Source organism: Enhydra lutris, unplaced genomic scaffold (assembly GCF_002288905.1).
Source record: "Enhydra lutris kenyoni isolate GAN:26980312 unplaced genomic scaffold, ASM228890v2 scaffoldscaffold79, whole genome shotgun sequence".
NCBI lineage: Eukaryota > Metazoa > Chordata > Mammalia > Carnivora > Mustelidae > Enhydra > Enhydra lutris.
Window position 1 is genome coordinate 4106911 of NW_019154163.1, and position 66528 is coordinate 4173438.

At 36.9% G+C, this 66528-nt stretch overlaps 1 protein-coding gene across 6 annotated transcripts; it reads right to left on the bottom strand.

Annotated features, from left to right (window-relative positions):
- Positions 1-34518: 34518 nt before the first annotated feature.
- Positions 34519-53868, bottom strand: LOC111160928 (putative P2Y purinoceptor 10). Of its 6 annotated transcripts, XM_022524326.1 has the most exons (4): positions 53831-53861; positions 52999-53059; positions 52062-52154; positions 34519-36713 (listed from the first exon to the last, which is right to left on the bottom strand). In XM_022524326.1, the coding sequence occupies exon 4, from the start codon at positions 36659-36661 to the stop codon at positions 35684-35686; it is 978 nt and encodes a 325-aa protein (XP_022380034.1). In that variant the 5' UTR covers positions 36662-36713; positions 52062-52154; positions 52999-53059; positions 53831-53861; the 3' UTR covers positions 34519-35683. The 6 variants fall into 6 exon arrangements, with proteins under 6 accessions (XP_022380034.1, XP_022380029.1, XP_022380032.1 ...); XM_022524321.1 differs by lacking the exon at positions 52999-53059 and having other exon boundaries at positions 53831-53868; XM_022524324.1 differs by lacking the exons at positions 52999-53059; positions 53831-53861 and adding an exon at positions 41160-41300 and having other exon boundaries at positions 52062-52124.
- Positions 53869-66528: the final 12660 nt, after the last annotated feature.

Genomic DNA, 66528 nt, shown 5'->3' on the forward strand with positions numbered 1-66528 from the left:
CAATTACTATATTTTGAGCCTAGGTAGACACTTACTGTATGTTGAGCTGAGCGATGGTATCATTAAAGGAAAAAGTGCATCATTTATCTATTCAGGTATTTATTTAAAAACTAGTACTTGCAAGACAATGTGCTCACTGGTACACTGATAAATAAGTCATGACCCCTGTTTGCAAGTATTTTTTTCTTAAACACATGTTGAGAATTTTATTTCAATTAGAAGGAACGCCATTAGAGAGACATTCTATCACTTAATTACAAGAGTAGACAAGGAAGAAAGAAGGAAAAAAGTTCAAGAATAGTTTATCTAATAATCAAAAGCTAATCTCTCCATTAGACACATAAAAATTGGATCGTTAGGATCATCATTTTTCCTCTAATTTATATAACCCTGTCCCCTAATACACCTTTATCTGAAACCAACCTGCCCCTGCTCTCACAAATGTAAAAGGCTGAAAAATACCTCATCCTTGAAAACCAGTTCAATAAATTAGAGTTGTTCACTTATGTGGGGGTGGGGTGAGAGAGGCAAACTTCTAGCCTCATTTAAATAATATTAATTACTCTTGGGTGCCATTAAATAATAAAAATTACCAGGCAAAGTCATTTGTAGTGTGGCAATATTACATTCGTTAAAAAGAAACAATTGAGCTACCTTTATTGGTATTTTAACTAGACCAGAACAAGCTAATCTGCTTCAAGCCCTCTCACATATTTCTAGTGAAATTAAACTATTGAGATCTTGTTTTTACACTCCTTACAATTTGTCATGAGCTTTCAAAACAATTACACCTGTTTTTCAAATTTTCAGCATTGGTTTACAATTTTTTTCTTTTATCTTTAAAAATTTCAAAGTCATTTTTAAAACTAATTTATAGTTTCTAATGGAATGTTGAAACATTGTCATATGTGTATGAAGCAATTAATTTGTGCTTTAGGAATTTATTTTAGATTTAAGTTTATTTAATTACTACCCAGGTGATAAGTCCTAAAATGCATTAGCTTCAGGGGCATCTGTGTAGCTCAGTTGGTTAAGCCTCCAACACTTGATTTTGGTTCTGGTTGTGATCTCAGGGTACAGAGATTCAGCCCCACTTCAGGCTCCATGTTCAACCAGGAGTCTGTTTGAGATTCTCTCCCTCTGCCCTTCTCCCAGTCTCTCTTTCTCAAATAAATAAATAAATCTTTGAAAAATGCAGATGCTTTTAATTTGCTTTGTCTATGTTTCTTGCAAAACTGACTGAGAGGAATTTGTTTCTGCACAAATAAACAGTTTGTCAATTAATTCTATAAACACTTATTGAACACCTACAATATACCCAAAAATATTCATAGGGGGATGAGAACATAACTAAAATTCACAAGGTCTTTAAGGAAACTCAAAGTCTAGCCCTCCAATGAGAATTTAAAATGCATGCATTGGTTGCTAGGAAGATGGCAGAGTAGGGGTACTCTAAGCTCACCTTGTCCCACTTACACAACTTGATAATACTCCCATTAGTGTAAATAACCAAGAAAATGGCCTGAAGACTAGCAGAACAAACACAACCAAAGGTAGAGAAAAGACCACATCAAAGAAGGTAGGAAGGTCAAACATTGTCCACAGTGGGGTGGGAGCCAGTATCTCAGAGAAGGGTGAAAAACTGTCACACCAGGGACACTACAGAAAAGATAAATCTCGATAATACTTGATTTTTTTTTGCCTCTCAACTTTCTATTTTATTTTATTTAAAGATTTTATTTATTTGAGAGAGAGAGAGAAAGGGACAGAGGTAGCACAAGCAAGGGAAGGGGCAGAAGGAGAAACAGACTCCTCACTGAGCAGGAATCCCGATGCAAAGATTGATCCCAGGCCCCTGGCATCATAACTTGAGCCAAAGGCAGACAACCCAACTGATTGAACCACCCAAGCACCCCTCATCTTTTTATCTTTTTTTTGTTTTATTTGAATTCCAGTTAGTTAACATATACCATTATATTAGTTTCTGGTGTACAATATAGTAATTAAACACTTCTGTACATCACCCTATGATCACCACAAGTGCACTTCTTAATCCCCATTACCTATTTATTCATACCCTATCCACCTTGCTCCAACAACCCTCAGTTTGTCCTCTATCCTTAAGCCTCTTACACTTTGTTTCCCCCTCTCTCTCTATTCCTCCCTCCCATATATTCATCTATTTTGTTTCTTAAATTCCACATATGAATGAAATCCTATGGTGTCACAGCTGGCATGACAAATCGATCGGGAACGTGAGGGTAAGAGAATGGTGAAAAGAAATTAAGAGACAAAGAGATGGGGGCAGGAGGAGCACCAAGGAGGATGTCCAATAGTGCCGAGTTTATTCAAGGCAGCAAGGCATTATATAGCTAACAGAAACAACTACAAAAAGGTATCTATTTTTAACTGATTACGAAAGAGTTTGCAACATGCAGAGAAAACCCTTCAAGCTTTCCCATTATCTATTTCCCAAGCACCAATAGCAGACCCTATAGCGCCAGATGTACTAACTTCAAGGCTACTCAAGACATAGTTTATGTAAGCACAGCACAATCTTACAATGGTGTAGTCTATGGCCTGTGCAAGGACAGCAAGGACCAGCCAAGAATTTATGACCCCGACCAAATTGTTTCTATCTGACTAGAAAACATGTGGGAAGTCACGTAGGCGAGCACACAACACATAGAACAGACCCTTTCTCAGTGCTACTTGACTTTATCAACCTAAACCTTTTGTTCAGCTATTCAGCCTTTAAAGGAGGCACAAGTCAGGGCCTGGTTTGGTCCTCGTCTCAAGCCTTACCGTGGCCTCCCACACTACGGTATTTGTCCTTTTTGACTAAGTTTTTGCTTAGCATAATATACTCTAGTTCCATCCACATCATTGCAAATGGCAAGATTCTATTCTTTTTTATGGCTGAGTAATACTCCAGTGTGTATTTATATATGTATGTATATGTGTGTATATATACATATATAATTACTATTATATATAATATAATTACTATATAATATCCAAAAATATCATACATATAACCTTTTCTTTATCCATTCATCAGTGGACAGACATTGGGGCTCTCTCCATAGTTTGGTTATTATTGATAATGCTGCTATAAACATTGATATGTATGTACCCCTTTAAATCTGTATTTTTGTATTCTTGGGTAAATATATAATAGTGCAATTCCTGGATCACAGGGTAGTTCTATTTTTCACTTTTTGAAGAACCTCCCAACTCTTTTACAAAGTGGCTTCCCCAGTTTGCATTCCCATCAACAGCATAAGAGGGTTCCCCTTTCTCCACATCTTTGTCAACGTCTGTTTTTTCTTGTATTGTTAATTTTAGCCATTTTGAAAGGTGTGAGATGTTATCTCATCAGGTTTTGATTTGTATTTCCTTGATGATGCAGGATGTTGAGTTTTAGGTCCGTAATCAAAGGAGCGAGACTGATACAATGTGAAGGTCAAGCAAAGCTTTATTTTGCGCCAAGCATCAAGAATCAAACCGACCGGTAGGGGCCGCCTCTTACAGAAAGGGCGACACCTCCCTGCCTTGCCAACTAACTTTTAAAGGGCAAAGGCCATGTGGTTGAGCCTGGCCACACACAGGTGGCAAATGAGATTGCAACACACAGAGAAACCTGCCCTGTCATGCTAGGTCACACACAAGTGGCCAATTGAATCATAATTTACCCTATAATAGATATTTGAACTAGCCTATCACCTTGGTCAGAATTGGTCCCAAAAGGCGCACAAAAGGCAGGGCCCACACTCCTTGGTAGCTAGGGAGACAGTATGCATGCCCCACTGACTGGATGTCTCCACCTGGCCTGACCCGCCCTTGTATTTGTGCTTTGTTACCTGGGACTGATTTCCCAGACTTGCTTTTAAGTAAGTCCCCTGGAGGGGGGGCAGGGTCAGTTTAAGTTTGACTGCATAAACAACAAAATCACTGTTTAACTAGATGGAATCGCTCTGGCTAAATAGGCCCTTACATTGAGCATCTTTTCATATGAATGTTGGCCATTTATATGTTTTCTATGGAAAAATCTCTATTCATGTCTTGTGCCCATTTTTAATGGAATTATTCCCTTTTTGAGTGATGCGTTGTATAAATTCTTTATATATTTTGGATATTAACCCTTTATCAGATGTTTCATTTGCAAATATCTTCTCCCATTCTGTCGGCTGATTTTGAGATTTGTTGATTGTTTCCTTCATCCTGCAAAAGTTTTTATCTTGATGAAGTCCCAATAGTTGATTTTTTTTTCCCTTTGCCTCAGGAGACATATCTAGAAAAAAATTGCTATGGCTAATGTCAAAGAGATTAGTGTCTGTGTTCTTCTCTAGGATTTTGATGGTTTCATTTAGGTCTTTCTTTCATTTTGAATTTATTTTTGTCCATGGGGTAAGAAACTGGTTGTTTCATTATTCTGCATGTTCCTGTCCAGTTTTTCTTACATTATTTGTTGAAGACAATTTTTCTGATTGGATATTATTTGCTGCTTCCTCGAAGACTAATTGACCATATACATCTGGGTCCATTTCTGGATTTTCTATTCTGTTCCATTGATCTATGTGTCTATTTTTTGTCAGTACCATATTGTTTTGATCACTACAGCTTTGTAATTTAAATTGAAGTCTGGAATCATGATACCTTCAGCTTTGCTTTTCTTTTTCAGGATTGCTTTGGCTATTCAGAATCTTCTGTGGTTTCATACAAATTTTAGGATTCTTTGTTTTAATTCTGTGAAGTGGACGTTTTTAGGAAAGTAGTTGCATTAAATGTGTAGATTGCTCTGGATAGTATAGACATTTCAACATTTGTTCTTCCAATCTATGAAGATGGAATTTCTTTCCATTTCTTTATGTCATCTTCAGTTTACTTCCTGAGCGTTTTTCAGTTTTCAGAGTTTAGGTCTTACAAATCTTTGGTTAGGTTTCTTCCTGGGTATCTTATTGGTTTTGGTGCAATTGTAAATGAGACTGTTTTCTTAATTTCTCTTTCTGCTGCTTCATTATTGGTGTATAAAAATGCAGCCAATTTCTATATGTTCATTTTCTATTCTGTGACTTTACTGAATTTATCAGTTCTGGCAGTTTGTTTGGTAGAGTGTTCATGTTTTCTAAATATAGTATAATGTCATTGCAAATATCGAAAATTTTGTTTCTTCATAGCCAATTTGGATGCCTTTATTTCTTTCTGTTGTCTGATTGCTGTGGCTAGGAATTCTAGTACTATGTTGAAATAAAATGATGAGAGTGGATATTCCTAACTTGTTCTTGACTGTAGAGGAAAAGCTCTCAGTGTTTCTCCATTTAGGCTAACATTAGCTGTGGGTTTTTCATATAAGGCCTTTATTAGGCTGAGGTGTTTCACTCTAAATCTATTTTCCTGAGAGATTTTTTCATGAATGGCTGTTGTACTTTGTTAAATGCTGTTCTGCATCTACTTTTTGTCATAGACAAAAACATATCTTTTTTAATTTTGTTATTTATTGTATTATGTTAGGGTAGCCTTCATACAGTACAACATTAGTTTCTGATGTAGAGCTCCATGATTCATTAGTTGCATATAACACCCAGTACTCATTACCACCTGTACCTCCATAATACCCATCACTTGGCTACCCATCTTCCACCCCCTTCCCCTCTGAAACCCTCAGATTGTTCCCTAGAGTCCATAGTCTCTCAAGGTTCATCTCTCCCTCTGATTCCTCCCTTCAATTTTCCCTTCCTTCCACTAATGTCCCCTGTACTATTCCTTATGTTCCACATATGAGTGAAACCATATGATAATTGTCTTTCTCAGCTTGACTTATTTCACTTAGCATAACCCTTCCAGTTCATTCCATGTCCCTGTAAATGGTGTGTATTCATCCTTTCTGATGGCTGAGTAATATCCCATTGTATATATGAACCACATCTTCTTTATCCATTCATCTGTTGAAGGGCCTCTTGTCTTCTTCCAAAGTTTGGCTATTGTGGACGTTGCTGCTATGGACATTGGGGTGCAGGTGCCCCTTCTTTTCACTAAATCTATGTCTTTGGGGTAGGAGCCCCTTCTTTTCACTAAATCTATGTCTTTGGGGTAAATTCCCAGTTGTGCAATTGCTGGTTCAAAAGGTCGCTGTATTTTTAACTTTTTGAGGAACCTCCATACTGTGTTACATTCCCACCAATAGTGTAAGAGTGTTCCCCTTTCTCCACATCATTTCCAACATTTGCTTCCTGCTTTGTTAATTTTTGCCATTCTAACTGGTGTAAGGTTGTATCTCAATGTGGTTTTGATTTGTATCTACCTGATGGCTAATGATGTTGAACATTTTTTTCATGTGTGTGTTACACATTTGTGTCTTTGGGGAAGTGTCTGTTCATGTCTTCTGCCTATGTTTTACTTGATTGTTTTTGGGGTGTTGAGTTTGAGAAATACTTTATAGATCTTGTATAGCAGCCCTTTATCTGATATGTCCTTTGCAAATATCTCCTCCCATACCATGAGTTGCCCCTTAATTTTGTTGACTATTTACTGTGCAGAAGCTTTTTATCTTGATGAATTCCCATCAAGATTTATGTTTTTTGTTTCCTTTGCCTGTGGAGGCATGTCTTGAAAGAAGTTGCTGTCACAGATGTGGAAGAGGTTACTGACTATGATCTCCTCTAGGATTTTGATGGATTCCTTTCTCACATTGAACACTTTCATCCATTTAGAGTTTATCTTTGGGTATGATGTAAGTGAATGCTTGAGTTTCATTCTTCTGTATATAGCTGTTCAATTTTCCCAACGCCATCTTCTGAAGAGACTAACGTTTTTCCATTGGATATTTTTTCCTGATTTGTGGAAAATTAGTTGACCACAGAGTTGAGGGTCCATATCTAGAAACTCTATGCTGTTCCAATGATCTATGTGTCTGTTTTTGTGCCAGTACCATGCTGTCTCAGTGATCACAGCTTTGTAATATAGCATGAAATCAGGCAACATGATATCCCCAGCTTTGTTTTTCATTTTCAACATTTCCTTGGTGATTAAGTCTTTTCTGGTTGCATAGAAGTTTTAGGATTGTTTGTTCCAACCCTAAAAATGCCAGTGGTAATTTAATAGGGATGGCACTGAAAGTGCAGATTGCTTTGGGCTGTGTAGACATTTTAATAATGTTTATTCTTACAATTCATGAGCATGGAATGTTTTACCATCTTTTTGAGTCTTCCTTAATTTCTTTCATAAGTATTCTGTAGTTTCTAGAATATAGATCCTTTATTTCTTTGGTTAGGTTTATTTCTAGCTATCTCATGGTTTTAGGTGCTACTGTAAATGGAATCTATTCCCCCATTCCTCTTTTTACAATTACATTGTTATTGTATAGAAAAGCAACTGGTTCCTGTGCATTGATTTTGTATCCTGCAACTTTACTGAATTGCCGTAATGATTTCTAGTAATTTGAGGGTGGAATCTTTTGGGTTTTCCAAGTATCGTGTGTTCTGTGAAGAGAGAGAATTTGACTTCTTCTTTGCCAATTTGAATACCTTTTATTTCTTCTTCTTGTCTGATTGCTGATGCTTGGACTTCTAGTACTGTGTTGAACAATAGTGGTGAGAGTGGGCATCCCTTCCTGTTACTGATCATAAGGGAAAATTTCTGTTCTTCCCCATTTAGAATAATATTTGCTGTGGACTTTTCATAGGTGGTCTTTATTAAATTCAGGAAAGTCCCCTCTAACTCTACAGTCTGAAATGTTTTAATCAGGAAAGGATGATGTATTTTGTCAAATACTTTTTCTGCATTGATTGAGAGGATCATATGGTTCTTGCCTTTTCTATTATTAATGTGTTCTATCACATTGATTGATTTGCAAATGTTGAACCACCCTTGCATCCCAGGAAAAATTCCCACCTGGTTGAGATGGATAATCCTCCTTATGTACTTTTGGATCCTACTGGCTAGGATGTTGTTGTGTATTTTGGTATCCATGCTCATCAGGAATATTTGTCTGTGATTCTCCTTTTTGATGGGGTCTTTGTCTGGTTTTGGGATCAGGGTAATGCTGGCTTTATAGAACGAGTTTGGAAGTTTTCCTTCTGTTTCTGTTTTTTGAAACAGTTTTAGAACAATAGGTATTATTTCTTCTTTAAATGTTTGGTAGAATTCTCCTGGGAATTGATTTGGCCCTAGACTCTTGTTTGTTTGGCAAGTTTTTGATTACTCCTTCAATTTTGTTGCTGGTTATTGGTCGATTCATATTGTCAATTTCTTCCTGTCTCAGTCTTGGAAGTTTATAAGTTTCCAGGAAGTCATACATTTCTTTCAAGTGGCTTAATTTATTGGAATATAGTTGCTGATAGTAATTTTTAATAATTGCTTCTATTTCCTTGGTATTAGTCATGATCTCTCCCCTTTCGTTCATAATTTTATTAATTTAGGTCCTTTGTTTTTGTTTTTTTTTCCTTTGGATAAATCTGGCCAGAGGTTTACCATTCTTATTAATTCTTTCAAAGAAACAGCTTCTAGTTTTGTTGATCTACTCTACTGTTTTTCTGGTTTCTATTTTATTGATCTCTGCTCTAATCTTTATTTCTCTTCTCCTGCTTGATTTGGGTTTTATATGCTGTTCTTTTTCCAGTACCTTTAGGTGTAAGCTTAGCTTGTGCATTCGGGAATTTTCTACATTTTTGAGTAAGGCTTGGATGGCTATGTATTTTCCCCTTAGGATTGCCTTTGCAGTATCCCACAGGCTTTGGACCAATGTGTTTTCTTTCTCATTGGTTTCCATGAATTGTTCTTTGATTTTCTTTCTGTTCTTTTCTGTTTTTTGTTCTTTGATTTTCTGGTTGACCCAAGCATTCTTAAGCAGGATGATCTTTAGTTTCCAAGTGTTTGAACTTCTTCCAAATTTGATCTTTTAATTGAGTTCCAGTTTCAAAGCATTGACATCTGAAAATATGCAGGGAAAAATCTCAGTCTTTCAATATGGGTTGAGACCCAATTTGTGACCCAGTGTGTGGTCTATTCTGGACAAAGTTCCATGTACATTTAAAATGAATGAGTATTCTGTTGTTTTAGGGTGGAATGTTCTATATATATATAGATAGATAGATATAGATAGAATGTTCTATATATATATATATACATACATATATATATATATATATATATATATATATATATATATATATCTACAAAGTCCATCTGGTCAATGTGTCATTCAAAGCTCTTGTTTCTTCATTGCTCTTCTGCTTAGATGATCTGTTTATTGCTGAGAGTGGAGTGTTGGGGTCTCCTACTATTAAAGTATTATTAGTAATATGATTCTTTCTATTGGTTAACAGTTGGTTTATATGGTTGGCTTCTCCCATGTTGAGGACATAGATATTTACAGTTGTTAGATATTCTTGTTGGATAGACCCTTTAATAATCATATAGCATCCCTCTATATCTCTTACTACAGTCTTTAGCTTAAAATCTAATTTGCTGATATGACAATTGCTACCCCAGCTTTCTTTTGAGGTCCATTGGCATGAAAAATTGCTCTCTATCCCCTCACTTTCATTCTGGATGTATCTTTAGGTTCAAAATGAATCTCTTATAGACAGCATATGGAGGGGCCAGGTCTTTTTATCCAATCTGGAACTCTGTGCCATTTCTTTGGAGCATTTAGGCCATTCACGTTGACAGTGACTATTGAAAGATATGATTTTAGTGCCATCATGTTTCCTGTGAAGCCCCATTTTCTATAGTGTCTCTGTTAATTTCTGGCCTATATTACTCTTGGGGTCTCTCTTCTTTGATAGAACCCCCCCCTTAATATTTCTTGCATTGTTGGCTTGGTGGTCACATATTCTTTCAGTTATGCTGGTCATGGAAACTCCTTGTCTCTCCATCCATTCTGAATGACACCCTTGCTGGATAAAGTATCCTTTGCTGCATGTTCTTCTCATTTAGTATCCTGAATATGTCTTACCAACCCTTTCTGACTTGCCAGGTCTCTGCGGACAGGTCTGATGTTATTTGATGTTCCTCCCTCCATATTTAAGAAATCTCTTTCCCTTAGCTTCTTTCAGGATTGTGTCCTTGGTTCTAAGATTTTTTAGTTTTACTATTATATATCCGGGTTTTGACTTGTTCTCATTGATCTTGGGAAGGGTCCTCTCTGCCTCTTGGACATGAATGTTTGTTCCCTTTCCCAGAATAGGGAATTTCTCAGCTAAAATTTGCTCAAATATACCTTCTAATCCTCTCTCTCTCACCTTACCCCTCAGGTATCCCAGTAATTCTGACATTGGAATGTTTCATGGCATTATTAATCTCTCTCAGTCTGATCTCTTAGGCGTTTAGGTGTTTATCAGAGGCCTCCTAAGCTTCCTTCTTTTCTACTGTCTTATCTTCTAGCTCACTAATTTGTTCTTCTGCCTCATTTACCCCGGCTGTGAGGGCATCCAGTTTAGACTGCACCTCATTCATAGCATTTTAAAGTTTGGCTTGATCAGATCTCATTTCTGCCCTTACAGATTCTATATTGTTGTTAATATTTTTCTCAAGCTTAGGTATTGACTTCATAATTGCTACTCTGAAGTCTATCTCTGACATCTTACTTATACCATATCCATATCCATTTGGTCTGTGGCAGAGGCCATGGTCTCTGATTCTTTCCTTTGTTGGGGGTTCCTCCTCTTAGTCATTCTGTTGACAGGTGGTTGAGGAAATGTACAGAGTCCAATGTATTAACCACAACCCAAGCAAGATGCACCCATTTTATAGGAACCCTAGGGTTGTCATCCTGTTGTTTTTCCAGCCTGTCTTCTGGTGGAGGAGCCTATTGTTCTATTACTCAAACAACCCTGCTTGGGCAGTTACCCTGGCCCCTGCTGAGAGGAGGCATCAGCTCAGAGGAAACAGTTTTTTGAGCTTTTGTTCTCTGACAGCTTTCCACATTTCTTCCGTCTCTTCAGAATCATAGCAGAAGTGACCACACCCAAACCTCTGACCCAGAGCAGAGAAATCATAGTCTGCTCTTCGCTGAGCTCTCTGGGATACATAGTCTCCATTTCTATCTGAAGTGCTAAAAACTATAGCCTCCCATGTGGTGTGCCCAACAACAATTCTCTCAAAGGTCAATCCCAAGGCTGAGCATGTCTCTGCCTTTTGTGCTTCTAAAACTGTGAGCCTCACCTCCTAGATCCTGTCTAGGGGCTGCATTATAGTCCTTTCCCTGCTGCTACTAGTCTGCAAGTCTATGCTTGGTCTGCAGCTTGGGACACTTTTTCACTCTAGTGTTATATCACCTTTCTACAGCCAGTTAATGGCAGCTCCCTCCCCCTTCTGTTTATCTTCTGATACCTGCCCACAGAATCACAGCTGTGCCCTTTATACTTGGTGACTGCCAGAGATTTTCTGCTTTAGAGATTCAGATATATATTCTTACATCCCAGGCTGATTTTGTGGGTGTTCAGAATGGTTTGGTAGATTGTCAGCTAAATAAATGATACCAGTTGAAATAGGGTCTCCTACTCCTCCACCATCTTGCCTCTCCTCCTCTGTTTTGTATCTATTGAAATGATCATGTTGTTCTTATTTCTTTTAGTACTGTGATGTATCACACTGATTTATTTGAAAATATTGAAATGCTCTTGCAATCCAGGTATAAATCCCACTTGATCATACTGAATAATTTTTTAATATATTTTTGGATTCAGTTTGCTAGTAATTTGTTGAGGATTTTTGTGTCTATGCTCAACAGAGTTATGGGTCTGTAGGTCTCTTCCTTCGTTATATCTTTATCTGGTTTGGGTGTCATGGTGATGCTGGGCTCATCTTTTTACTTTCTTTCTTTCTTTCTTTTTTTCCCCTTTGGTGGGGAGAATAGTTTAAGAATAATTGTTAACTCTTGTTTAATAGTTTGGTAGAATTCACCTGTGAAGCCATGTGGCCCTGGGCTCTTGTTGCTTGTGACTTTTTTTTTTTTTTTATTACTGATTCAATTTCTTTGCAGGTTATTAGTCTGTTCAAGTTTTCTATTTCTTCCTATTTCAGTTTTGGTAATTTATATATTTCTAGGAATTTTTCCATTTATTTTAAGTTGTCCAGATGGTGTTATATAGTTTTTCACAATATACTCTTATAACTGTATTTATGTGGAGTAGTTTCTTATTTCTCTTCCCACATTTGTGAGTGTTTTGGGTCTTTTTACTTTTCTTTTTGATAAGCCTGACTAGAAGATTGTTATTTTTTTTTTTCAAAGAAACAGCTCCTTGGTTTATTGATCTGTTTTATTATTTTGGGGTTTTTTTGTTTGTTTGTTTCTGTATTATTTATTTCTTCTCTAATCTTTATTATTGTCTTCCTTCTGCTGGCTTTAGGTCTCATTTGTTGTTCTTTATGTAGTTTTTAAGGTGTAAGGTAGGTTGTTTATTTTAGGTTTTTATTACTTCTTTTTTTTTAATTTTTTTTAATTTATTTGAGAGAGAGAAACCAGGGAGAGGAGCAGAAGAAGAAAGAGAGGGAAAGGAAGACAATCTCAAGCAGAGTCTACAGAGTGAGAAGCATGATGTGGAACTCAAACTCACAACTGTGAGATCATGACCTGAGCTGAAATCAAGGGTGTAACACTTAACTTGCTGAGCCACCCTGATATGCCAGATTTTTCTCGCTTCCTGAGGTAAACCTGTATTGCTATATACTTCTCTCTTTGGACCATTTTTGATGTATCCCAAAGGTTTGGTACCATTCTCCATTCATTTTCATTTGTTTCCATGACACTTTTTTGTTTCTTCTTTTATTTCTTATTTGACCCATGCATCATTATTTCGTAGCATGTTATTTCAGCTCCATGTATTTGTGGTTATTCCAGATTTTTTCTTGTCAACTTCTACTTTCATAGCATTGTGGTCAGAAAAGGTGCATGTTATGACTTCAGTCTTCTTGTATTTGTTGAGGCCTGTTTTGTGGCCTAATGTGTGATCTATTCCAGAAAATGTCCCATGTGGATATGAAAACTTGAAATGAATGTATATTCTGCTTTTTAGGATGAAGTGTTTTGAATATATCTGTTAAGTCCATCTGTTCCAGTGTGTCATTCAAAGATTTTCTGTTTAGATTATATGTCCATATGTAAATAGGTGTTAAAGTCCCTACTATTATTGTATTATTATTAATTAGTTCCTTTAAGTTTGTTATTAATTGTTTTATAAATTTGGGTCCTTCCATGTTGGGTGCATAAATATTTATACTTGTTACATCTTCTTGTTGGATTGGCCCCTTTGCTATTATAAGGTGCCCTTATTTCACACCTGTTAGCCTGTTTTAAATCTTGTTTCTCCAATGTAAGTATTTCTACTCTGGCTTTCTTTCAACATCCACTTACATGGTAAATATTTCTTTTTCCCCTCAGTTTAATTTTAATTTTAATTTTAAGTTTAGTTTTAATTTTCAATTTTTAAACACCTCAGGTGTTTTTTATGTCTAAAATGAGTCTATTGTAGGTAGCTTATCCATGGGTCTTATTCTTTTTATCCACTTTGATATCTTATGTGCCTTAAAAAATTTTTTGTTTATTTATTTTAGAGAGAGAGCATAAGTGGAAGGGTAGAGGGAGAGAAAGAGGATCTCAAGCAGATTCTGTGCTGAGTACAGAACCCAATGCAGGGATTGATGCCAGAACCCTGAGATCATGACATAAGCCAAAACCAAGAGTCAGACACTTAACTGACTGAACCACCCAGGTACCCCTCTAAAATGAGTCTATTATAGGTAACATATTGATGGGTCTTGTTCTTTTTGTCCATTTTGACACCCTATGAGTGTCTTGATTGGAGATTTTTGTCCGTTTACATTCAAAGTAATTATTGATAGATATGTATTTATTGCTATTTTATTACTTGTTTTGTGGTTGTCTCTGGAGATTTTCTCTGATCTTTTCTTGCCTTTCATGTTTTGTTGATTTTCTTTATTGACATATTTGCATTTCTTTCTCTTTATTCTTTGCATGTTTATTAGTGGGTTTTGATATATGGTTACCATTAGGGTTTTATATAACCTCTTCTACATATAGCAGTCTATACTAAATTGGTGGTGGTTTAATTCTGAACTTATTCTTTTCTCTTCTTCTCCTCATGTTTTAGGTTTATGTTATCATATTTTATATCTGTTTTGTGTTTGTGTGTGTGTGAGTTCCTTAACTGACTTTTTACAGAAATATTCATTTTACTGCTTTTGTGTTTCCTGTCTTTACATGGTAACTTTTGGTCTGTCCTTTCCACTCGAGGGTCCCCTTTAATATTTCTTGCTCAGCTGGGTTAGTGATCATGAAATCCTTTGGTTTTTGTTTTGCCTGTGAGACTCTTTATGTCTTCTTGTATTCTGAATGAGAGCTTGCTAGATAGTGTGTCTGTGGCTACAGTTTTCTCCCATTCAGCACTTTGAATATATCAAGCCACTCCCCTCTGTCTTGCCAAATTTGTATTGAAAAATTTCCTGCTAGCCTTATGGGTTTTCCCTTGTAAGTTAAGTTTTGTTTTTCTGCTATTAAGATTTTTTTCTTTATCAGTGTATGTTGAAAATTTTGTTACAATATGTCTTGGTGTGGGCCTGCTTTTGTTGATTTTGTTAGGATATCTCTGTGCCTTTCAGATTTGGATGCCTTTTTCCCACCCCAATTAGGGATGTTTTCATCTATTATTTCTTCAAATAAAATATCTGCTCCGTTTTCTCTCTCTTCTTCTTCTGGATCCCCTATATTTATTTTAAATTCTCTATCAGACATGTTTCTTATATATGATTTGCTTAGATCTCTGGCTATGATGTTATCTCGTTCTTTCATTTGGGTAAATTCTTCTGTCCCAGTTTTTTCTAATTCTCTGCTTATTTCTCTGTGTTAGAAAAGCCAGTTATGTCTCCTGATACTCAAAATAATGATCTGATGAAGAAGAGGTCATGTAGTACCCAGGGCTTGGCATCTTAGGGAGTATCTCCAGAATGTGTGTTGCATAACCTCTGCTGTTGTGTTCTTGCTTCTCTTTCTTTCAGACCAGTTATCTACAGAGGCTCTGCTTTCATGCTGTGGTTGTATTTGGTCCTTGGCCTGAATATGGTGAGTTATAACTAGGTGTGTTTTGGTCTGTTTGCTTGTGAAGTGAGACGTGACACCATCTCTGACAGAACTGAGGCCCTGAAAAACTCTTTGGTAGTGAGATATGGTGCAGGCAAGGGCTTGTGCTGGTCTTCTGTGGGAAGGGTCCTCCAAAGTGGAACAGAGGAAAGTGTGATTGAGAAAGGCAGTCCTACTGGAACACAGAGGGGTGGGGCTTAGTGTAGCAAATTAGGCACTCAGTGTGCCATAGTGATGTTTCCCAGAGATGATTCTGTGTTTACACTGAGTGGAAAGGGCGGGAAATGTTGCCAGTCAGCTACTTTATTCTTGGAACTGTCTCTCCACAAATGCTGTCTCTCAGGGACATGATCTGAGAATAACAAATAAACTCCCTATTATTTGCCCAAGATACTCTTCAGATCACTTTTTCAATGCTTTATCCCCCATGTTGTTACCTGTCTTCTTTCTAAGAGCAGCACAATGCCCTCTAAGATCTATCCCAGACAAGCCCACTGACCCTTAAAATTCTAGGCTTTAAACCCTGCTTGTTGCAAGAACTCATGAAATTCAGCCCCTCTCATTTTCTAAGCCAAAGCCTATGGGGAAATTATTCCCTTGTGCATTCCCCTGTGTGCTCCTCTCTTTCCTTTTTCCAGGACCATGGTTCCCTCCCCTCCATAGTAGCCAGTGTCCTTTTCTCCCCTAAAACAGTTTTCTGCACTTTCTACCTTCTTTGATATGGTTGCTTCTCTCTTTATTTGTGGAGTTTTATTCTGTCAGTCTTCAGATCAATTTCTGGGGAATTTAAGATGATTTGATAGTTATATAGTTGTATTCATGGGACTAGGTGAGCCTACTCCACCACCATCTTCCTGTCTTCTATTTTACATATTTTTTTGGAAAAAATCTTTATTTTATTTGAAGGCATGAATACACTCTATTCTTTCTTTTCCTTCTCCTTTCTTTTCTTTTCTTTTTTTTAAATTTTTTTAAATTTATTTTCAGCGTAACAGTATTTGTTGTTTTTGCACCACACTCAGTGCTCCATGCAATCCTTGCCCTCTCCAATACCCACCACCTGGTTCCCCCAACCTCCCACCCTCCGCCCCTTCAAAACCCTCAGATTGTTTCTCAGAGTCCATAGTCTCTCATGGTTCACCTCCCCTTCCAATTTCCCTCAACTCCCTTCTCCTCTCTAACTCCCCTTGTCCTCCATGCTATTTGTTATGCTCCACAAATAAGTGAAGCCATATGATAATTGACTCTGCTTGACTTATTTCCCTCAGCATAATCTCTTCCAGTCCCCATGTTGCTACAAAAGTTGGGTATTCATCCTTTCTGATGGAGGCATAATACTCCATAGTGTATATGGACCACATCTTCCTTATCCATTCTTCCGTTGAAGATTTTGAGGAAACTTCATACCGGTTTTCACAGTGGTTGCATCAGTTTGCATTCCAACCAACAGTGCATGAGGGTTGCTTTTACCCCACATTCTTTTTTTTTTTAAAGATTTTTATTTATTTATTTGACAGACTGAGATCACAAGTAGTCAGAGAGGCAGGCAGAGAGAGAGAGAGGAGGAAGCAGGCTCTCTGCTGAGTAGAGAGCCCCATGTGGGGCTCGATCCCAGGACCCAGGATCATGACCCGAGCCAAAGGCAGAGGCTTTAACCCACTGAGCCACCCAGGCGCCCCTACCCCACATTCTTGTCAATGATTGCCTCTTGTGCTTTTTATTTTAGCCATTCTGACAGTTGTGAGGTGATATTCTGTGGTTTTTAATTTGCATTCCCCTAATAATTAGAGATGTTGAACTTTTTTTTTTCATGTGTCTGCTGGCCATCTGTATATCTTCTTTGGAGAATGTTTTTGCTTTTATATAAATCAATAGTCTAATGTTGGGTGATTAATTATTTACAATTTTTAGATCTTGTTGGTGTGTTGACCACTTTATCATTATATAATGATTTTTCTCTTTTTAACATTTTTATGTTCAAGTTTATTTTGCCTGATATGTGTAGCTACTCATGCTTTTTGCCCAAAGTGTCTTGTTTCCATTTTTCACTCTCTGTTTATGTGTATCTCTAACACTAAAACAACTCTCTTTTAGGCAGCATATTGTTTGATCTTGCTTTTGCTTTGTTTTTATCCATTGAGCCATTCTACATCTTAAGACTAGAGAATTTGTTTATGTTTAAAGTCATTATTGATAGTAAAGACTTGCTATTGCCATTTTGTTATTTGTTTTCTCAGTGTTTCATAGATTTGCTTTTCCTCACTTCTTATTATAGTGTGTGTGTGTGTGTGTGTGTGTGTGTGTGTGTGTTCCTGTCTTTTGGGTTCAGTATACTTTATTTATTGTGTTCTTTTGGGTAACTTTTGTAGGACTTTCCCTCGATGTTACCATGAGGCTTACATAAAATATCTTAAACTTGTAATACCTTATTTTAAATGGACAACAGCTTAAATTCAATAGAATTTGTAAATTTTATACTTTTACTTCTCTTCCCCCTCTCATTTTAGGTTATTGCTGTTATAATTTACAAGTTTTTTTAATTGTGTAATGAACAACAGATTGTTGTAATTATGGTTATTATTATGTTTGTTTTATTTTTAAACTATTACATTAAAGTTGTAAATAAATTATGCACCACTCTTAACTGTATTGCAGAATCTAACTGGGAGTATATATATTCATTATTGCCAGTGATATTTACACTGACATTTTTTATTTTTATAATATTAATTAGTGTTCTTTTACTTGCACTCAAAATACTATATCACTTTTTTGTAGAACAGGTCTGGTGGTAATGAACACCCTTAGTTTTTGCTTGTTAGGGAGACTTTAGTCCTTTTTTTCCCCCAAAGACTGCTTTTCCAAGCATGAAAATCTATTTTGACAATCATTTTCTTTCAATATTTTTAATATGTCATACTATTTTCTATTTTCCTAAAATATTTCTTCTGTGAAATATGTTGATAGTCTCATGGGGCTTCCCTATTAGGTAATTTATCTCTCTTATTTTTCTGCTTTCAAAATTATTTCTCTGTCTTTGACTTTGACAATATAATTATAATGTGTCTAGGTCTAGCTCCAATTGGTTTTAACCAATATGGTATCCTTGGGCTTCGTGGATCTGAATGTCCATTTTTTCCCATGTTTGGGAATTTTTTAGACATTATTGCTTTAAATATACTTCCTTCCTTTTTCTCTCTCCCTTCTCTTTCTGAAATCCTGAAAATATGAATACTGTTTCTCTTCATTGTTTTCTTTACTCTTTTTTTTTTTTCTTCTCCTACTAGGTGAATTTCAATACCCTATCCTTTCTTCTGTGCGATTAAGTCAACTTTTGAAACTCTTGAATTCTTCAGTTCGGTTATATTTTTCAACTCTAGGACTTCAGTGTTTTGTTTTGTTTTGTTTTTCTGTTGCTATCTCCTTGTTGAATGTCTTGTTCAATGTATGCATGATTTTAATAATTCCATTTAGTTGCCTGCATTTTATTTTACCTCACTAACCTTTCTTAATGGGATTATTCTAAATTTTTTGGTACTTCACAGATCTCCATTTCTTTAGGGTCAGTTATTAGAGTTCTATTAATGTCATTTGGTGGTGTCATTATTTACCTGACTGTTTTGTGATCTTTAATTACTTACATTAATATCTAAGTATTTGAGTAATTGGCTCCATTTTTAGACTTTATATGTTTGCTTTGACAGAGACAGTTCTTCACCAGTCAGCTCAGTAAGATTTCTAGTTGTAACTACTGATAATGTCCTTGGAGAGATGAAGTCTACTATTATGATCTATTTTTGAGTGAAGCAACTGTTTGAGCTCTGAGAGTTGGGGGCCTGGAGTGTACCACTGTATGAGAATGATTGGATAAGGCTGTTGGCTTTGTTCCTTACCCAGATTAGGTTGTAGGGCAGGCTCCACAATTGTTTGCTTTCTCTGTTAAGACTTACTAGATGGTAGGGACTGGGTATTATATTCAGTACTAGATGGGGCGATGAATTAACTTATGTGCCCTTGCCAGGCAACTGCATGAGACCCAGAGCCTGTACAACTTGTTTTCAGGATCCAAATCAGTCATTATGTATTTAATTCCCTGGTCAGGTGAGGATGGATACCTGTTGTGCTCTGCAGAAAGGGGAAGGCACAGTTTGCATTCTCAGTTAAAGTGCCATTGTATGCACAGCTTTTGAATGGGCTATACAGTTTCCTGTATGGTCTGGTTATATTCCCTGGTTGGACAGCTAGAGGTTTATTCAGCAATGAACAGAACTACAAATTATATTCTTTGCCTGGGCACAGAAGGAAAAGCAGCTCTAAAGCTTGTAAACCTCTTTGTTGTCTTAAGTCAAGCTGACCCATACTCCATGTTCCCTGATCAAAGAGGGCCACTGACTTTGCTCTGAAAACTATAAGCTTTGCCTACCAACCTTTTGGCTCATGTGACACTGGGGTGCACAACTTCCAGGAGATGCACCAGTCTTTTGTAGAAGCTCAGTTGGAGCTGAAAGATACTTTCCACAGTAGGTGGATTTATGTCACAGATTTCTTACCTGGGCAGAAGGGGGAGGAACCTCTCCAGGCTACTTTAATTTTCCCAGTCTTTGTACATGGGAGGTACTAGGAGCTATTCTCAACTTTGGCTATGAATTAATGTCCCAACTTGTATATACGATGGGCATGATCCACACCTAGTACTGGCTTTGCTCTGGGTCAATCATTTCTGTCCTCCTCCCTCTCAGCTTGAATGCTTCTGAGATGTATTCCTTCCAGAAATTGTTTCCAGGCTTTCTGCCTCTTAAAGACATTCTCCACTGCAGACAGTGTTGTGATTCAGCTTCTTGCTTGGGCATAGGCAAACCAGGTTCTAAGCCAGCAAAATTCCTCATCAGAGGATCCAAATCAGGCATATCCAAACCTTGCAAAGTTCCCTAGTCAGAATATGCCCCTGAGATGACTCTGCAGACCAGCAAAACTACTGGTTAGGATTACTTTTGGGACAGTTTTCATATGAACTTGGTCTGCTAAGATCCATGTATTGGTTGTTGCAAACCCCATGCTTCTTCTCCATCACAGGCAGATTCCCAGTAGTTGAGCCCTGCAGATTCTCTTGCAATCTTCATTGTGCAAAATCAGAGTAGGGGCTACCACAAAGCAACCTACAATGTTGAAGAGGAGCTGGCTTCCCCCTAGGTTCTTTCTTATTAGAGGAGCCAGAGACTCAGAGGAAACCTCTCAGTGTGGTGCTTTGCTAAACTGGAGAAGGGACAATGTAGTCAATGTGTGGCCATTTCTCTTACTCTTATTGTAGTCTGTCTTGGTCTTTGTGGTACAGGAGAGTGCTTCAGTCTCACCCCAGTGATCTAAGATTCTCTCATTTTTCTTAAATAATCGTTAGTTGTTCTTCTTGTGAAGGGTCACAAAACAGGAACCACTTATGTCACCAGTTTTGTGACATTACTCCTACTATAAGTTTCAGCTTTGTGGTTACTATGATGACTTCATGTAACAACTTATGGTTGTAATAGTCTATTTTAAGTTGATAACAACTTACGTTTGAATGCATTTTAAAGTTCTAAATTTTTACTCTCCCTCCATGTTTTATGCTTTTGATCTCACATCTTAAATCTTGTGTATTCCATAACTAATTATTGCAGTTACAATTATTTGTACTACTTTTGTTTTTTAACCTTCATACTAGGTATATAAACAATGAATCCACTATATTTACCATATTTACCTTTACCAGTGTGATTCATATGTTCATGTGCTTTCTTGTTACTGATTTGTGTCTCATCTCTTCAGCTTAAGGAAATGTGTTTAATATTTTTTGCAAGTCTGGTATAATGGTGAAGAACACCTTTAGTTTTTGCTTGTATGAAAAACTGTTTATCTCTCTTTCAATTCTGAATTATGACTTTGCCAGATAAAGTATTCTTGGTTGGGATTTTTTTTCTCTCAGCACTTTGAATATACCATGCTATACTTTCTGATTTGAAAGATGTCTGCTGAAAAACTTGCTTACATTTTTATCATTTTTTTGTATGTAACAATTTGTTTTTCTTTTGTTGCTTTTAAGATTTTTTTCTTTATCTTTAATTTTAGACATTTTAAATTATGTGTCTTGGTATGAGTTCATGATATGTCTATTTCCTTCCTCAGGTTAAGGAAGTTTTCGGCCATACTTGAAATAAATTTTCTGTCTCTTTCTCTCTTCTCCTTCTGGGACCCCTACAATGTGAATGTTAGTTTGTTTGATGCTTTCCTATAAATTCCTTAAGCTATTCACATTTTTTTCTTTTTTACTGCTCTGATTGGTTGACCTTCTTTCCTTAACTTTGAGTTCACTGATCCTTTCCTGTTTCAACTAGTCTGCTATTGATCCTCTCTAATGTATTTCTCAGTTCAATCAATATATCCCTCCCTTAGCTCTGTGACTTCTGTTTGGTAATTTCTTATATTTACTGTCTCTTTGTTGAAATTCTCACTGTGCTTATTTATTCTTCTCCTGAGTTCAGTTAGCCACTTTATTTAAAGTTTAATTTTATTTCTTTATTGTGTTATGTTAGTCACCACAAAATACATCATTAGTTTTTGATGCAGTGTTCCAAGATTCATTGTTTACATACAACACCCAGTGCTCTGTGAAATATGTGCCCTCCTTAATACCCACCACCAGGCTCACCCATCCACCCCCACTCCCCTACCCTTTAAAAAACTGTTTGTTTCTTGGAACCCACTGTCTCTCATGGTCCGTCTTCTCCTCTGATTTCCCCCGTTCACTTTTCCTTTCCTTCTCCTAATGTCCTCCATGTTATTCCTTATGTTCCACAAGTAAGTAAAATCATATGATAATTGACTTTCCCTCCTTGACTTACTTCACTCAGCATAATCTCCTCTGGTCTCATCCATGTTGATTCAAAAGTTGGGTATTCATCCTTTCTGATGGCTGAGTAATATACCATTGTATATATGGACCAAATCTTGTTTATCCATTCATCTCTTGAAGGGCATCTTGGCTCTTTCCACAGTTTGGCAATTGTGGACATTGTTGTTTGAACAATAGGGTACCCATGGTCCTTCTTTTCCCTACATCTTTATCTTTAGGGTAAATATCCAGCAGTGCAATTGCCAGGTCATAAGGTAACTCTACTTTTTTTTTTTTTTTTTTTTTAGGACTCTCCACACTGTTTTCCGAAGTGGCTATACCAACTTGCATTCCAACCAAGAGTGTAAGAGGATTCCCCTTTCTCCACATCCTCTCCAACACGTGTTGTTTGCTGCCTTGTTAACCTCTGCCATTCTAACTACTGCAAGGTGATATCTCAATGTGGTTTTGATTTGAATTTCCCTGATGGCTAATGATGATGAACATTCTTTCGTGTGTTTGCTAGCCATTTGTATGTCTTAGAGAAAGAAGTGTCTGTTCATGTCTTCTGCCCATTTTTGACATGATTATCTGTTTTTTGGGTGTTGAGTTTGAGAAGATCTTTATAGATCTTGAATATCAGCTCTTTGTCTGTAGCATCATTTACAAATACCTTCTCCCATTCTGTGGGTTGCCTCTGTTTTGTTGACAGTTTCTTTTGCTGTACAGAAGCTTTTTATCTTGATGAAGTCACAAAAGTTCATTTTCACTTTTGTTTCCTTTACCTTTAAAGATGTGACTTGAAAGAAGTTGCTTGGACCAATGTTGAAGAGGTTACTGCATATGTTCTCCTCTAGGATTTTGATGGATTCCTATCTCACATGGAGGTTTTTCATCCATTTTGAGTTTGTCTTTGTGTATGGTGTAAGAGAATGGTCAAGGTTCATTCTTCTATACATAGGTGTCCGATTTTCCCAGCACCATTTATTGAAGAAACTGTCTTTTTTTTGACTAGATATTATTTCCTGCTTTGTCAAAGATTATTTGACCATAGAGTTGAGGGTCCGTATCTGAGCTCTCTATTCTGTTCCATCAGTCTATGTGCCTGTTTTTGTACCAAAACCATGCTGTCTTGGTGAACACAGCTTTGTAATAAAGTTAAAATCAGGCAACGTGATGCACCCAGCTTTCTTTTTCTTTTTCAACATTTCCTTAGTGGTTTGGGGTCTTTTCTAGTTCCATACAATTTTAGGATTGTTTGCTCCAGCACTTCATGCTGCTGCTATTTTGATAGGGATGGCATTGAAAGTACAGATTCTCTGGGCAGCATAGATATTTTAACAGTGTTTACTTTTCAGATCCATAAGCATGGAATGCTTTTCCATCATTTGTGTCTTCAATTTCTTTCATGAGTGTTCTATAGTTCCTTAAGTACAGATCATTTATCTCTTTGGTTAAGTTTATTCCAAAGTATCTTATGGTTTTTGGTGCTATCGTAAACGGAATCGATTCTCTAATTGACTTTTCTACAGTTTAATTGTTAGTATGTAAGAAAGCCACTTATTTCTGTGTATTGATTTTGTACACTGCCACATTTGAATTGTTGTATGAGTTCTAATAGATTTGTGGTGGAGTCTTTTGGGTTTTCCATATAAATTATCATGTCTTCTGTGGAGAGAGAGTTTGACTTTCTTTGCCTATTTGAATACATTTTATTTCTTTCTGTTGTCTGATTGCTGTTGCTAGGACTTCTGGTACTATGTTGAACAGTGGAGAGAGTGTGTGTCCTTGTCGTGTTCTGGATCTCAATGGGAAGGCTGTCAGCTTTTCCCCATTGAGAATGATATTTGCTGTGGGTTTTTCATAGTAGATTTTATGAAGTTGAAGAATGTTCCTTCTATCCTTATACTTTGAAGAGTATTAATCAGAGAAGGATGCTATATTTTGTCAAATGCTTTTTCTCTATCAATTTAGAGGACCATATGGTTCTTCTCTCTTCTTTTATTGATTTGTTCTATCACATTGATTGGTTTGCAGATGTTGATCCACCCTTGCATCCCAGAGAAAATCCCACCTTGTCACAGTGGATAATCTTTTTAATGTACTCTTGGATCCTATTAGCTAGGATCTAGTTGAGAATCCTGGCATCCACATTCATCAAGGATATTGGTCTGAAATTCTCCTTTTTGATGGAGTCTTTGCCTGGTTTTGGGATCAACATAATGCTGGTTTCATAGAAAGAGTCTGGAAGTTTTCTTTCTGTTTCTATTTTTTGAAACAGCTGCAGGAGAATAGGTATTATTTTTTCTTTGAATGTTTGGCAGAACTCTCCAGGGAATCTGTCAGGTCCTGGCCTCTTGTTTTTTGGAAAGTTTTTGATTACTGCTTCAATCTCATTACTAGATATTGGTCTATTCAGGTTGTCAATTTCTTCCTGTTTCAATCTTGGAAGGTTATAGGTTTCCAGGAATGGATCCATTTCCTCTAGGTTGTTTGACTTATTGGCATATAACTGTTGATAATTTCTGATGATTGTTTCTATTTCCTTGGTGTTAGCAGTGATCTCTTCCCTTTCATTCATAATTTTATTAATTTGGGTCCTTTCTTTTTTTCTTAGGATTAGTATGGCCAGTGATTTACTGATTTTATTAATTCTTTCAAAGAACCACCTTCTAATTCCTTTGATGGGTTCTACTGTATCTCTAGTTTCTAACTCATTGATCTCTGCTCTAATCTTAATTATTTCCCTTCTTGTGCATGGGGTTGGCTTAATTTGTTGTTGATTCTCCAAGTTCTTTAAGTTGTAAAGAGAGTTTGTATATTTGGGATTTTTCATTTTTTTTTTTGAGTGAGGCTTGGATGACTATGTATTTCACCCTTAGGACCAACATTGCATTATCCCATAGGTTTTGGACTGTTATGTGTTCATTCTCACTGGTTTTCATGAATTGTTTAAGTTGTTTTTTGACTTCCTGGTTGTTCCAAACTTTCTTGGGCTGGATGGTTTTTAGCTTCCAAGTGTTTTAATTCCTTCTAAACTTTTTCTTGTGTTTGAGTTCCAGTTTCAAAGCCTTGTGGTCTGAGATTGTGCAGGGAATAATCTCAGTCTATTGTTATGGGTTGAGTCCTGATTTGTGACCCAGCATGTGGTCTATTCTGTAGAAAAAGTTCCATATGCACTCAAGAAGAATGAGTATTCTGTTGTTTTATGGTGGAATGTTCTGTATATATCTATAAGATCCATCTGTTCCAATGTATCATTCAAAACTCTTGTTTCTTGGTTGGCTTTCTGCTTAGATGATCTGTCTATTGCTGACAGTGGCATGTTAAGATCCCCTGCAATGAATGTATTCTTATCAATATGATGCTTTATTTTTGATTAACAGTAGGCTTGTGTAGTTGGCTGCTCCCATGTTGGAAGCATAAATAGTTACACTTGTTAGAAACTCGGTAGGGGGCGCCTGGGTGGCTCAGAGGGTTAAGCCTTTGCCTTCAGCTCGGGTCATGATCTCAGGGTCCTGGGATCGAGCCCCATGTTGGGTTCTCTGCTCAGCAGGGAGCCTGCTTCCTCATTTCTATCTGCCTACCTCTCTGCCTACTTGTGATCTCTCTGTCAAATAAATAAAAAATCTTTAAAAAAAAAAAAGAAACTCTTGGTGGATAGACCCTTTAAGAATGATGTAGTGTCCTTCTGTATCTCTGGCTACAGTCTTTAGCTTAAAATCTAATTTATCTCACATGAGAATCACTACCCCAGTTTTCTTTTGAGGCTCATTGGTATGAAAGATGGTTCTCCATCCTTTCACTTTCAATCTGAATGTAGCTTTAGGTTCAAAATTAGTCTCTTGAAGACAGCATATGGATGGGTCCTGTTGTTTTATCCAGCCTGCAACCCTCTGCCATTTTATGGGAGCATTTAGGCCATTCACATTGAACATGATTATTGAAAGATAAGTTTTTATTGTCATCATGTTGCCTGTGAAGTCCTTGTTTCTGTAGATTGTCTCTGTAAATTTCTGTTCTCTAGACTCTTGAGGTCTTTCTTCTTTTATAGAACCCCCTCCCTTTAATAGTTCTTGTAGTGCAGACTTGGTGGTCATATAATGTTTTAGACTTTGTCTGTCTTGGAAGCTTTTATCTCTCTATCCATTCTGAATGTCAGCCTTGCCAGATAAAGTATTCTTGGCTGCATGTTCTTCTCATTTAGTGCCTGAATATGTCTTACAGCCCTTTCTGGCTCTCCAGGTTTCTGTGGACAGGTCTGATGTTATTCTGATGGTCTTCCCTCTGTACATAAGGAAACTCTTCCCCCTAGCTGCCCTTAAGACATCTTCTGTAAGTTTATGATTCACTAATTTAACAATTACATGTCTGATTGTCTTTCTACCCTTGTTGATATTGGGGGGTGTCCTCTGCCTCTAGGACACAAACACTTGTTCTATTCCCCAGATTAGGGAAATTCTCACTTAGTATGTGTTAAACTATATCTTCTAGCCCTCTCTCTCTCCACCCCTCTGTGATCCCCATAATTCTGACATTGGAACCTTTCAGGGTGTCATTTATTTCTCTAAGTATGTTTTCATGGATTCTAATTCTGTTTTCATGGATTCATGTTTTCATTTTGTTCCAGGCCTCCTCCTGATCCTTCTTTTCTATCAGTTTGTCTTCTAGGTCGATCTGCTGCCTCATTTACACTGGCTGTTAGAGTATTTTGATTAGATTGGATCTCATTGATAGCACTTTTAAGTTCTGCCAGATCAGCTCTCACTTCTGTCCTTAGAGATTCTATGTTGCCACTAATGGTCTTCTCTAATCTAGTCATTGTCTGGACAACTGTTACCCTGGATTATATTTCCAACACATTGTTTACATCCATATCCAATAGTTCTGTGGCAGAGGTCAGTCTCTGAATTTTTCCTCTGTTGGGTGTTCCTCCTCCTAGTCATTTTGGTGAGAGGTGGTTGAGGGGATGTATAGCTGAAAATATCAACCACGATCCAGGCAAGGTGCACCTTGGAGAGTTTCAGAGCAATTGGAGGTCACCACCAAAAAGAAAAGAAAAAAGGAAAAAGAAAAAGGAAAAAGGAAAGGGGAAAAAAAAGGAAAAAGAGAAAAAAGGAAAAGAAAAAACCTACCAAATAGTACAAATACAAAAATGAACAAACAAAAAGACCAACAAAAGAAAAAGAAAAAGAGAGAGAGAGAGAGAGAGATCCAGCCAAAATGAACCCTAGGAATAAGATTCATGAAGTATAAGAGAAAAAATAAATACACAGGAACACCAACAAAAGAATAAGATGGGAAGGTGTTTATAAACGTACAATGTAGGCAACGAAGTTTATTTCAGTTCTTCCTGAGTGTATCTTGTTATCTTTGTTAAAGGTCTCAACTTTGCAGAGATACAGGGAAATTAAAACTGGTATAAATATATATATAATATTATATATTAAAAATTAAATTAAATTAAAATATATATTTTATATTATATTTATAAAATATATATTATTATTTATATATAAAATATATTATATTATATATTTATATATATTTATATTTATATATTTATATATTTCTTTATATTTATAATATTTATATATTATATATAAATATATATTGTTTTATATATTATATTTATATATTTATGTATTAATTTAATTTAATTAAAAATTAAATTAAATATATTATAAATTATTTATATTATACATATGATTTATAATATATATATATTACTGAATAAGAGAAAAGGATTATCTTGAAGCTTATATCTATCTATCTCTAAATATCTATATCTATATATAGATATATATAAAGAAAAAGAAAGGTATATGTATGACAAAATTTCAAGTTAAAAAAGTTACTATGGAATACGTTGTATTAAACATCTAGTTGAAATGGTAAGTAGGTAAAAAAATGTAAAAGAACAAGAATCACGAGAATGAATTAAAAAGAGAGAAAGAGAGAGAGAGAAGTTTTATCTATGAAAATATACAGGTTTGGGGGAAATACCACGAGCGGAGTATACTGTTTTCCCCTGATGCTGGAGTTTTACAGTTTTGTGGGGAACCTGTGATTGTTGGCTTCTTGTTCTTTTGACTTGTCTTCTTGGGGCAGGGCCTGAAAAGTTGTTTTTCAGTCAGTCTTCTTGGGCCCAGTTGCCCTGCCTCCTATCAAGGGACTGGTCTCTGTGGAAACCGGTTTTTCAGGCCTTTGTTCTCTGGAGGTTTTTGTTCTTTGGTGGCCTTTTGCACATTTTTTGGAGGGTCAGAGCAAAGTAAACTGTCTGCACCCAGACCTCCACCTCTGAGAAAAGTCACAGTCCCTCTTAATAGTCCAGAACACACATACTCCTCCTCTGCAATCTCTGCCAAATGCTGCAACCTCCCACAGGTGGTGTGCACTCTGAGCCACTGTCTCAGTGGTCACCCAAGGCCCCCACTTTTCTCTGCATCCCCGTGCCAACAAAACCACAAGCCAATAGTGGTCCAGGCCAGCCCAGTACTGGCAGCTGCCATTTTCTGGACCACTGTCTGGAGCTCACGCCCATGCTGGGTGCACTCAGCCCCTGTGGTGGTGGAGGCAGCAGATGGCCACAGATCCAGTGACCAACTGCAGCCTGCATCAGGCTCTCTCAGATGCAGGTGGGTAGCTGGCTCTGGGCATCCTGGGACTATGGCTTAGGTTCATGCCTGTGGACACCCAATCCCAGCAATTAATTGCCCCTTAAGTCCCTTTTATTTTTGTTTTGTTTTCGTTTTTTTGTTTTTTGTTTTTTGTTATTTTTTTTTTTTTGAGTGCTGTTAACCAGTCTCCAAGCTAATGCCGGTCCCCAAGCATAGGGTACAGTGTTGGAGTATTACTTTCCAATGGGTCACTTCTGGTGGCTCCCTCTCCCTTCTGGGCAGTGTCTATGCACAGTCTATGCACTGTCAACTCCTTTGTACCACTACACTGATGAACCTCTGCCCCCATAGAGATCCAGAATGTATAATCTTATATTTTAGGCTGATTTCATGGGTGTTCAGAGTGCTCTGGTAGATATTTAGCTCAATTCAGGAGACCAGTTGAAATAGGGTCTCCTACTCTTCCACCATCTTGTCCCTTCTCAGTAAGCATCTTTAAAAAAAAAAAAAGATTTTATTTATTTATTTATTTATTTGAGAGAGAGAGAGAGAGAGATAGCAGGGGGAGGAAGAGAGGGAGAAAGTGAGTCTCAAGTGGTCTCTGAGCTGAGCATAAAGCCCAATGTAGAGCTTGATTTCACAACTCTGAGATTATGACCTGAGCCAAAATCAAGAGTTGGATGCTTAAGCAACTGAGCCACCCAGGCACCCTAGTGAGCTTCTTTACAAACATTTCTTTGAACTTTTTTTTTTTCAGATTTTATTTATTTATCTGACAGAGAGAGCACAAGTAGGCAGAGCAGCAGGCAGAGGGAGAGGGAGAAGCAGGTTTTCTGCTGAGCTCGGAGCCTGATGCAGGCTCGATCCCAGGATCCTGGATCATGACCAAAGCTGAAGGCAGCTGTTTAACTGACTGAGCTACCCAGGAGCCGTACTTTGAGCACTTTATCAAGTAAATTACTTACCTCTGTTGCATTAAGTTTTTTTTTTTTTTCCTGAGGTTTTATCTTTTTCTTTCATTTGGAATATGCTCCACTTTTTTTTTTTTTCATTTTCCTTGACTCTCTATTTTGGTTTATGCATTGGATGAAACAGCTGGCACTCCCTGTCAATGAAGGGTTAGCCTCATATATGAAATGAACCTTATTGTTCAACCCTGCCCTAGCTCTTGGTTGTCTCTCAAAACTTTGTGATTGTCCAGGCAGCCTATTTTATTTTTAATAGCTCCTAGTAGTTGAAGGTGTGCCAAGATGTCAGTGTCTCAAAGGGGAGGATCTCAATCAGCATCTAGCTTCAGTCTGATTAGAAACCAGACCCTCAGGCAACAGCTTTTAAAGAATGCAAATATATACAGTCCTGTAAGATTGCAAGTGTGAGCCCCACAGGACACCAGAGCCAGGCTGGAGTTGTTCCCTGAGCAGCAGTCACAAAAACTGGGCCTCCCCATAATTGTATAGGTTCTAATCTGGGAGATGCTAATGAGCTGTAGCGAGGTAGAGGGATAGCACAATGGTAATATTCCCCAGCCTATGTTTTCTAAGAGCAACTTTATAGATCCTAGTTGTGTGCCAAACCTTAAACCTGCCCCTAAGACTGAAGTTTCAGGGCAAGAAAGTAGGCTTCTTTCACAGAATAGCTGGGTGTGTATTCCAGTCTGCTGCCTGCCTGTGCAGTGTCTTGGAGGTTGTAGCCTGCCAAGAATTATCATTCTGATTGTTATAGACCTGTGGGGCCCAGAAACATAAGGTTCCCTGGCCACCAGAGCCAAGTATTCAAGGGTTATTCTCTGGTGGCAGCTGCAAAACCCAGGGCACCATACATAAAACCTGGGGCACCAGAAACATATAAACGCTCACCTTGAAGATGCTAGCACTCTGAAGTATGACAAAGGAAGAGTATGAAAATGTTGCCACCCTCTAAGGTCTCAAGAAAAGTTTATAGTCAGGCCTTAGATATATGCTTAATTAGAAACCTGATGTTAGCTTATGATAATAAGCTAATTAAACCTCTTTCACCGAAAGAGTAAGGTCTCGGATCTGTTGTCCTTGCTGTACCCTCAGGGTAGTAGCTGTTAAAGAACATTTCCTCCATTGGATACAGTTCTGTGAGACTAGAGAGTGTAAGCCCTGCTAGCTACTAGAGCCAGGTAATGTAGAGGTGTCCCTTGGCAGCAGCCACAAAAATCATGGCACCAGAAAAGGTATAAACTCCTTTATGTAAGATACCAATGATCTGGAACAAGGCAGGGGAGTGTAATGATCACACCCAAAGAGTCCTCTTTCTCAGAAAGACTAAGCGTGTATTTCAACCTGACAACCTCTACAGTACCCTGGTGGTGGTAGTATACCACAAACTACCTCTCCAATTGTTACAGTCCCATGGGACTTAAAATTGCAAGCCCCATGGGTCTCCAGAGTCAGGTGATCAAGAGACATCCCTTAGGCAACAGCCACAAAAGTCAGCTCACCAAATGTAAAAACTTGGGCACAAGATATGTGTGGAAGTTTTCTTCCAGAAGATATTAGTGCTCTGGAGTGTGACAGAGGGAGAATGAAAAAGTTGTTTCCACTGGCTGCAGTGAGGTAAAGGAATACAAAGGTAGAAACTTCTGTAAAAAGGGGAAAAAAAGGAAAAATGGAAACACAAAAATAAAAAGGAAAGGAAAATAAGGAAAGTAAGAATAAAAAAAAAAAAAAGATGGTGCCTACTAACTTTAGCAGTGAGGAAGAGCAGGAAGATGTTGTCTGCTTGCCTCTGTCCCTAAAGAGTATTAAGAGTATTTCAACAGATACTTGACCCTCACACCAATGTCCTAAAATTTACAAAGCAATCTCTTTCACATAAAGTCTAGGCACTTTTCAAGGAGCTGCTTTGGACTGAGCCCTAAAATGAGTGACTGCAAAGGAAGGCTTTAAGAGCTGTTTCTCAGTTTGCCACAGCCCCATGGGTTTCATGGTGTTGAGGCTTGCTGGTCTTCAAAGCCAGATGTTTTTGAGGTTTGTCTCTCACATATCAGTCTTAAAAACTGGGCTGCCCAATATGAGGTATAAACATTTTGCTCCTCAAGTTGAAGTTCCAGATTTTGAATCTCTCTCCACCCCCCACCCACCAATTGTGGATCACTGAATCAGGGCAAGAGTTTATGGTGATATTGCCTCTCAGCTTTCCTTACCCACTTTCATGTGGTTTCCCTTTCATTTTCAAATGTAAAGGGGTCACTCTGCTAGTGTTTAGTTTTTAATTTTTGTCTTTGTTTTCCCCATAGAAAAGTATTCTATATATAGCTCTAGATTTGATATGTCCTTGATCAGGAAACCTGCTAGTCTATAATAATAGCTACTGGAATTTTGCTATTACCTTTCCCCATAATAGCCAATTTGAAGTTGAGTTTCTGTGAACCAGTTGTTCTCTTTCCACTTTATCAATTTCATACATTGAAAATTCTCAAAATATCTTATATATTCATGTGTGGTAAATTTTGAACCCTGGGAGATCAATTAACTCTTTCAGAGCCTTAGAGGATAATAGCATACTTTTACTTGTAATTACATATTGAATTTGTAATGCAACTAAAGCCTTAGTATTTGGTCTAAAGAGTTACTATAAGTACTTACTACTTAAAAGCAGAATGTAGTTTTAATTTTGTATTATAAGCACTAGCTTTACTTTTATGGTGGGTTATAGTCCTGTAAAATGTGCAAAATAATATAAGGAAAAACAGATTTACTTACAGTAGCAATTTTATAGTAGGGAAGTTAAATTTTCAAATAAGAGTATTATGCTTTAAACATATGGCCACGGTTGCCAAACTGTGGAAAGAACCAAGATGCCCTTCAACGGACGAATGGATAAGGAAGATGTGGTCCATATACACTAGGGAGTATTATGCCTCCATCAGAAAGGATGAATACCCAACTTTTGTAGCAACATGGATGGGACTGGAAGAGATTATGCTGAGTGAAATAAGTCAAGCAGAGAGAGTCAATTATCATATGGTTTCACTTATTTGTGGAACATAACAAATAGCATGGAGGACATGGGGAGTTAGGAGAAGGGAGTTGGGGGAAATTGGAAGGGGAGGTGAACAATGAGAGACTATGGACTCTGAAAAACAATCTGAAGGGTTTAAAGGGGGGGGGGGGGGGGAGGTGGGGGGAACCAGGTGGTGGGTATTAGAGAGGGCACGGACTGCATGGAGCACTGGGTGTGGTACAAAAACAATGAATACTGTTATGTTGAAAATAAATTTTAAAAAATGATTAAAAAATAATAATAAAAACTATAAATCCAAAAAAAGAGTATTATGCTTAACATTTTTATAGAAATGACCACATGCTACATAAGAATAATTCATATAATATGATAAGTGTTATATCTGTACTCTGCACTAGTATATAAAGCCTTGTAAAAGTGAACAGTATAACCAAACATGCATAAACTGCACTTAAGATCATATAGATTGTTGTACAAAGTTATTTTATCTCTCAAAACTTCTTCCTTCTTTTTATTAAAGCTATCAGGTTAAGGAGTCTTTTATCAGTATTATAAGATTCTGAATGATATCAAGGGTATCTAAGTGGATTTTGACAAGGATCTTGCAAAGATATGGAGGTAAATATATAAGAAAATTTTTGGTGACTTTTCGAAAAGCTGATTCAAGGAGATAAATTTTACTGTCTTATTTGTCTTGCATCATGTCTCTGTAGGAAACATACAGATAAGTGTTAAAATTGCTGTCCATTGTAATAACTTAAAGCAATCTCACCAATTTACAAAGGTGTTATCTCATAAGATCAAATATTGTCATCTTTCTGCCAGCATTGTATAAGACATCCCAGTCTTTAATACAATTCAAGAACCAACCATTACTTGCTTCAATGTTATATTTTTCTCTCTCATTACAATAGGAATTCATATGTCAAAAAACCCAAAGATTCCACTTTAATCGTGGCCAGATGGAAGGTACATATATTAATTGGCCCACTAATATACAAATCCTGTGTTCAAACCACTATCTCTAGGCAGCAATTTCAAAGTAGGAATGAGTATTTAGAACTGAAATACCTTTCTCTGCAAACAGCAGGATGTGTAATTCTAAATAGTTTTCTTTCAAAATTAAATTCTTTGAGTGAGGCATCTTGACAGTCATCCTGATAATGCTTCCATTAACTCCAAACATATCTGGAAAACTTCTTTAAGCAGTGCTTTCAGATGCAGGTTAATAAAGCACAAGAAAACCAGTTTCATTAATTAATAATTACAGAATTCTTTTCCTCCCTAGAAGCCTTGTTCTTCTTTCTTTTAATTTCTCTGTTTTAGTTTTCCCTCCTTCCTTCTCCTCAGCCAGACTGTTCAAATGGATATTCTGAAGAAAACCACTTCCCTTCTCCTTCCTGCATGCAAAGTATCTACGCTATTTACATTTCAAGCGTAAGTGTTGAAAGTGGTGTATTGAGTTTCATAAATACCAAACTGAAAAGCTGAGGATTGCCTATACTCAAATCCTCTACAATGGCTCTGAAATAATAGATATAACCCCTAGAAAAATGAAGATAAAGAGATTGCCAGAAGGACACACGTTTTTCTCCCATTCATTTATGATGTGATAATGCTTTCTCTTTCTAATGAAATTCTGTGAGCTCTATTGACAGAACTTTCTTAATAAACACAAATTTGTCAATGTTCAAAAAGAAAGAATTTGGGCAAGCTCCAAAAAAATCTAAATTTCACAGAATGTTCATTTCTCCAATTTTTTTTGCGGCCCTCTCCATAGCAACATTAGATATGTCAACTAAGTCAAGAGAAACAACAACAACAACAACAACAAAAATAAACTCTTTGGACTACATCAGAATAAAAGATTTTGCACAGTGAAGGAGACAAACAATAAAACAAAAAAAAGCAGCCTACTGAGTGGGAGAAAATATTTGCAATGATATATCCAATAAAGGGTTAATATCCAAAATATATAAGGAACTTCTACATCTGTCAGCTCTATAGCCTTCTTTCTTTCATCTATTTATGGGTTCTGTATGACCTACATTAAGCCCTAAAATATATTTGGTAAGACATCATGAACAATGTGGGTCTCCTATACCCCTAATCATTAAACTGTAGATTGGGACAGTATTACAAAAAAAACAAAACGAAACAAAACAAAACAAAAAAACTATTTATCATTTGATACTTTGTAACCAGAAGTTTGATCTGCCATTCCCATAACCCAGACTTTTCACATAATCTCCAGCAAATTGTGTAGAAATGGCCTAATCTGATGCAGCTTAGCTTTGGTCTGTGTCTTCACCATTTAACTCAAGTTTAACATTGACTTAGTAAAAGTAACAACACAAATAGAGGGAACAATTTAAGCATATGCAGTGTATACAGAACTAATTTTACCTCACCACTGTTCGTCCTCAGGCAAGTTACTTCCCTTTCTGAGGTTGTACGTACTCATTTGTATTGGAAATTTCCACAAGTTTATTAGAATGGTCATATGAGATGCTTGCTATATTGTGATAGTACCTAAGAAATTGATAACCCAGAATATAATAGGCATCCAATATATTTTCAGTGAATGGAAAAATTTCCATGCCCTTTATTCAGTATTAGGTTTATGGCCCTGAAATTTATGCATACACTACTTCAATTGTCACTCCCCCTTACCTGTGCATTTATTTCTTAGAAAAACTGAAGAATTTTATTCTCATTCACAATTAAAAGTCTTCATATAAGAGATTCACAGTTTGGGAAAAGAATCGTGTATTTATTGCATCTTATTAACAATATATTTACTAAAGAAATGTTTAAGATAAAATATCTAATTTTCATTTGATTGAAAACATCTGTAAAATTTGAGCTAGGTCTCTTAAGAAAGTATCTTGAATTTCAAAGAGGAAACTGGCAAATTCTATCTTCCTTACCTCTCCCACATTTCTTACACACTGTCATCCCCATTACATCCCTGTGACCACAACTATTACACAACAAGACTTCCATTGTTCCTAAATTTCCGTTAAACAAATTGTCTGGTCATTCTGGCCTTTGGGAAAAGCTAGGAAACATAGTTAAATTCATAATTGAAGAGTTATTTTATGTTTAGCTAACCATTGATGAACCACTCTCTCTGCTCATAAGGCGGGAACGGATCACAGAGCTTCCATGGCGAGATAGCTGGTCACGGAACTCTGAGGCCATGAAATAATAGAGAATTGGATCCAAAAGACAGCAGAGACTGGCAAGGCACAGACAAAAAGGGTGGAAATAAAGTGTGCTTTGGACAATGGGACAACTACTAATGATGGTTTCCTTCACCATAGTGTAAAAAATAAAGTTAATATGGTAAGGAGTGAAGCAGATGAAAAAGACTGCAGCACACATAAAAACCATCCGCAGTGCTTTCTGACGCTCACTGATTCCTTGGAAAGCCACTGGTGGCTGTCTCAGGGATATAATAGTTTTCCAAGTACACCATGCGATGATAACCACTGGGACAACAAATCCTGCCAGCTCAGCAACAGTAATCATTCCAACCAAAGCCACTGCATTCATTTTCTTATAACCAAGATCAGCAAAACAGGACTCAGTTTTGTTGCCTAAGTAGGTGCTTCTCAGAAGGGGAAATGGCAAGCAGGCAGTTCCCACGATGATCCAGATGGCAGCACTGATGCCCACATCGTACCTACGTTTCCAGTTTCTGGCCCTAAAGGGCTTGAGGAGAAAGAAACATCTCTGAAGGCTGATGCACGTCAGGAAACAAATGCTTGCATACATGTTGAGATACTTCAGATAGAAGCACAGCAGGCAAAGGGCCTTCTGGAAGGGCCAGTGGTGACTGATGTAATAGTAAATCCGGAGGGGTAAGGACAGTACATGAGCAAGATCAGCCACGGAGAGGTTGATCATGAAAATGATGGCTTTATTTTTTTTGCTGATGAAGCGGCACAGAACCCACAAGGCTGCACTGTTGGCCAGAAGACCAGGGATGAATATGAGGATGTAGGTGCCTGCATAGAGGGAGTTTTGAAATGTCACATTAGTAGTACTGCAGTCATTGCTGGTACTGTTGCTATCCATCTTGAATATCTCAGTATACTCATCAAGGTAAGCAGTGGAGTTATAATTCCTGCTTGATCAAAGAAAAAAAGAGTATAATGACTAAACAGTTCTATAGCCAAATCCAGATTCCTTTTTATACTTGAAGAGGCAGATTATTAGATTTAGAAAAAACCTGTGTTCAGATGAATTGGCAGATGCTTAAAGAATATCTACTACTGATCCAAGGTCACCTAATGAATCAGGAAACCATGGGGCTGTCTTCAAACTGCCCTCCCAAATTGTCTAAGTTGTGTCATATAGGCAAGGATGTCCTGAAATACTTAGTTTCTTTTTCTTACCACAACAAAAAGGGTATGGCACTTCAGTCTTTTCCTTTTGCGCCCAAATTTTTCCTGCCCCAAAGCCTGTTCATTAACACTTGCAATGATAGAAATCCAACCTTGCCTTTTACATCCCCTTTCTTCTCTTTTGGGTTCTGACTTCCTACCTTGGTACTACAGCACTTGAAAAATGGCCCTGCATCTTTAGCCTACATTGCTAGTATGCTAGCTGAGTTTCAAGACTTGGGAACCCTATCTTCTTAACATTTTTTCACAATAGCATAAGTGGTTCTCATGCACATTGTCATTCTCTCTCGGCTTAGGTCTTATACCAATTTACATGAAAAGGATCATTAATACACAAATTCAGAATCTGAGCTAGGAATTCCCTTTAGTGATCTGAAAAGGAAGAGACTAATTTTCTTGCTAAGAATTCTGTACTGGTATGACATCATGGACATGGTAGATTATCCAATGGACACAGTACGCATTGATTAGGGAAACAGTAAAGTAGGCCATAAAATCATTTTTGGAAACAATTTAAAGCTTAATACTTTTTTTTTCATTAAAATAGTCATCATAAGAAGAAAAAAAATGCGAATGTCCTTAATCTTATTTTATGCTTTAGTGTGTTTTTTATTATGTAATAAATATAGGACATGGGGAATATAAAGTAATCTTTAGGGCTTCTCAAGTTCTGGTCATAGATTTATGCAGGTTGCCTGCAAGTAAAAGAGAGCAACAACTTTATTATTTTAGTTTAACACTCTTGTAGAATTTTAGACTGGAAAGAACCTTTAAAAGATCATTTAATTCAGCCTTCATATAATACATAGAAGTAAGGCCAAAAGGGAGGCTTATTAAGGCCACAAAGCTACAAAACAGAAGATCTGGGACTTAAAATGGGAGTACAAGATACCTAATCCTTATAAACACCCTTCTCTTCATTTGTTTTCCTCCCCAAAACAAATTTTTACAAACATAGCTTCTGTTTATATTGCAAGCATGTTTACTGAATTTAGGGATAGAAGTGGTATACAGTAGTGAAGTTGTTTCTTAGGTTAAATAACATTTTTATTGTCTTAATTGTTTCTTTTTTGTTTTATTTTGTTTTAAGTACATTTACAAAACAAAGGAATGTTTTGCTTTTAGATTCTCCTCATAAGTAACAGAATGACTTCCTGTATCACGTTTTAAGTCCTATTCCGGGGAATAGAAATGTGGATTAAAAGCAGAACCCCAAATGATTAGTTCACATATAAAAATGTCAACATTGTGAACTACCATTATTCTAAAGGGTACTTTCACTTTCTCTCCCCTAATATTTCATCCTTGCTACTTGACTTGTGATACATCCTAAAAAGTCATGCAGTTATCTTGCTTATGTATGTATAACTTTGAATAGAAGGTGAAGGGTTGTTCACAAGTGAAAAGAATAAATAATTATCACGGTGTGACTATCAGCAATGTATCCCAGAATCTGCAATGACATTTTTCACATGCATTATCTAATTTCATTTTTATAGCCATCATCAGAAGCAGATACTATTATTATTACTCTTGTATTGCATATGAGGTAACTGAGGTTCAGAGAGATGCAGTTAATTTTCTGGGGTAACAAACCTAGAAAATAGTAAAAATGAGATATATTATTATCACTTATTTTCTCCAAAGTCTATGAGATTTCCACTACACCACTTTCTTCTCTCCGCTTAGGGGGGACTACTTAATAGAATGAGGCTCATGACATCTGGGGGCACATTATAAAAGAACATTTTTAATCCCATAGTAGGAGCTTATAATCTTATAACACTAGAATTACTCTAGTTAGGTTATTATAATATAACTAAATACCTGTCCCCACGAATATCACCCATCGCTCCTCAACACCCACTTCATTATTGACATTTTTCTACTATTATCTATTATCCATGCAAAAACTGTGAGAAACCAAGGAAAGATTCATCAAGTGCACTACAATTCCAAGACCTGAGAACATCTCACACCCACCCAAATCACACTTCCACTTTTGTACTGTACAGACATGGGTATTTGTTCCTGCTTCAGTGGTGTAGAAAGTTTCACTTACTAAAGAGAGATGTTCCATCCACACCCATGTGTTAAATAACAGAAACTAATTAAGCCAGAACAGCAAGCTAGAGATCAAGTTCAGACCTTTTGTGTGGGTGGGGAAGTGGGGAGTTTATGCCTCTGCAATTCACAGTTTATTGTGAGCTTAGAGATTGGCATGGTCTACTTTCCAAAATCTCTTCTCCAGACTGAAGGGAAGATAGGATGGTTTTGCCAAATCTGGTGCCAAATTTTGTGACAATTAAATGTAAAATTCCCATGGTAGGGTGAAGCTCAGGGAATTTGGTTTGGATTGGGCAGAAATATAAACTCTTATGGAGCCCTGGGTGTTATACACAAACAATCATGGGACACTACATCAAAAACTAATGATGTACTGTATGGTGATTAACATAACATAATAAAAAAGGAAATATAAGCTCTCTCATGAAATATTTAGCTTGCTGTGGAAAATCTGTGACATTTCTGAAATTTAAGAAAGGAGAACAACCTAAGAAGCCACTAATAGAAAAATACTGAATTAGAAGGGCAAAGGTCGGAGTACATTCCTTCTCTGTCTTTGCTTCTGCCACTGTTTCTCTCTCTGTTGTTGATTATTTCTAGTTGGCTTGTGCCACCTATGTTGCCAATTTTTTTCCCCTTCAACCTAGATATATCTTTGGTTCCTGTCTCAAAAAATGTGTAAGTTTGGTGACTCACTCCTGAGTCTGATCTCCCTTCTCAGTAAGTGTCATGACTCTCCTCCCAGACACTCAAGCTGAAAAGTGGGGATTTAGCTAACCCCTATCACTACATTTCCTCCATATCCAGTCAGAAACCAGGCGGTTCTCCCTTTGAAATATCTCTCCAATCCAAATATATTTCTACTGCTGCCATCCTAACATAGGCCACTGTCACCTTTCTTCTTGACAACTGAAACAGATTGATTTACCATACTCCCCACACTCCAGTCATAACCCCTGCAGTCCATTCCCCATACTGTGTCTAGCACTAACATTAATTTGCACTACCATTTATTGAGGGCTACCATTTATTCACAGGCTAAGCATGCTTCATGTATTATCTCATTAATCCTCATAGCAGTGCTAAGATTATCTCCATATCACTGGTGAGGAAACTGAGACCAAAAATAATTAAATAAGTTGCAGCAAAGTCACAAAACTTGCTTTGTGTAGAGGTAGTATGTTAGAATTGGAATCTATGCTTGTTTCCATATTTTCTTACTTTTGTTGTGGCACTTATTAACTCTTTCTAACACTTTCTATACTGTAGCCCAGATAAACTTTCTTTGAAATATGTCATTCTCCTCCCTAAAATCCTTTGCTTGCCCTCTATTATACGAAGGCCAAACTTTTCACCATGTCTCCTGTGTCCTTCAACATCACTTCATTCCATTCCATTTTCTTCCTCATTCTCTATGTTTCAACTACACTGAGATGTTTTCAGTTTCTAGACCAAGCTACTATTTTTTCCTGGCGAAGGTCTCTGCACATTTTTTCTCTGTCTGGAGTTATCTCCCTCCAGGTCTTCACATGTCTGGTTCCTTTTAATCTCAGTTTGCAGGTCAGAAAGACCTTCACTACCAGTACTATCTAGGTAAACCTGCACATCATTATATACTCTCATGCTCTGTCCCTTCTTTCATAGCATCAACATTTGTAATTGAAATGTTTTGTTTACTTGTCTGTTGGCTTTTTCACCCATTGTGCCATTAGATTCATTAGTGTCAAAACAAGATATGTTAATCACTCTATAGCTAGGACAGCCTGCTACTTAAGAAGCACTCATGGAGAATTTGCATGATGGATTGAACTGTAGACAGTAGTTTAAAGTCCCTGTTTGGAAGCATTAAACAAAAATGCAAACTTGGATGTGTTAACTAATACATTGCTTCTGCCTTCTATTTCCCTATGATGTTGTCTCCTTATTTGCGTTATTATCATCAGTATTCCTTACACCTACCCTTTTCAACTTAGAAAATTCATACCTGTAGAAGCTTGAGAAAAATGCAAAATAATTAATTTAGAAATAACAAGTCGTCAGATATATCCTATGGGTAGAAACCAGCACCATTCAAAGTCTCAGAGTATCATTAAGACTATTACCTGGACTTCATGAAGAAGCTAGTCCTTGTTGTCTACTTCTAAGAGCACTTAACCCTTTATTTTTCTTGGCTGCCATTCTGCAGAGGGTAAAACTGCTTCATCTCATCAGCAAATAACTTCTTACTTGCCCATGCATAGGAACTGAAAGGAGAGTGAAAATGTTCCGTCTCTAGTCACCAAAGCTCTCCACACATTAAAAGTAAGCATAAAGGAAAAGATAACTCTATATAGGTTTTTATTTCCCATGGCTTTTTGAGGACTCTGGCTGCCTTAATCAACATATATTTAATACATGCAATCTTATAAACTCTGTGCTAGGCCCTGTAGCAAATACAGAACTATCTGCCATAATCTCTGTCCCTGAGAAGCTTCCGGTCTGGTGGGGGAAATATTTTTAAAATCTCCAACATCATAATCAGTGCATGACAAGAACCATGGTAAATGGCATAAGTGTTAAGAAATCCTCATATTATCATAGCATCATCCCTCTAAGGTAAGTGAGACAATAACCAGTAACTACCCCACTGTAGTGTTTAACTGACAAAGAGATGCATTCATGAACAATTAAATACCTTGTTCAAGGTCACCTAGGAAGAACATGATTGAAATAAGACCAGGAGTCAGAATTGTGGGCCTCTTAATGCTCTTTTTGCAATGTCAGTCTGCTTCTATTGAATTCTGAAATATAGAGCACATCAATCCAGAAGAGATGGCACTTGTTCCAAGCCATCTGCATTTTCTTATTGGTCCCTGTAGGGACAGGGTTGGAAAGAAAAATAGAAATGATGTCTGAGGAAAAGATAAAGTTAACTTACTTTGCCTGAAGTATACACTATTGAATTTAAATCCTAATAACCCTTTAAAGTTTTGGTCAAGTTTCATCTTTTCAAGAAAACCTGCACTGAGTATTACCAATGCTATTCATCTGGGATTCAGTGGATTATGATTTCATACAGCAAATTAAAATTATGCTACATGTATCTAGCATGTTGATTGCTAAGAATGTTGGAGTGAGGTGGGAAATTTCATAGAAGGATAATGTATGATTGTTGTCCTCAAAATGTTTATAGATTTTTAAGAGGGATAGACATAAGAAAAATTACCCATAACAGATTTTTAAAACCTGCTATGAAAGAGATAATGAAGTTTCTATGGGAGTAGAAATGAATACTGCACAAAAGAGGAGGATTGGAAGTTCAACTTAAAGGTAAATCCATTTTCAACAAGCAGTTTGGGTGGGCAGGATACAAGAGAAGAAATAGTAGAAGAATGACAGCAATGAATAGACAGCATTCAAATATCCTGAGGTTAACAAATGATCTATAGAAAGCAATAGTAAGTGTTCTAGTATAGCTGGAAAACAGAGTGAGATGCTGGGGAAGATGAAATGAGAAGTAAGAATGGGAGAAGGTAGCAAAAGGAAAAAGAAATTTAAAAAGTAGATGCAGCCCAGTCATGGAGGATTTTAGGGGGAATCATTGAAGGATTCCAGGAAGATATGTCATATTACCATGCTGATGTTTTAAAACAATCACTCTGGCAGAAATGTAGAAGATGGATTAGAAAGATGGGACATAAGAGACAGGAAGTCCATATCAGCTGGGAGTTTATAGAGTGACTAACAGTTTTGTTTGCCTAAGACTGGGGGTTTCCTGAGACATAGAATTTTCAGTGCTAAAACTATGAAAATCCAGGGAAATAGCACAGTTGGTTACCCTACTGGTGCAACAGTTGAAGTAACAACAAAAACAACAACAAACTTGGCAAGGCAGGAATAATAGAATTTCAAGTAAAAATCATGTTTGCAAATAGCCAGTTTGGAACACCATTTGACTGAGGAGTCAAAGATACATTCAGTTATAGAATGTGTGAAAATTTATAAAAAGATATCACAGTTTTGCACTTTTTCAAAGCCTGTTCAGATTACCCTTAATACAGGATTTTTCAAATTTGTACTCTTTGCCAAACTTCATCAATTCTTTTTTTTTAATTTCTTTTCAGTGTAACAGTATTCATTGTTTTTGCACCACACCCAGTGCTCCATGCAATCCGTGTCCTCTCTAATACCTACCACCTGGTTCCCCCAACCTCCCACCCTCCACCCCTTCAAAACCCTCAGATTGTTTTTCAGAGTCCATAGTCTCTCATTGTTCACCTCCCCTTCCAGTTTCCCTCAACTCCATTCTCCTCTCCATCTCCACGTGTCCTCCATGCTATTTGTTATGCTCCACAAATAAGTGAAACCATATGATAATTGACTCTCTCTGCTTGACTTATTTCACTCAGCATAATCTCTTCCAGTCCCGCCCATGTTGCTACAAAAGTTGGGTATTCATCCTTTCTGATGGAGGCATAATACTCCATAGTGTATATGGACCACATCATCCTTATCCATTTGTCTGTTGAAAGGCATCTTGGTTCTTTCCACAGTTTGGCGACCGTGGCCATTGCTGCTATAAACATTGGGGTACAGATGGCCCTTCTTTTCACTACATCTGTATCTTTGGGGTAAATACCCAGTAGTGCAATTGCAGGGTCATAGGTAGGGCTTCCCTAAACTTCATCAATTCTTGACTCTCTAACATTATAATTAAGTTTCACCATAGTAGCTTGCATCATACACTCCCAGAGACGTGGAGTATGTAAATCCCCCCAATTCTGATGGTCCAACCCAGCACCCACCCTTATCCTACTTCCTCCCTTACTCAGCCTATAGTAAATGGTTAAACCAACTACTCTCACACATGAAACCTCAACTTCCTTGTTCATCATTCTTCTGCTGTACCAGACTAGCAATGCCTAAATCCCAGATCAAGTCCACAATTCATTTTCTTTCTTACTATCCAAACTGCTGAATGATCCTATTAAAAATACTAGGCCTTATTTGGAATGACAACACTAGAAATTTATGATCTCCAGCCTTTGATTTTTTTTTTTTTGCTCCATTATGTTTTTCCATTTTCATGGTGGCCATTCAGCACCTTTATAACTCACTGAAGCTTTTTCTCTCCTACTCTGTCATTCCCCCACCTTTCTTGGCAGAGAGTGTTTTTAAAGTTTTTTTTTAATTTTTTCTTTTAAGATTTTATTTGACAGGCAGAGATCACAAGAAGGCAGAGAGGCAGGCGGAGAGAGAGGAGGAAGCAGGCTCCCTGCCGAGCAGAGAGCCCGATGCGGGGCTCGATCCCAGGACCCTGGGATCATGACCTGAGCCGAAGGCAGAGGCTTCAACCCACTGAGCCACCCAGGTGTCCCATAAGTTTTTATTTAAATTCTAGTTAGTTAACATAAAATATAATATTAGTTTCAGGTGTACAATATAGTAATTCAGCACTTCCATATAACACACAGTGCTCATCACACAAAGTACACTCCTTAATCCCCGTTGTCTACTTTGTTCATCTCCCCACCCACCTCCATTCTAGTAACCATCACTTCGTTTTCTATAGTTAAGAGTCTGTTTCTTGATTTGTCTCTCTTTTGTTGCCTTTGTTCATTTGTTTTCTTTCTTAAATTCAACATATGAGTGAAATCATATTGTATTGTCTTTCTCTGACTAATTTATTTTGCTTAGCATTATACTCTCTAGCTCCATTATACTCTCTAGCTCCATCCATGTAAATGGCAAGATTTCATTCCTTTTTATAGCTGACTAATATCCCATAGTGTGTGTGTGTGTGTGTGTGTGTGTGCGTGTGTGTGTGTGTGTGTGTGTGTGTATCACATCTTTATCCATCCATGAGTTGATGGATGTTTGCACTGTTTCCATAAATTGGCTATGGTAGATGCTGCTGTAAATATCTGGATGCATGTATCCCTTTGAATTAGTATTTTTGTATTCTTTGGGTAAATTCCCAGTAATCCAATTGCTGGGTCATATGGTAGTTCAATTTATAATTTTTTGAGAAACCTCCATACTGTTATCCAGAGTGGCTGCCCCAGTTTGCATTCCCACCAACTAACTCTTCAGCAGAAAGTCTTAACTTCTCAAATCACAGAGAAAATTTAGGTTATTGGGTGAGAAGCAACTCAATTTCATCTACTGTCTCCCCCCAACACAAATAATCTTAAGTATAGCTACAACTTTCTTACTTCCCAACACAACTGCCTTTCCTGTTGCTCAAGATGAATTCCCATGCTCTTAATTCATTTTATATCTCTCAGGATCCTCTTTTATTAATTGTTCCCTTTTCTCTAGGTCATCATGCTCTTCTCCTTTCTCAGTTGGATCTTTTTCATCAAGTCTCACCAAACTCCAAAATAATTCTTCTCTTGTGCATTCATCTTATTCTATGTCTTTGCACTTTCTTCTGTTGTTTCTTTTTATTTTTTATTATCTTTTAATTTTAATTCCAATATAGTTAACATACAGTGTTATATTAGTTTCTGGTGTACAATATAGTAAATCAACAATTCTATACATTACTCAAAATACTTGTTTACATTGAATATTTCCTTTTCTTCACTCTCTATTCTTTATGCACTTCAAGGTGGTTTATATACCTTACAACCTCACTGAAACTGTTAGCAAAGTGACAAGTGGCCATCATGTTGCTAAATCATGCAGGGCTTCTTAGCTGCCCTGGACACAGTCTGACCACTTCCATCTTTTTGCAAAGTTCTCTTCCTTTGGCTTTCAAACAAGAATTTCTTAATTCACCTCTTAGCTATTTGTCCATTTATACTGAGTTTCTCTCATGGTTTCTTTTATTTTTTCACATCCTTTAAATATTTGTTTTCCCTGGGTCTGCATCTTCTCTTCTTATTCATCATCTTCATGCTGAGCAACATCACCTACATTAATGGCTTATTCCCTGACATTTTACTTATCTGCCACTATCTATCAGGCTTCATAGAATAATCTTAGACTCTTACTCTCTCATTCAATTAACCATGTTTTCTCTCCCTCCCTCACTGTCACACTCTCTCTTCCCTCTCTGAGTTATTGAAACACTAACTGATCCATTTCCCTTGAAGACTGCCCTGTTAAAATCTATTATCTACTCTGCTGTCAAAATAATGTATTAAAAATGCAAGTTGGGGCTACCATGTCACTATAGGAATTCCTTTAATAATATACTCACTGCATTATATCAAATGTTTCCATTTATATCCATGTTTTTAACTAAACTATGAGCACTTTGAAGGCAAAAAACACATCTCACTCATTTTTAAATCACTAGAATCTAACAGAATGACTGGCACATAATCATTCAGTAAATATCTTTAACTGAAAAAATACTCTGCTTTATGACAACTCATATTGTTTAACTATATATGGATCTCTCTACATTGGATTGTGAGGTCAGAGGTCATACTCTAAATTTCTTTATTTCTTTCTCTCTAACTCTAGAACAAGGCTAAACATACAACACTCTTAAAAGAATTATTTTAACTGGCCCATGTAGGGATTAATTATAAGGACTTAATTTCCTTGTTGTACACTCAACTCAGCTAACCAAAACCATACTGACAATATGTTCAGGCAAAATTATAACCTGTGAAAATACCACATCCTCAGCATATATTTTAGCCCTTAGCTCTGCAGATGTGAGCCACCTAGGTAGAGATAAGAGCAGAATGTCATGTGCCTCTAACACCACCCTTATAGAAGTAAATGCCTCTTGGTCATTCCAGTTCAGGTTACCTATTGCTTACACCAAAGGCCAGAACCATGGTAGGAGATGCCTCTTTTACAAGAGGGACCTGATGACAGGAGCCAACCCCAAAAGGGAAGATTCTTCCTAGATCCTGTCTCAGAAGCCAATATTTTACTCTTTCTCAGGGTTCTCTCTCAACTTTCATCTTTTCCTTGCCCTGGGAAACCCTATTAGGACTATCTCCTTCTTTGTACACGTATAGAACTTTTATATGGACTTATAGCCTCCATATAAAATGTAGTCTCTCTGACAGAGGACTTAGACTTTTATATTCCTCACTTTGCTTAGCAGAAGGTTAGGCATGCGATGTGGTAAGTGTTCAGTTCATTTACATTAATTTGCAAAGACAAGAATATGGAGAATAAGCACATATTAGTTGAGCTTTAGGCAGCTTTACTTCTAATATCTTTACCATGAGCTACTCTCACAATCAACAGTCATAGTTTACTCTGCTACTGAATATATGGTCAAGGCAAGGATAATAAGGCCGGAGTCTAATAAATCTGGATGCCTAAGAATTCCAAAGCATGCCACCCTAGATTTTTATTTAAAATCCAACAGGAACCCCAAAATCTTAAGTAGGAATATGATCATTAATCTTTAACTTTATGGAAATAACTAAATTTTTTCACAGAAAATAAAAGTATGCCATGTATTTAAATCTAACTCAGTGGAGCTGAGTCCAAAAACTTGGGAGGTACCAATAACATCTAACCCAAGGTATCTTTGCTTCCTAATGCCTAAATGCTGTGATTTTACAAAGGTACAGCCAATGTGAAATTATATTATCATGTCATTGGAATTTGTACCAGACTTCTAAGTTTCAGTGAAGTGTTAAATCCAAGAAGTTTCCACATGCATCCTGTCAGTCACTGTCCAAATGTTATTCATATATTACCTTTAATCCTTGTAAGAGCTCTGAGGAAATTACTGTTATACTCTCTTTACAGATCAGAAAATGGAAGCTCAGCAGGATTAACTTTCTTTCTCAAAGTCAGCTATTATGATTTCCATTGTGATAAGGTTGTTTATGAGCAGAGAACTTTAAAACTCTTCTGATACAAACAGCTTTTTGCACAAATAAAAATTTATTTTAAAGTGGTATTTTTATGGATAAGAGTGTTCATCAAAGATGAAGCTATTCTCAGTTCTAATTCTAGCAATTTTATATCTTTGCATATATGCCAAATGACTGCCCACCAAGTGTCAGGGTAGGATTGCATCAAAACCAAGGATCTTCAGGGAGTTTTGCCTATGAACCCAAACCATAACAGATCTGTGAATAGAGTACTGGTACAATTTCTTTATAACAGTAGCGAGCTCAATATTTGCTGTAGGTTGGAGAAGACTTAAGAGCAGTAGAATATATTGAAAAGAGTACTGGATTTGGAGCTAAGACATTTAGATTCTAGTAACTATTAGATTGTTCTTTGTGTTGTTCTGCTAAGCCTCTTCCCTTGTGTGGTTTTCATTTGCCTCATTATTAAAATAAGACAGTTTGAACTAGATGATTTTTAACTCCTTTCCAGCCCTAACTTGCTATGATTTTATGGGCATGGCCCCTTTCAAACACTGCCTCTAAATAATACTACCAGCACTGACACTGTCACCATTAATGCAGCAACCACCATTTCAACCCATCTACTGATTTATACTTTACAAACAATTATTACACATATAATTACTGTTAATCTTTAGTAAAGGTATGTATTATGAATAATCAGGCCATAGAATATCATTCCTGTCTCACAGATCAGAAAACTGAGGCTCAAAATGTGACTTTATTTACCCAAAGGCATAAGGTTAGCAAGTGGCAGACTGAGGAGAGTGAAACCTAAGCTACTGGCATCAAGGTGATTGCTCTTTTCCTATACAACTCTACAAATCTTCACTCTCTCAGTCCTTCCCTTCTTTTCACCCCTCAGCATTAAGTCATTAATAACATGAAGTGAACATGTTTACCAAATTTGCCTCTCTTATTTTCTTTGATAATAGGGTAGTATGTGGGGTTGTCATCTTTGGAGGAGAGGGGAAAATCAATATGGAAAGTTTTCTGAAGGGTGCCCTCCCACTCTCCATGGGACAACTTTTACAAGCCATTTGGAAACCTAACTTGATTTGTTTTACTTGAACTTTTTTTTTTCTTTAAGCCATGAAATTCTCACATGTATTACCTAAGCCAGTCTGACCACGAACATGGTGTCCTTCATTCAATCACTCACAATCACAGCCAAAAAAGAACAACTGGAATTTGGAACTCTGTTATTTCCTGAATTGATTAGAATCAACTCTAAATCACTTACTTGATGTCAGAAACACTAAGATTTGGATATATTCTGTAAGTCTAGACATTTTTTCTATAAATTAGAAGAAGTAAAAATTATTTTTCTCCCAAAAATGAGTTAAAGCAATTAGACTATTCACAAACAAAATCTTAAATGCTTGAATTTAATTTCCCTGCATGCATCTTTATTAGATTTTTAATCATTTAGGAAAGAGGCCTAATTAGATACCATTTTTGCAGTTGGGGCAGTATTTTGGAGGTGGAAAGAATCAGGTTCTTTAGGCAGGACTGGAGTCATATCTTAACTCATTTATCAGCTGACTAGTCTGAAGCAACTTTTTCATATCTCTGGGCTTCAGTTTCCTCATTTATAAAAGTAAGATCATAGTCTTTGCAACATAGATTGCTGTAAAGATTAAATGGAAAATGTACAAGAAATGACCTATTTTCATGTCTGGTACACAGTGACATTAAATAAATGTTAGTTCATTTCCCCTTTACTTGTACAGAAAGTAATCCCCATAGGTTTTTGGTTGGATCCTGTACTTTTCTGGGTTTAGAAAATTCCCCAAAATGTATAGTTGTGAGAGATGGCTAAAATAATAATTCTTAAAGTGGAAGCCTGGAAAGCATGTGTTATTTGAAAAAAGAATATACTTTATTACAGTAAATATATTTGGGAATCAAAATCATTGTTCCTATAATACAAACTATTGAAAGTACAGATCTATAAAACCTTTGTAGTTGTTTCACACATAGTGCTCAGAAAATGTCAATGTAATGGGTAAGTTTTTCAAGGAGTTCAGGGTCTGGTTCCTAGGGAAGCAAGTCCACAATAACCTTGTAGTGACATTTTTAGGTTTCTCAAAGGGAACTCTGGTTTTAAAAGATTGAGAAATAGTGATTGGGTGACAGTGTCATTGTGGAAATCAGATTTCAGAGCTATTTCCCTTGTTTGTTGTTTGTGTTTTTCATTTTAAAAAAAGGAAATTACTTACAAAAAAACTTTTCTGTGATATAAAAGTTAAGTTATTATGATAACATTATTCTGAAAGAAATATAATGGCCTCGACAAAGTTTACTGGGTTCCACTTATGATCTAGATTATATTTCCAGAAAGTCCCCTCTGGTTATATTTTCATGTTATAGCCCTATTACTTACTGCTTAATGATACATAACTCTTCTCAGGGCCTAGGAGCCTAGAGTCGAGTCATTGCATTGTTATGAAGAAAAGTAAAGACTATATTAACTCTCCCACTTATTACAGTTGAGAATATGGAGATCTACAAAAATAAAACAACTTACCAAAGGCTATACAGTGAGCCACTAGCAAAACTTGGACTAGGACAAAAACTTTTTGATTCTGTGTTTATTGATCCATGTACTTCATTACTCTGCCTGTGATACATACAAACCAATACTAGGTGAAAAACTTCCTTGCAAAAGGAATCTGGATGTAAGCAGACTTCTTGACCAAAAGTTTTATAATAAATCACACTCTCTACCAGTCATTGCCCTGACTACTGGAACTCTTAGAATGGTTTCACAACAGACAGCTCTGTTCTCTTTGCTTGAACTGTGACTGAAGGGTAGAAACTGCCCTATTAGGATATCAGTTGACTTACCTTAAACACAACTGGCCATGAAAAGCCACCCCAAATCTCCCAGAAGTAGGCTTACTCAATTTTTAGCCTTATGCTCCACCACTGCCAGGGTTTGAGCAATCTGTACAACATGAACTCAATAACTTTCCTGGTTAAGTTTCAATAGGAACTGATTTTAACTAAAAAGGACCTATGTTCAAACTTTGTATGCAAAGACAATTACCTGAATGCATTACCTGATTCTTGGTATAGTTCAGTCATTTCCTACCTCAGTATATCAACATACCACCTACTTCAGCAGTGAATAATTTTATTGTGTCACAACCAATAAGTGATAAACTCCTTAATTAATAAAAATCACAGTGACGTCCTGCATCCATTTAAGCAATCAAAACAAAAATTTCCCCACTGGCAGGATCTTTGGGAGTGTGACTACTCCCTACCAAAATTACAACAAAACTTATTGTTTTATTCAGAATTATCTTGGTACCAATGGGCACAGCACAGCCCACCTTTAAGAATTCCCTAACAGTAGTTTCCTTTTGACTCAGTCATCTTGACTCATAACCAGAGAGGTTGCTAGTACTCAGAGTAATAAGAAAAATAATCACTTGAAAGATAGGTGCCTCTCTAGGGCTTTGCTAACCAGTAGGGCTAAACTTGGGTCAACAAAGCAACTTATAAAAGGTCAAGAAACACTTCTGAACACACTCTTAAATCACTCGTCTTTACTTTCACATTTGTCTGAAATCAAGTGTGTTTACTTCATTGACTCTCAATTTCCCCATCTGTATTGTGCTGGATTTGAATCTCTAAGAGCTCTTTCAACTCCAAAATCTGTGATCGGATTCCTTTTACCCTGAAAAAACTTACTATTTTTGTATATGTAAAAACTAAACTTATCAAACCAAGCAGCTTATACACAAACTTTTCCTTCATTATGAAACTAGATAAATTATAGAAAGCAAAAATTCAAATACTCTTTTTCTGGCTGAATATGTCAAGTTGTCCCAATAAATCTCACAAAACTGTATTTGTTTATTATTAACATTTTTTGCTATCTTCCCTGGTTGATGGAGAAACAAAGAGCCCTCATCAAAAAGTGAGCTGCATGACATACTCTATGCTCCTTGAGTAATGGCAGTGACTAATGGCATTAACTGACTTTGTTGTACTCTAGTTATCCTCAAGGGCAATCAGCATTGATCCTGCTGTAAGAAGTCTGAAAAGAGAAACCAGGGACCATTTTAAATTTGGTTAATGGTCTCACATCTTCCTCCATCCTGGATCTTCATGCCCCACCAGTCTTCCCACATGGAACAATCAATTCCCAGATACTGGGCTATAACTTACCCTGGAGCCTTGTCAGGATTAGCACTCTTGTTTCTTTGCAGGGAGCTGAGGGTGAAAGAGCTTAACTCCGGGTGGCACAGATCCTGCTGATAACTGACACATTTGTTGTTGAAAGAGGAAGTTGAGTTCATTTGGTGTCTCACCACAGAAACCTTATTTGCACAAACCAAAGGTAAGTCCCTTGAGCAGATGACAGTACTCAAGTTTTATTTCATTTTTATTTCATTTGTACAGAGAAATTCAAAGTATGGGTATGGAGCCCAAGTTTGTGCAAAATCATATAATAACTGCATACTAGCCTTCTTCACTGTTCTTCACCTTATCTCCTTCCACCAAAACATCCCTGTCTATCTGGCACACTAGAATCTCTATGGAAAGATAGGATTTTGAGGCAAAATATGAAGAGAGTTTACTTTAGAACAAGAAAGTTGCAACTTCTTCAAGCCTGAGGTCACAGAGTGAGGAAACCTCAAAAATCTAAGACAGAATTAACAGCAGTAAAACCACCTTTGCTACATTCTTCCCTCCACATGGAGGCTCTTCCCTCAACCTCTAATCCCAAAGGTCATAATTTAATGTGTAGGTTAGTTATTTTTGTTGATGGTTTATCCCCTGTGTATACTGCAAACTGATTGAGGGCAAAGATCATTTTTGACTCATATCTGTATTCCCAATTAGTCTAGCACAAAGACTTTTTGTGTTTATTGAATGAATAAGTGAAGTAATGAATGAAAAAAACTAAATGCATGAATAAATAAATAAATAAATATTGCTGATTACAGAGTCTTTCTCAGTGTACTAAGATTGTGGTCTTCATGTATGATGTTTATGGGGCTTTATCAGTATGCAAATAAAGAAAAAATATACACCTGTGGATTATAATGTTCCAAGTCTGAAAGTAGTTATGAAAAAAACAAGGCTTGCAAAGCATACAAACCTCTGTGGGCATGTAAGGGAACCACATTCAGAACCCAGGGCCAAGAGTTGCAAAGAGCCTTCTGGGTAATAACCATAGCAAAGAGAAAACAAGAAAGTACAGTGGGTTAAGTTGAAAAGTAGCACTTTAATTTATAGATTAAAATAAATTTTAAAAATTGGATGACAACATTTATGTAGACTGGACATTTTGTCAAACTAGATCTGCAGCAAACTCTCCTTATAAAACCAGAACCATTCAAGAACTAGATGAAACCATGACTAACACTCAGAGATTTCTAATACAAATTTTAAGGTTATTAAAAGTTAGAAAAGATACACTTTCAGCACTAGAAACTAAGAATTTGAACTGCTTTATGAAAATACCATGACTCGTGAGGACTGTCAAAAGGAAAGGATACCCATTCTGGCTGAGGTATATCAAATGAAATATGCTTGACCTTGCAATTCCCTTCTTAAGTCTGACTTCATATATTTACCCAGCTTGAATCTGTCGTTAATTTAGTTTTCTGACTTCTTCTACTAAAAGAATACACTGACAGTCCAACACACATTTCAGTCCACTTGGCAGTTCTGTTCCTCAGCATAAATTATTAAGTTGGCTTTCTCATAAAAAATCCATTCTTTGTGAATTTGAGCCCACAGTGTGAGCCAGTTTTTTTGAGGTCTGATTATTTTCTGGACAAAGAAAGTTCCAGACTTGTTGAGCTTTAAAGCCAAAACCTGAGACAGTAAGAGAAAAAGATCCCTTTCCTGATAATTAGCTATTGTCACCTCCCACCTTCATTTCACAGAAAAAAACTTAACATTGCTAAGAAAACCGGCCAGCTTACCTCATTTCTCTTTTGCATGCAAGTATCTCTCTTTTCATTGGTCCTAAAAAAGGAACAGAAAGTTTCTCAGAAGTCAGTGACCCAGTTTAGGCAAAGACAAATTCAACTCAGATGAAGTTTTGAGTATTAATTAAAAGGAGTAAATCTGAGGATAAACCAAAAAAGCTGATAATTGAATTATCTCCAATTAACTTTTAGAAGAAAGATTTTGGTTATTTAATATCAATATCAACTCAAAGTAATAAATATTCAATCATAAGAGTCTAAAAAATAGTACATATTTCATATTTTGCCACGGTTCTGAGCTCCCCTCTTCTTTGTATATATATCCCCTCAAAATTTATGTTTAACTGATACATAATATCTTCCCTAGGCTGGGGTAAATTTATGAGTTAGTGCTTTAAAGGCTTTGGGTATTCTTTAATAATATGAGTAGATTAGGAGTGATAGCTATCCTTAAGAACATTATTCATGAAAATATGCTGTGTTTTTTAGGAGGACACAAGACTACTACCTGATTTTAATATTATGAAGAACTAAATATTTCCCAACCAATTGGTTTGATTTAATTTGATTCTTATGGATACTAATAATTGGGTCATATATGTCTTTTTTTTTTTTATATAGTCTGCTGAAAAAACTGGAACTAATTTACAGTCTACTGGGAGCAAATTTGGAGATCTTTTTATGGTAATTTTTATTATCATCTTTCATGGCTTTGTTTTAATGCCCTTGTTCATTTTTTCTTTATTATTTTACACCTACCATTTATTTGTATTATCTTGCTATAATATGCATCATTTTAAATGATTTTCAATCATTCCTGGAACAATAGTGAAACAAATAATTTTTTAAAAAGAGTGGATGTGATTTCAATCCCTTTTGTGTTACAACTAGTGAATATTAATTGATATAGATAAGCAGTATTCAACAGTTTCCCATATCTGGAGAGGAAATAATGGGGGAGATAGCAGAGTAGGTGGATCATAATCTCACTTCATCCCATGGATACAACTAGATATCACTCACATTTGTGTATATAACCCAGAAAATGATGCAAAGATTAGCAGGGGGGAGAAAAAATCTCTACAAAAGGTAGAGAAGGGGCCACATCAAAAAAGTTAAGAAGAGTGAAGATGTGGTTTGGGAGTGAAATCAATCATGGCAGTCCATGCTCAGTAGGAACCCGGTGACACAGAGAAGGGTGAGAAACACACTATCCCACTGGGGAGTGTGCATGGGGAAGACAAATACCCAAAATATTCAATCTTGAAGACAATAGGGTGAGAGGGGCCAAATTTCATGAATTCTGAAGCAGGAATTAAAGTCTAGAACATTAAAAGTTATCAGGATTAGCTCTGGATGAACCTGGAGGGTATTAGGAAGCTGAGTCCCAACTCTAAATAGAGAGCACAAAAAACAGTCAGAGGAGCTAGAGCCTTGAAGCAGAGTTTGAAAAACGCCAGAGGCAGACAGACAGGAGAGTTATTTACTCATCTCAGTATGGCCGAGAAAGGCAGGGATCATGGGAAGACCCTTTCAGGAACAAAGTAGCTGGCAAATGACATTTCCCTCCTCTGTACTTCAGCATAAACCCACAGTCACCTGAGAGAACAAGCTCAATGTCAACAAACTCTACCTAATTTGCTTACAGCAAGTTCCATGCCCCCATGCTTCTCAGATCTGTCCTTGCCAGTCACTTTTGCCTCAGTCCCAGTGCTGCAGGTTAGTTCCCTGGAAAAACTGTATAAACCCCACCAACAATTTGTCTCCCATCCTATGAGTTTTGTGAAAATTCATTTCTGGTGACAGTGGCAGCAGCAGGTCTTATTCTGCAAACAGACTGGGGCACACCTTCTTAAAATTTGCTCCACCCAGATGGGGACAAAACACAGCCCACAACAAGCAAAAAAAGGCTCTTCAGACAACTGAATTGAGGGAAAAAGTGACCAGGGTTCAGCAGGAAGGCACATGCAACATACATAGGAGATAATCTTTGAAGCACTACATCCCAGGGAACAGGTGACACTGCACTGCAGAGAACTGCAGGACACCTTCTTCATAAAGCCATTACCTTCAAGAACAGGAGATGGGGTTAACTTTCTTTTTTTTTAATCTTTTTTTTTTATTTATTTTCAGCATAACAGTATTCATTGTTTTTGTACCACACCCAGTGCTCCATGCAATCCATGCCCTCTCTAATACCCACCACCTGGTTCCCCCAACCTCCCACCCCCCACCTCTTCAAACCCTTCAGATTGATTTTCAGAGTCCATAGTCTCTCATTGTTCACCTCCCCTTCCAATTTCCCCCAACTCCCTTCTCCTAACTCCCCATGTCCTCCATGCTATTTGTTATACTCCACAAATAAGTGAAACCATATGATAATTGACTCTCTCTGCTTGACTTATTTCACTCAGCATAATCTCTTCCAGTCCCGTCCATGTTGCTACAAAAGTTGGGTATTCATCCTTTCTGATGGAGGCATAATACTCCATAGTGTATATGGACCACATCTTCCTTATCCATTCATCTGGGGTTGACTTTCTTAACACACAGAAACAGACACAGAGATTTAGACAATATGAGGATACAGAGGGATATCTCCCAAATGAGACAACAGGACAAAAACCACAGCAAGAGACTTAAGTGAAACAGATGCAAGTAATTAGTGTGATAGAAAATTTGAAGTAATGATCATTAAGATACCAAGTGTGGAGGACATCAGAGAGACTCTTTTTTTTTTTAAAGATTTTATTTATTTATTTGACAGAGAGAGAGAGAGAGAGATCACAAGTAGGCAGAGAGGCAGACAGAGAGAGGGGGAAGCAGGCTCCCCGCCGAGCAGAGAGCCCGATGTGGGGCTCGATCCCAGGACCCTGGGATCATGACCCGAGCTGAAGGCAGAGGCTTAACCCACTGAGCCACCCAGGCGCCCCCATCAGAGAGACTCTTAATAAAGAGATCAAATGAATCAAACACAGATGAAGAACACAATGAAGGAAATTAAAAATACACTTGATGGGAAAAATAGCAGGCAAGATGAAGCAAATGAATGAATTAATGACCTGGAAGGCAGAGTAATGGAAAGTAATTGAGCTGAAAAAAAAATGAAAGGAAAAGATTGTGCAAAATGAGAGTAAACTAAGGGAATTCAGTGACTCCATCAACCATAACATTCACATTATAGCCATCCCAGAAGAAGAGCTGGAAAAGGGGGCAGAAAATTAATTTGAAGAAATAATAACTAAAAACTTCCCTAATCTGGGAAATCCAGGAGGCATAGAGATTCCCCCCGAAACACAATCAAACCAGGGAGGTCCACATCAAGAGACATAGTAAAGAAAAAAATTTTAAAACAAGAGAGAAGATAGTTACATACATGCAGAACCTCATTAGTGTATGAGCATATTTTTCATCAGAAAGTTTGCAGCCCAGAAGAGAGTGGCATACTATATTCAAAGTGCTGAAAGCAAAAAATCTGTAGACAAGAATACTGTACCAGCAATGCTATAATTTAGAATAAGAAGGATAAAGAGTTTCCCCAAAAAACAAACAAACAAACAAACAAAGAAAAAATAAATGAGTTCATGACCACTAAACCAGCCCTACAAGAAATAATAAAAGGGGGTGGTGCTTGGGTGGCTCAGTTGGTTGTGCATCTGACTCCAGACCTCCACTCAAGTCTTGATATCACCACTGTGAGTTCAAGCTCTATATTGGGCCCCATGCTGGGCATGAAACCTACTTAAAAAATAAATAATAAAAGGGATTCTTTGAGTGGAAAAGAGACAATAAGTGAAAGGATGACATGTTAAAAAAACACAAAAACTGGGGCACCTGGGTGGCTCAGTGGGTTAAAGCCTCTGCTTTCGGCTCGGGTCATGATCCCGGGGTCCTGGGATCGAGCCCCACATTGGGCTCTCTGCTCAGCAGGGACCCTGCTTCCTCCTCTCTTGGTCTACCTCTCTGCCTACTTGTGATCTCTGTCTGTCAAATAAATAAATAAAATCTTAAAAAAAACACAAAAACTGTAAAAACAAATATTTCTGTAAAAATCAAGGTATGAAAAAAATAAAAAGAAGTAAAATATGACACCATATACCTAAAACATGGAGAGAAGTAGAGAAGTAAAGAGTGGATTCAAACTTAAGTGTCCATCAACTTCATATAGATTGCTATATGCAGAAAATATTATCTACAAACCTAATGGAAACCATAAACCAATACTAGATATGCGAAGAATAAAGAGAAAGAGATCCAAATATACCACTAAAGAAAGAAAAACAACAACAATAAGAAAGACCCAAGAGAAGAAAAGATCAGAGGAAAGCTACAAAAACAACCACAAAACAAGTAAAAAAAAATGACAATAAATACATATCCATCAATACTTACTTTGAATGTGGAGTGGGAAGATGGTGGCAGAAAGGCAGAACCTAGGCTCATCTCATCTCACAAATACAACTATATAAATATCAAATCATCCTAAATACTCCAGAAATTGTCCTGAAGACTGGCAGAACAAGCACCATGACTGAAAGTAGAGAAGCCACATCAAAGAAAGTAGGAACTCTGGAGACACAGTTTCAGAGAGTAATAAATCCTGCAGGTTGAAGGGGGCCACAGTAGTGAAGAAGGGGGACAGACTAGCACACAGGGGATGACATAGGATAAATGCCCCACAGCAATCAGTTTGGAAAGCTAAAGGGGTGAAACTCATGAATTCTGGAAACTAGCAGAGCTTCAATCCTGGAGGTTAAAGGTCAGCAAACTTGGCTGGTATAAAACCCAGGGGGCATTGTGCTGATATTTGTGAGAAGGCAGTTAAACAACCTGGGGACGTACAGAATGGTATCAGCAATCTGAAATGCACCTGGGGAGCAAGATGGGGAAGTATTCGTTCATCTTGGAGTACATCCCAGAGAGAAAGCATTCATGGACACAGCCCTCTCAGAGCAAAAGAACTGGCTGGTGCCATTTCCTTCCTTCCATCATTTAACATAAACACAGGGCAACTTACAAGAACCACCACAGTGCCAACACTGGCTACTAGCTTGCTTACACCAAGCACCCCCTCCCCACTCCAGCAGAACCACCATTCCTAGTCATGTTTGCCTCAGTCCTAGCACAATGGGCCACTCTCTGAGAAGACCAGCCCAAATCCCTGCACACATTGCATCTCCAGTGGCAGCGGGGACAGCTCTCATTTCATAGAGAAGAGCACACTTACTTAAAACACCACATTCGGACCATGGACAAAACACTACCATAATAGGCAAAAACAGTCTCTACAGATAACTGGCATGAAAGATAAAGCAGCCAGGACAAAACAGCAGAGCACAAGAAGCACATATTGGAGACACTCCCAGAAGACCTTGGGGGTAGTAAACACTACACACCAGGGAACTACAGGACGTCCTCTTCATAAGGTGATAACCCTCAAGAACAGAAAATGTAGCTGACTTTCCTAATACACAGAAACAGGCACAGAGATTTAAAGAAAATGAAAGTACAGAGAAATTTATCCCAAATGACGAGCAGGACAAGTCAGAGATCTAAGCTAAACAGATATAAGTAACATGTCCCATAGAAAATTTAAAGTAATGATCACAAGGATATTCACTGGACTTGAAAGAAGAGTGGAAGACATCAGTGAGACACTTAACACAGAGATAGTGAATAATAGCAGAGAAAAGGGGCCTAATAAACAAAGTAAGAAACACACTTGATGGAATGAACAATGGTCTAGAAGAAGCAGAGGAATTAATTAATGACCTAGAAGTCAGTGTAGTGGAAAGTAATCAAGCTGAACAAAAGAGAGAAAGAAAAATTGTGCAACACAAGAATAGACAAGGAATTCAGTGAGTCCATAAATGTAATAACATTTGCAGTAAAGGGATCCCAGATAAAGGAGAGAAAAGGGGGCATAAAATACATTTGAAGAAATAATAGCTGAAAACTTCCCTCATGAGGGGAAGGACACAAATAACCAGATCCAGGAGACAGAGACTAACCCCATCAAAATCAACAAAACCACATCAATACCAAAACATATTGTAATTAAATTGGCAAAATATAGTGATAAAGAAAAAATTAAAAGCAACAAGACAAAAGAAGACAAAACTCAGAAAGGAAAACCCAAAAGGCTTACAGGGGATTTTACAGAAGAAATTTGCCAAGCAAGAAAAGAGTGGCACAATATATTCAAAGAGCTGAATGGGAAAAATCTGCAGGCAGAAATGCGATATCCAGGAAGACTATCATTCAGAACAGAATGAAAAATAGAGTTTCCCAGATAAATGAAAAACTAAAGGAGTTTGCAACCCCAAACAAGCCCTGCAAGAAATATTAAAGGGGATTCTTTCAATAGAACGGAAAGACCAAAGTGGTAGTATAAAGGAAAGAAACACAATAACAGTAAAGATGATTTTTCTGTAAATAAAAAAGTTAAGAAACTCACAAAATAAAAGGATGTAAAATATGACAATATTTACCTAAGATGTGGGAAGGAAAATAGTAAAGAATGGGTTCAAACTTAAGTGACCATCAACTTCATATAGACTACTATATGCAGCTGATGTTTTATACAAAGCTAGTAGTAAACCACATATTGAAAACCAGTAATAAGTATGCAAAGAATAAAGGCAAAGAAATCTAAATATGTCACTAAAGAAAATCAGCAAAGCAAGAAAGAGAGAGACAAGAAAGCATTGGAGAAAATCATCAGAAGCAACCACAAAACAAATAATAAAATAGCAATAAATACATATCTACCTATAATTACTTCAAATGCAAATGGACTAAATACTCCAATAAAAGACATAGGATGTCAGAATGGATTTAAAAGATTAAGATCTGTATTCTCCCTATAAGAGCCATTGTTTAGACCTGAAGGCATGTGCAAATTGAAAGTGAAGGAATGAAGATATGTCTATCATGCAAATCATTGGCAAAAGAAAGGCAGGTAACATTACCTACCTACACAGAAAAAATATACATTAAAAAAATTATAACAGGAGACAAAGGACTCTACATAATAATAAAGGGGACAACCAAAAAGAAAATATAACAGTTGTAAATATTTACAGACCCAAACATAGAAACACCTAAATACATAAGACAGTTAATAAGAAACATAAAGGAATTAATCGGTAATAATATAATAAGAGTAGGAGACCTGAATATCCCACTTACCTTAGTGGACAATCATCTAAGCAGAAAATAAATAAGGAAACAGTGGTTTTGAAAGACATTTTGGACCAGGTAGACTTAACACATATATTTAGAACATTCTATCCTAAAACAGCAGAGTACACATTCTTTTCAATAGCACAGGGAACAATCTCCAGAATAGATTACATTCAGCCCACAAAACAAGCTGCAACAAATTCAGGAAGATTGAAATCATACCATGCAACTTTTCTGAAAACAACACTATGAAACTAGAAGTCAACCAAAAGAAAAAATCTGGAAAGACTATAAATATAAGAAGGTTAAATAACATGCTACTAAACAATAAATGGATCAACATGGAAATAAAAGTAAAAATAAAAAAGCACATTGAAACAAATGAAAATGAAAACACAATGGTCCAAAACTTCTAGGAGGCAGTAAAACTGGTTCTAAGAGGAAAGTTCATACCAATACAGGTCTACCCCAAAAAGAAAACAAATCTTAAATAAGCAACCTAACCTTACACCTTAAGAAGATAGAAAAATAACACAAAACTTAAAACCAGCAGAAGGAAAAAATTATTAAAACGTAAAGCAGAAATAAATGATAAAGAAACTTAAAAAATGTATCAACGAAATCAGGAGCCAGTACTTTGAAAACCTAAATAAAATTAATTAAACTCTAGCCAGACTCATTAAGAAAAAAAGAGAAAGGACTCTAATAAATAAAATCACAAATAAGAGAAGAGAAATAGCAACCCACACCACAGAAATACAAATAGAAGACAAAGAGAAGACCATATTTTGAAAAACTATATACCAACAAATTGGACAATCCAAAATAAATGGATAAATTCCTACAAATATATAAACCATCAAAACTGAAACAGGAAGGGGACACCTGGGTGGCTCAGTCAGTTAAGCATCTGCCTTCAGCCCAGGACATGATCCAGCATCAAACTCCTCGCTCAGCAGGGAGCCTGCTTCTCCCTCTGCCTGCTGCTCTCCCTGCTTGTGCTTTCTCTCCCTCTCTGTCTGACAAATAAATTAAATCTTAAAAAAGAATTGAAGCAGGAAGAAATAGAAAATTTGAACAGAACAATAAACCACAAAAATGTTGAATCAGTACTCCAAAAACTCCCAACAAACAAAGGCCCAGGAACAGATAACTTCACATGTGAATTCTAACAAACATTTAAGGAATAATTAATACCAATTACTTTCAAACTATTCCAAAAAATAGAAAAGGAAGAGAACTTCCAAATTCATTCTATGAGTCCAGCATTACCTTGATAACAAAACTGGATAAACACACCACTAGAAAAGGGAACTATAACCCAAAATCCTTCATGAACATAAAAGCAAAAATCCTCAACAAAATACTATCAAAACAAATCCACTAATACATTAAAAAACTATTCATCTAGATCAAGTGGTGTTTATTTAGGGTTGCAAGGATGGTTCAATATTCACGAATCAATTAATGTGTTTTGTTACATCAATAAGAAAAAGGATAAGAATCATATTATCATTTCAATAGATGCAGGAAAATATTTTGAGAAAGTACAGCCTCCATTAATAATAAAACTTGTCAACAAAGTAGGTTTGGAGGGGGACGTTTGGGTGACCCAGTTGGTTAAGTGCCTGCCTTTGGCTTGAGTCATAATCCTAGGGTTCTAGGATCAAGTCCTATGTTGAGTTTCTTGCTCAGCTGGGACCTGCTTCTCCTTCCGCCTGCTGTTACACTTCCTTGTTCCCTTTCTCTCCCTATCTCCCTCTGACAGGTGAATATATAAAACATTTTTTTAAAAAATTTAACAATTAAGCTTTGAGGGAACATACTGCAACATATCAAAGCCCATCTATGAAGAAACCACAGCTAACATCATCCTTAATGGGAAAAATTGAGAGATTTTCCCTGAAGGTTGAGAACAGGACAAAGATGTCTATGCCCACCACTTCTGTTCAACATAGTAGGGGATGTCCTAGCCACACCAATCAGACAACCAAAAGAAATGAATATCATCCAAGTCAGTAAGAAAGGCCCAAAACTTTCATTCTTTGCACATGGCATGACACTATATGTAGAAAACCCAAAATACTTGACCAAAATACTCCTAGAACTTATAAGCAAATTCAGTAAAGTTGCAGGATACTAATCAATGCACAGAACTCAATTTTATTTCTATACACCAATAATGAAGCAACAGAAAGAAAAATTAAGAAAATAATCCCATTTATAATTGCAGAAAAAGTAGTAAAACAACTAGGAATAAACCTAACCAAAGAGGTGAAAGACCTGTATTCTGAAAAATATAAAATCCTGATGAAAGAAATTGAAGATGACACTATAAATTGAAAGAAATTCTATGGTCATGGATTGGAAGAACAAATATTGTTAAAATGTCTTTACTAACCAAAGCAATCTATACATTTAATTCAATCCCTATTAAAATACCAACAGCAGTTTTCATAGAATTAGAACAAATACTTCTAAAATTAGTATTGAACCACAAAACACCCAGAATAGCCAGAGAAATCTTGAAGAAAAATAAGCAATGCTGGAGGAATCACAATTCTGGACTTCAAGTTACATTACAAAGCTGTAGTAATCAAAGCAGTATGATATTGGCATGGAAATAGACACATAGATAAATGGACCAGAATAGAAAACTGATAAATAAACCTACAATTTTATGGTCAAGTAATCATCCAAAAGGAGGAATCTTCCAAAGTGGGAAAAAGAGAGTCTCTTCAAAAAATGGTGTTGGGAAAATTGGACACCAACTTGCAGAAGAAGAAACTGTATCACTTTCTTATACAGTAAACAAAAATAAATTCAAAGTTGATGAGAGACCTAAATGTGAGTCAGGAATCTACCAAAATCCTAGAGGAGTATACAGGCAGCAGCCTCTTCAACCTTGGCCACAGCAACTTCTTGCTAGACTTGTCTCCAAAGACCAGGGAAACAAAAGCAAAAATGAATTATTGGGACCTCATCAAGATAAAAAGCCTTTGCACAGCCAATGCAATAGTCAACAAAACTAAAAGGCAACCTATGGAATGGGAGAAGATATTTCCAAATGACATATCAGATAAAGGGCTAATATCCAAGATTTATAAAGAACTTATCAAACTCAACACTCAATAAACAAATAATCCAGTCAAGAAATGGACTGAATTCTCAGACATTTCTCCCAAGAAGACCTACAAATGGCCAACAGACACATGAAAAAAAATGTTCCACATCATTTGGCATCAGGGAAATACAAATCAAAACAACAATAAGATACCACCTTACACCAGTCAGAATGGCTAAAATTAACAAGACAGGAAATAACAAATATTGATGAGGATGTGGAGAAAGGGGAACCCTCTTACACTGCTGGTGGGAATGCAAACTGGTGCAGCCACTCTGGAAAACAGTATGGAGGTTCCTCAAGACATTAAAAATAGAGCTACCCTGGGGCGCCTGGGTGGCTCAATGAGTTAAAACCTCTGCCTTCAGCTCTCTTCTCCGTGGGGAGCCTGCTTCCTCCTCTCTCTCTGTCTGCCTTTCTGCCTACTTGTGATCTCTGTCTGTCAAATGGATAAATAAAATCTTTAAAAAAAAAATAGAGCTACCCTAGGACTGGGCAATTGGACTACCAGGTATTTACCCCAAAGATACAAATGTAGTGATCTGAAGGGGCACCTGCACCCCAATGTTTATAGCATCAGTGTCCACAATAGCCAAACTATGGAAAGAGCCTATATGTCCATTGACAGAGGAATGAATAAAGAAGATGTGGTCTGTATATATACAATGGGACATTACTCAGCCATCATAGAGGATGAACTCTTACCATTTACATTGATGTGGATGGAACTAGAGGGTTTTATGCTGAGTGAAATAAGTCAATCAGAGAAAGACAATTATCATATGGTTTCACTCATATGTGGAATTTTAGGAAACAGCACAGAGAATCACAGGGGAAAGTTGGGAAAACTGAATGGGAAGAAATCAGAGAGGGAGCCAAATGATGAGAGGCTCTTAACTATAGGAAACAAACTGAGGATTACTGGAGGGGAGGTGGGGGGGATGGGGTAACTGAGTGATGGCCATTAAGGAGGGCATGTGATATGGTGAGCTCTGGGTATTATATGCAACTGATATATTATTAAATTCTACATCTGAAACTAATGATATACTATATGTTGACTAACCGAGTTTAAAAACATAATCTATCACCCCCCACACTGCTCACCACACCTACAGCACCCCACAGTTTGTTCACTAATGATATACTATATGTTGACTAACCGAGTTTAAAAACATAATCTATCACCCCCCACACTGCTCACCACACCTACAGCACCCCACAGTTTGTTCACTATAGTTAAGAGTTTGTTTTCTTGTTTGTTTTTCTGTTTTTTTTCCCCCTATGTTCAGGTTTTGTGTCTGAAATTCCACATATGAGTGAAATATGTTTTTGTCTTTCTCTGGCTGACTGAATTTGCATAACATAATGCTCTCTAGCTCCATGACATCACTGTAAATGGCAAGATTTCATTCTTTTTACGGCAGAGCAATAGCCCACTCTATATATGTACTCCTTCTTTATCTATTCATCAGTCGATGGACATTTGGGATCTTTCTATAACTTGGGTATATTGATAATGCATCTATAAACATCAGGGTGCATATACCCCTTCAAATCATCATTTTTGTACTCTTGGGGTAAATACCTAGTAGTGCAATTGCTGGATTGTAGAGTATTTCTATTTTTAATTTGTTTTAAAAACCTCCATACTGTTTTCCAGAGTGTCTGAACCTGTTGGCATTTCACCACAGTGTAAGAAGGTTGCCTTTTCTCCACATCTTTGCCAACAACTCTTCTTTCCTGTGTTGTTAATTTTCACCATCCTGACAGGCGTGATGTGATATCTCATTGTAGTTTTGATTTGTATTTCCCTGATAATGAGTGATGTTGATCATCTTTTCATGTGTCTGTTAACCATTAGGATGCCTTCTTTGGAAAAAAAAAATGTCTATTTATATCCTCTGCCCATTTCCTAAGAGGATTATTTGTTTTTTGGGGTGTTGAGTTCTATCAGTTATTTACATATTTTGCATACTAATGCTATATCAGATATGTCATTTGCAAGTATCTTCTCCCATTCTGAAGTTTATCTTTTAGTTTTGGTAATTGTTTCCTTATTTTGTAGAAAACTTTTATCCTGATGAAATCCCAATAGCTTATTTTCCCTACTGTTGCCCTTGCCTGAGGAGACATATCTAGTAAGAATTTGCAACAGTCGATGTCAAAGAGGTTACTGTCTGTGTTCTTCTCTAGGATTTTAATGGTTTCCCACCTCATATTTAGGTCTTTCATCCATTTTGAATTTATTTTTCTGTATGGTGTAAGAAAGTGATCCACTTTCACTATTTTGCATGTTGCTGTCCACCTTCCACAAAACCATTTGTTGAAGAGACTGTCATTTTTCTTTTTTTTATTTTTTTTAAATTTATTTATTTTTTTT

Coding starts and splice junctions, on each gene's coding strand:
- LOC111160928 (XM_022524321.1), bottom strand. CDS start 53,868: ATGAAAAGAGAGATACTTGCATGCAAAAGAGAAATGAG. Junction 52,155..53,830: donor GCATGCAAAAGAGAAATGAG/GTAAGCTGGCCG, acceptor CAAATGTGTCAG/TTATCAGCAGGATCTGTGCC. Junction 36,714..52,061: donor AATCCTGACAAGGCTCCAGG/GTAAGTTATAGC, acceptor TCTTTGATCAAG/CAGGAATTATAACTCCACTG.